The sequence below is a fragment of the Prionailurus viverrinus genome, chromosome B3 (genome assembly GCF_022837055.1).
Source record: "Prionailurus viverrinus isolate Anna chromosome B3, UM_Priviv_1.0, whole genome shotgun sequence".
NCBI classification, from domain to species: Eukaryota; Metazoa; Chordata; class Mammalia; order Carnivora; family Felidae; genus Prionailurus; species Prionailurus viverrinus.
Window position 1 is genome coordinate 144,575,280 of NC_062566.1, and position 72,089 is coordinate 144,647,368.

A 72,089-nucleotide genomic window follows, 5' to 3' on the forward strand; every position below is an offset into this window, starting at 1 on the left:
ATCTGGATGTCTTCTTTAGAGAAGTGTCTATTCATGTTTTTTGCCAATTTCTTCACTGGGTTATTTGTTTTTCAGGTGTGGAGTTTGGTGAGCTCTTTATAGATTTTGGATACTAGCCCTTTGTCCAATATGTCATTTGCAAATATCTTTTCCCATTACCTTGGTTGCCTTTTAGTTTTGTTGGTTGTTTCCTTTGCTGTGCAGAAGGTTTTTATCTTCATAAGGTCCCAGTAATTCACTTTTGCTTTTAATTCCCTTGCCTTTGGGGATGTGTCGAGTAAGAGATTGATACTGCTGAGGTCAGAGAGGTCTTTTCCTGCTTTCTCCTCTAGTGTCTTGAGGGTTTCCTGTCTCACATTCAGGTCCTTTATCCATTTTGAGTTTATTTTTGTGAATGGTGTGAGAAAGTGGTCTAGTTTCAACCTTCTGCATGTTGCTGTCCAGTTCTCCCAGCACCATTTGTTAAAGAGGCTGTCTTTTTTCCATTGGATGTTCTTTCCTGCTTTGTCAAAGATGAGTTGGCCATACGTTTGTGGGTCTAGTTCTGGGGTTTCTATTCTATTCCATTGGTCTATGTGTCTGTGTTTGTGCCAATACCATGCTGTCTTGATGATGACAGCTTTGTAGTAGAGGCTAAAGTCTGTGATTGTGATGCCTCCTGCTTTGTTCCTCTTCTTCAAAATTATTTAGCTATTCGGGGCTTGGGACTCCTATGAAAGGAATTTTACTACACTGTACAGAGTGGCTGAGTTCTCTAAGTCTACATCCATAACCCAAGCAGTTAGTTTACCCTCTCTTTTCTGATTCCTTATTTTCCATAATTTTATCTTCTATATCACTTAGTCATTCCTCTGCTGCTTCCACCCATTATTATGTGCAGTAAGCATCATGTCTCTTTCATAGCATTTTTAAATTTCACCGTTGACCAGTTTTTATGTCTTTAACCTCTGTGGTATGCATATCCTTGATGTCTTCTATGCTGTTCTCAAGCCCATCCATTATCCTTACTATTGTTGTTTTAAGTTCTGTGTTAGGCATATTCCTTATGTCTGTTTTGGTTAGATCCCTGGATATGATCCTTTCTTGTTCTCTCTTTGGGGGTGAATTCCTCCATATTCTCATATTGTCTAGATCTCTGTCTTCTGTGTTTTAGAAAACCTGTTATGTTTTATGCTTCTGAGAGTAAAGGCTACATTAAGAAGAGTTCGTATGCTGTATGGAGACTGGCACTTCAGGAAGGGTTTGTGTTGAGTGCTGTGTGCACTGTGTTCTTGCGTTTTGGTGTCTTGGGAAGTGGGCATCACCCAATCCATTAAGGTTATGAATAGAATAAAAATAAAAGTGAAGCAAATTCTATCATTTTTACTTCTTGTGTGCCTGCTTGAGCTGTAACATTGGCTTCCTTTTGCCCTTGGAGTGAAAGTTAAACCATCAGGTCCCCGCATTCTCAGACGTGACACTAGTTTGGAATCAGATGAGAATTACACCATTGACTTTACTGTGTATCCAGCATGTGATAGTATATCATGGGACTTCTCAGCCTATTTATTCATGTAAGCCAATGTGCTATGTGTTCTGTTCCTCAGGATTATTCTGACTAATACATGTAGATGCTTTTCTCTTGTAGTTTCAAGTATTTGAAGAAAACTGTAACACATATAAAGTTCTGAGAAGCAAAGTGACATGAATGAAGTGTCGTGGTGTTTGGGACAAGAGCAGGGTGAGGATAATGAGGAGCTATGGGATCCTGTGGTCCTAGATGCAAAGTGAACGCACCTGGGACTCCTGTAAATGTTCAGTTGATGTGCATCAGGTTACGTGATTGATATTTAGTACAAGGGTAAGCAATTGTAAGAGTCTCTATCTCTTGTTCATGTAAGTATAGTTTTCCTGGTAAAACAAACGTTGTAAACCAGACCCAAGTAGGTAAGCACAGAATCATGTGTTCAGAGAGGCTTCCTGGGGGAAACTGCTGTATGGAGAGGAAGCCCTAGGCCATGGCACTAAACCTTCCAGCAACCCCTACCTGCACCTGCTCCTGGGAACACAAACAGAATGGTGCATAGTGTGTACCCCCTGGTGGTCCTGATCTTCTTCTATAGGGCGGTTTGTGTCTGGGCTCACACTGACAACCCCTCACTGTGTCCTTGCACAGTAATACATGCTGCAGACCTCAGACTGCTTAGATCCACGTAGGCTGTGTTTGTGGATGTGTCTGCCATCAGAGTGAGTCTTCCCTGGAACTTCTGTGCATAGCTTGTAGCACCATCTTCAGGGTCAATGCTTCCCATCCACTCAAGCCCTTGTGCAGAAGCCTGTCGCACCCAGTGCATATAGTAATCAGTGAAGCTGTATCCAGATGCTTTGCAGAAGATCTTCACCGATGCCCCAGGCTTCCTCACTTCAGCCCCAGACTGCACCAGCAAAACCTGGGAATGAACACCTGTAGAGAAGGGACAAGAGTGGATGAAATCAATGTTGACTGGTCCTGGTCCTCTCCTGTGTCCAGGGACTTGGGTGACCCTTACCTGTAGCTACTGCCCCCAGGTAGAGGATTCTCCAGCTCCAGTCCATTGTGAGGGGGTGTGTCTCAGGGTCTCCGGTAGAGGATGGCGTTTTCCGGTGATGGTCTCAGGGCACAGACACACCCGTACTTAACCTAATGCTCTTAGGACTATTTGCATAGTCATGAGACAGAGGATTTCATACACAGGACCAGAACCATCTGGAGATGGTCCCAGAGACCGTGTACATTGCGACTCAGAGAGCACCAGTCTAATCCTTGTTTGAGGACATGGGTCCTTGGCCAGGTTCCTGAACTGTGTGCAGACTGAGCTCCTGCCACTGAGTGATAAGACCTTACAGAAAATTCTCCCCATTGTGGACCAGTGTTGAATGAGCCAGAGACCACCTGAACCTGTTGTTGGCTCTGATATCTGAACGTCTTATTCCTGCATAAGCGTGTCTCCAAACTGCTGCACAAAATGGGGTAATAAATGCATCCTGGCTTCCGTCTCTTAGATGAAGATATCTAAAAGCCCTGGGCTAGCAGCGTCTTCAAGTGTCTTCTCACTGCCTGAGTTCATTAAATGCTCTGATGGAACAGGATATTTAAACACCCTTTAGCATCCCTCATCCTACTCATATTTTATATTTCTTTCTGGAAAAGGAAACACTGGCTTCTGACAGGAAAGCCTTCCTCACCCATTGTGAACCTACTCACCTGGTGTAGCAGCCTTGTGCTGGGTAGTACTGAAAGCTCCCTGCAGTCTAGGCCCGGCCCTGCAGGGAGGTTCCTGTCAAGACTCACAGGACATTTATTCCAGTGTCTCTACTCCAGCATTACATGGTGGAGGGGAGCAGAATATGCCACCCCAAATATGCCACTGGAATGAAACATGCTTGAGAAACATCCAGTGCAGAGACGCACTGACCATCCTTTGTTCCCTAAACAGAATATAAATCTCCTATGTGAAATACACCCTTTTTGTACCAGGAGGGGAGAACTGTCCTTAGCACCAGAAAAAGGAATTTAGGCCCCAGAATGCTGTGCAGAGAAACCTTAGTTCTTCACTATAGTAGTAACACTAAGCACATTGAAGCTCTCAGTTTTTCCCCTTTGAGGATGATATTAGCATTGGGTCTTTCATATATGGCTTTTATGATCTCGAGGTGTGCTCCTTCTATCCCTACTTTCTTGAGGGTTTTAATCAAGAAAGGATGACTTATTTTGTCGAATGCTTTCTCTGCATCTATGGAGCGGATCATATGGTTCTTGTCCTTTCTTTTATTGATGTGATGAATCATGTTGTTTTGCAGATATATAACCAGCCCTGCATCCCAGGTATAAATCCCACTTGGTCGTGGCGAATAATTTTTTTAATGTATTGCAGGATCTGGTAGGCTAATATCTTGTTGAGGATTTTTGCATCCATTTTCATCAGGGAAATTGGTTTATAGTTCTCCTTTTTAGTGTGGTCTCTGTCTGGTTTTGGAATCAAGGTAATGCTGGCTTCACAGAAAGAGTCTGGAAGTTTTCCTTCCATTTCTATATTTTGGAACAGCTTCAAGAGCAGAGGTGTTAACTCTTCCTTAAATGTTTGGAGAATCCCCTGGAAAGCCATCTGGCCCTGGACTCTTGTTTTTGACAGATTTTTGATTACTAATACTATTTCCTTACTGGTTATCGGTCTGTTCAAATTTTTATATTTCTTCCTGTTTCAGTTTGGTAGTGTATATGTTTCTAGGAATTTTCCTATTTCTTCCAGATTGCCCATTTTATTGGCATATAATTGCTCATAATACTCTCTTATTATTGTTTTTATTTCTGTTGTGTTGGTTGTGATCTTTCCTCTGTCATTCTTGATTTTACTTATTTGCATCCTTTTTCTTTTTGATCAAACTGGCTAGTGGTTTATCAATTTTGTTCATTTTCAAAGAACCTGCTTCCGGTTTCATTGATTTGGTCTACAGTTTTTTTGGTTTCGATAGCATTAATTTCTTTTGTAATCTTTATTATTTCCTGTCTTCTGCTGGTTTTGGGTTCTATTTGCTGTTCTTTTTCCAGCTCCTTAAGGTGTAAGCTTAGGTTGTGTATCTGAGATCTTTCTTCCTTCTTTAGGAAGGCCTGGAATGCTATATACTTTCATCTTATGACCACCTTTGCTGCGTCCCAGAGGTTTTGGGTTGTGGTGTTATCATTTTAATTGACTTCCATATACTTTTTAACTTCCTGTTAACTGCTTGGTTAGCCCATTCATTCTTTAGTAGGATGTTCTTTATCTCCAAGTATTTTTTACCTTTTGAAATTTTTTCTTTTGGTTGATTTTGAGTTTCACAGCATTGTGGTCTGAAAATATGCACAGTATAATCTCAATCTTTTTGTACTTACTTAGGGCTGATTTGTGTCCTAGTATATGGTCTATTCTGGAGAACGTTCCATGTGCGCTGAAGAATAATGCATATTCTGATGCTTTAGGATGAAATATTCTGAATATACCTGTTAAGTCCATCTGGTCCAGTGTGTCATTCAAAGCCATTCTTTCCATGTCAATTTTTTGTTGAGATGATCTGTCCATTGCTGTGAGTGGGGTGTTGAAGTCTCCTAATATTATGGTATTACTATCGGTGAGTTTCTTTGTGTTTGTGATTAATTGATTTATATATTTGTGTGCTCTCCCATTTGGCGCATAAATGTTTACAATTATTAGGTCTTCTTCGTCTATAGACCCCTTGATCATGATATAATGCCCTTCTGCATCTCTTGATACAGTATTTTTAAGTCTAGATTGCCTGATATAAGTATGGGTACTCGGTCTTTCTTTTGTTGACCATTAGCATGATAGATGGTTCTCCATCCCCTTATGTTGAATCTGAAGGTGTCTTTAGGTCTAAAGTGGGTCTCTTGTGAACAACATATAGATGGATCTTGTTTTCTTATCCATTCTGTTACCCTATGTCTTTTGATTGGGGCATTGAGTCCACTGAGGTTTAGAGTGAGTACTGAAAAAGATGAGTTTATTGCCATGGTGAAGCTTGTAGAGCTGGAGTTTCTGATGGTGTTCTCTGGTCCTTTCTAATCTTTCTTGCTTTTGATACACACACACACACACACACACACACACACACACACACACATATATATTTTTTTTTTTCCACCTTTTGTCCCCTCAGAGAGTCCCCCTTAAAATTTTTTTCAGGGTTGGTTTAGTGGTCAAAATCTCTTTTAATTTTTGTTTGTCTGGGAAACTTTTATCTCTCCTTCTATTTTGAATGACAGCCTTCTTGGATAAAGAATTCTTGTCTGCATACTTTTCTGATTCAGCACACTGAATAGACTCTGCCACTCCTTTCTGGCCTGCCAAGATTCTGTGGATAGGTCTGCTGCAAACCTGATCTGTCTTCCCTTGTATGTTAGGGACTTTTTTTCCTTGCTGCTTTCATGATTCTCTCCTTGCCTGAGTATTTTGTGAATTTGACTATGGTATGCCTTGTTGCTGGCCAGTTTTTGTTGAATCTAATGGGGGTCATGTCTGTGTCTTTCCCCAGGTTAGGAAGTTTTCCGCTATGATTGGCTCACATAACCCTTCTACCCCTATTTCTCTTTTTCCTCCTCTGGGACACCTATGATTCTGATGTTCCTTTTTAATGAGTCACTGATTCTTCTAATTCTTAAATCATGCTCTTTTGCCTTAATCTCCCTCTTTTTTTCTGCTTCATTATTTTCTATAAGTTTGTCCTCTATATCGCTGATTCTCTGTTCTGCCTCATCCATCCTTACCACAGCTGCATCCATCTGTGATTGCAGTTCAGGTATAACATTCTTAATTTCATTCTGGCTATTTTTTTTTTACTTCTCTTATCTATTCAGAAAGGGATTCTAATCTATTTTTGACTCCAGCTAGTATTCTTATTATTGTGATTCTAAATTCTGGTTCAGAAATCTTGCTTGTACTTGTGTTGGTTAAATCCCTGGCTGTCGTTTCTTCGTGGTCTTTCTTTTGGGGTGAATTCCTTCGTTTTGTCATTTTGAAGAGAGAAAAGGAATTAATGAAGTAGAAATATTGAAATAAAACAAATAAAATTTCAAAAATATTAAAATTAAAAATTAAACACACACACACACACACACACACACACACACACATATCTAATAGTTAATGCTAGATCCTAGGTGTGTTTTGTTTAGGTGTTGAGAGTGGTTTGACAGATTAGGGGAAAAAAAGGGGGCAAATTAAATCATTTGAGAATTTGAAAAAAATGCATACACTGATGTAGAGTAAAATGGGTATATTGGAGTAAAATAAGATTTGAAAATAATATAGACAAAAGTAAAGTATATAGTAGAAAAACTTAAATAAAAATATTTTTAATAAAAATTATGAATTTTTTGTTCTGTATTTAAGAAAAAAGTAAAGAAATGAAAAAGAGAATAAAGATAAAGAATAGAAAAAAAGAAGAAATCATTTGATAATTTGAAAAAGTGAATATACTGTAGTAGACTAAAGTAAAATGATGGGAATAAAATGGAATTTGAAAAAATTTACATAAAACTAAAAAAACGTAGTAATGACTATTAATAAGATTATTTTGTAAATATGAAATTTATTGTCAGATAGGTTTCTATACAACACCCAGTGCTCATCCCAAAAGGTGCCCTCCTCAATACCCATCACCCACCCTCCCCTCCCTCCCACCCCCCATCAACCCTCAGTTTATTCAGTTTTTAAGAGTCTGTGATGGTTTGACTCCCTCCCTCTCTAACTTTTTTTTTCTTCCCTTTCTCCATGGTTTTCTGTCAAGTTTCTCAGGATCCAAATAAGAGTGAAAACATAAGGTATCTGTCTTTTCCATATGACTAATTTCACTCAGCACAACACTCTCCAGATCCATCCATGTTGCTACAAAAGGCCACATTTCATTCTTTCTCAATGTCAGGTAGTATTCCATTTTGAATAGATACCACAATTTCTTTATCCATTCATTAGTTGAAATACATTTAGACTCTTTCCATAATTTGGCTATTGTTGAGAGTGCTGCTATAAACATTGGGGTACAAGTGCCCCTATGCATCAGCACTCCTGTATCCTTTGGGTAAATTCCTAGCAGTGCTATTGCTGGCTAATAGGGTAGGTCTATTTTCAATTTTTTAGGAACATCCACACTATTTTCCAGAATGGCTGCACCAATTTGCATTCCCACCAACAGTGCAAGAGGGCTCCTGTTTCTCCACATCCTCTCCAGAATCTATAGTCTCCTGATTTGTTCATTTTAGCCACTCTGACTGGCATGAGGTGGTATCTCAGTGTGGTTTTCATTTGTATTTCCCTGATGAGGCATGGCGTTGAGCATCTTCTCATGTGCCTGTTGGCCATCTGTTTTCATTTGTATTTCCCTGATGAGGCATGGCGTTGAGCATCTTCTCATGTGCCTGTTGGCCATCTGGATGTCTTCTTTAGAGAAGTGTGTATTCATGTCTTCTGCCCCTTTCTTCACTGGATTATTTGTTATCAGGTGTGGAGTTTGATGAGTTCTTTATAGATTTTGGATACTAGCCCTTTGTCTGATATGTCATTTGCAAATATATTTTCCCATTACATTGGCTGCCTTTTAATTTGGCTGATTGTTTCCTTTGCAGTGCAGCTTTTTATCTTCATGAAGTCCCAATAGTTCATTTTTGTGCTTAATTCCCTTGCCTCTGGAGATGTGTCAAGTAAGAATTTGTTGTGGCTGAGGTCAGAGAGGTTTTTTCCTGCTCTCTCCTCTAGGGTTTTGATGGTTTCCTGTCTCACATTCAGGTCCTTTATCTGTTTTGAGTTTATTTTTGTGAATGGTATAAGAAAGTGGTCTAGATTAATTCCTCTGCATGTTGCTGTCCAGTTCTTCCAGCACCATTTGTTAAAGAGACTGTCTTTTTTCCATTGGATATTCTTTCCTGCTTTGTCAAAGGTGAGTTGGCCATACACTTGTGGGTCCAATTCTGGAGTCTCTATTCTATTCCATTGGTCTATGTGTCTGTTTTTGTGCCAATACCATGCTGTCTTGATGATTACAGTTTTGTAGTAGAGGCTAAAGTCTGGGATTGTGATGTCTCCCGCTTTGGTCTTCTTCTTCAATATTTGGCTATTCTGGGTCTATTATGGTTCCATACAAGTTTTAGGATTGCTTGCTCTAGCTTCCAGAAGAATGCTGGTGCGATTTCGATTTTTGCAATTTCGATTGTGTAGATTGATTTGGGTAGTATTGACATTTTAACAATATTTATTCTTCCAATCGATGAGCATGGAATGTTTCTCCATTTCTTTGCATCTTCTTCAGTTTCCTTCATAAGCTTTCTATAGTTTTCAGCATACAGATCTTTTACATCTTTGGTTAGGTTAATTCTTAGGTATTTTATGAATCTTGGTGCAATTGTGAATGGGATCAGTTTCTTTATTGGTCTTTCTGTTGCTTCACTGTTAGTGTATAAGAATGCAACTGATTTCTGTACATTGCTTTTGTATCTTGCGACTTTTCTGATTTCATGTATCAGTTCTAGCAGACTTTTGGTGGAATCTATTGGGTTTTCCATGTGTAGTATCATGTCATCTGCAAAAAGTGAAAGCCTGACTTCATCTTTGCCAATTTTGATACCTTTGATTTCCTTTTGTTGTCTGATTGCTGATGCCAGCACTTTCAACACTATGTTAAACAACAGCAATGAAATATCTCAATTTTTCCCCATTGAGGATGATATTAGCTGTGGGCTTTTCATAAATGGCTTTTATGATGTTCAAGTGTGTTCCTTCTATCCTGAGTATCTTGATGGTTTTTACTGAGAAAGGATGCTGAATTTTGTCAAATGCTTTCTCTGCATCGATTGACAAGATCATATGGCTCTTATTTTTTCTTTTATTAATGTCATGTATCACACTGATTGATTAGCGAATGTTGAACCAGGTCTGCAGCCCAGGAATGAATCCCTTTGATCATGGTGAATAATTCTTTTTACATGCTGTTGAATTCGATTTGTTAGTATCTTGTTGAGAACATTTGCATCCATATTCATCAGGGTTATTGGGCTGTAGTTGTGTTTGTTGTTGGGTCTCTGTCTGGTTTAGGAATCGAAGTAATGCTGGCTTCATAGAATGAGTCTGGAAGTTTTCCTTCCCTTTCTATTTTTTTGGAACAGCTTGAGAACTAGAGGTATTATCACTGCTTTAAATGTCTGGTAGAATTTCCCAGGGAAGCCATCTGGTCCTGGACTCTTGTATGTTGGGAGATTTTTAATGACTGATTCAATTTCTTCACTGGTTATGGGTCTGTTCAAATTTTCTATTTCTTCCTGTTTGAGTTTTGGAAGTGCATGGGTGCTTAGGAATTTGTCCGTTTCTTCCAAGTTGTCCAGTTTGTTGGCATATAATTTTTCATAGTATTCCCTGATAATTGCTTGTATTTCTAAGGGTTTGGTTGTAATAATTCCATTTTCATTCATGATTTTAACTGTTTGGGTCATCTCCCTTTTCTTTTTGAGAAGGCTGGCTAGAGGTTTATCAATTTTGTTTATTTTTTCAAAAAACCAACTCTTGGTTTCATTGATCTGCTCCTCAGTTTTTTAGATTCTATATTGTTTATTTCTGCTCTGATTTTTATTATTTCTCTTCTTCTCTGTGTTTAGGGTGTCCTTGCTGTTCTGCTTCTATTTCCTTTATGTGTGCTGTTAGATTTTGTATTTGGGATTTTTCTTGTTTTTTGAGATAGGATTGGATTACAATGTATTTTCCTCTCAGGACTGCCTTTGCTGCATCCCAAAGCATTTGGATTGTTGTATTTTCTTTTTTTTTTTAATGTTTATTTATTTTTGAGAGAGACAGAGGCAGAATGCGAGTGGGTTAGGGACAGAGAGAGAGGGAGGCACAGAATCTAAAGCAGGCTCCAGACTCTGAGCTGTCAGCACAGACCCGGACGTGGGGCTCAGACTCACAAGCTGGAAATTGTGACATGAGCCGAAGTTGTAAACTCAACCTACTGAGCCACCTAGCCCCCCGTGGAGTGTTGTATTTTCATTTTCATTTGTTTCCATATATTTTTTAATTTCTTCTCTAATTTCCTGGGTGACCCATTCATTCTTGAGTAGGGTGTTCTTTAACCTCCATTCTTTTGGAAGTGTTCCAGAATTTTTCCTGTGGTTGATTTCAACTTTCATAGCATTTTGGTCTGAAACTGTGCATGGTATGATCTGAGTTCTTTTGTACTTATGAAGGGCTGTTTTATGACCCAGTATGTGATCTATCTTGGAGAATGTTCCATGTGCACTTGAGAAGAAAGTATATTCTGTTGCTTTGGGATGCAGAGTTCTAAATATATCTGTTAAGTCCATCTGATCCAATGTATCACTCTGGGCCCTCGTTTCTTTATTGATCCTGTGTCTAGATGATCTATCCATTGTTGTATGTGGGGTGTTAAAGTCCCCTGCAGTGATCACATTCTTATCAATAAGTTTTCTTATGTTTGTAATTATTTTATATATTTGGGTGCTACCATATTCGGTGCATAGACATTTATAATTGTTAGCTTTTCCTGATGGATAGACCCTGTAATTATTATATAATGCCCTTGTTCACCTCTTGTTACAGCCTTTAATTTAAAGTCTAGTTTGTCTGATATATGTATGGCTACTCCAGCTTTCTTTTGACTTCCAGTAGCATGATAGTTATCCATCCCCTCAATTTCAATATGAAGGTGTCCTCAGGTCTAAAATGAGTCTCTTGTAGACAGCAAATAGATGGGTCTTGTTTTTTTATCCATTCTGATACCCTATGTCTTTTGGTTGGAGCACTTAGTCCATTTACTCAGTCTTATCAAAAGTTATGGGTTTAGAGTCTTTGTGATATCTGTAGGTTCCATGCTTGTAGTGATGTATCTGGTACTTTGTGGTCCTTGCAACATTTCACTTACAGAATCCCCCTTAGGATCTCTTGTAGGGCTGGTTTAGTGGTGATGAATTCCTTCCATTTTTGTTTCTTTGGGAAGACCTTTATCTTTCCTATTCTGAATGACAGACTTGCTGGATAAAGGATTCTTGGCTGCATTTCTGGTACTCACATTGAAGATTTCCTGCCATTCCTCTCTGGACTGCCAAGTTTCAGTAAATAGGTCTGCCACTACCCTTATGGATCTCACTTTGTAAGTTAGAGCATGTTTATCTCTAGCTGCTTTCAGAATTTTCTCTTTATCCTTGTATTTTGCCAGTGTCATTATGATATATCGTGCAGAAGATTGATTCAAGTTACATCTGAAGGGAGTTCTCTGTGCCTCTTGGATTTCAATGCCTTTTTCCTTCCCCAGATCAGGGAAGTTCTCAGCTATGATTTGTTCAAGTACACCTTCAGCCCCTTTCTCTCTCTCTTCCTCTTCTGGAATTCCTATGGGACAGATATTGTTCCATTTGATTGCATCACTTAGTTCTCTAATTCTCCCCTCATACTCCTGGATTTTTTTAGCTTACTTTTTCACAGCTTCCTCTTTTTCCATAATTTTATCCTCTAATTCACCTATTCTCTCCCCTGCCTCTTCAGTCCATGCTACGGCCACCTCCATTTTATTTTGCACCTCATTTATAGTAATTTTTAGCTCCTCATGACTATTTCTTAGTCCCTTCATCTCTGTAGTAATAGATTCTCTGCTTTCTTCTGTGCTTTTTTCAAGCCCAGTGATTACTTTTATGACTATTATTCTAAATTCTTGTTGTCTTATATGCTTAAATCGTTTTTGATCAATTCGTTATTTGTTGCTACTTCCTGGAGTTTCTTTTGAGGCGAGTTCTTCTGTTTCATGATTTTTGGTAGTCCCTGTGGTGGCTCAAACTGCAGGGCACTTCCCCTGTGCTGTCCGGTGTAACTTGTGTTGGTGGGCGGGGCTGCAGTCAGACCCAATGTCTGCCCCCAGCCCACCGCTGGGGCCACAGTCACACTGGTGTGTACCTTATCTTACCCTCTCCCAGGGGCAAGATTCACTGTGGAGTGGTGTGGCCCCTGTCTGTGCTGCTTGCATACTTCAAGACTTGGGGTGCTGCTTCGATAGGATCTGGCATATTAACCAGGGTGGATCCGCAAGGTTCACAGTGGTGGGATGGGTAGGCTTAGCTCACTTTGCCATCAGTGGTCCCCTGTGGTAGGGGCCCTGAAGCACCAGGAGGGAGGCAGACCCGTCAGAAGGATGGATCCACAGAAGCACAGTGTTGGGTGTTTGCGTGATGCAAGCAAGTTTGGTGACAGAAACTGGTTCCCTTTGGGATTTCGGCTGGGGGATGGGAGAGGGAGATGGCGCTGGCCACTGCCTTTGTTCCTGCCAAGCTGAGCTCTGTCTTCCGGGACTCATCAACTCTGCCTCCAGGTGTCCTCTTACTCTTCCCACTCTCTGAGAGCAGACCTGTTGACTTTTAGCATCCCAGATGTTAAACCCCGCTGGCTGTCAGAATTCACAGAGTTTGGCCCCTCCGCTTTTGCAAACCAGACTTTGGGGGCTGTGCCTTCCTGGGCGGTCTCCCCCTCCACCACCCTGGCTCCCTCCCGACTGTCCGTATAGCATGCACCGCCTCTCTGCCCTTCCTACCCTCTTCCATAGGCCTCTTGTGTGTGCTGGCTCTGGAGACTCTGTTCTGCTAGTCTTCTGGAAGTTTTCTGGGTTATTTAGGCAGATGTGGGTGGAATCTAAGTGATCAGCATGATAAGGTGTTCTCCTAAGCCGCCATCTTCCCCTCTCTCCCCAAATAGGAATATTTTTAATAGAAATTGAAAGTAAAAATGAAGTTTTGTCTCTTGCCCCCCAAACTCAGGCTATCGGACAGCCAGCGAGGCATCTGAACGCCCTTGCTGTGATTCAGCTCCTTCTTGGAAAATACCACCTCAGAGGAGATGTAGCACCATGATGGATGATCTTGAGAACCTTGGACAGGAGCCAGCACTGCCCAGAATGCAAACAGCAAGAGGGATGCACTTAGGGTGACCTGGCCCTCTGCCAGCCTCATGCCTCTGCTCAGGGACATCTGCCAATGAGAATGGATAAATGGAGGATCCTCAGCAAAGCCAGATCTAGACCATCTGACAGAACAGAGGGCTGTGCTGCGCAGTCAGCACCTTACACCTGGGGACCACCCGTGGGGTTAGGTAACAGTCACAGGGTGTGGCATTGGGTGACCCTGCACATCAGTTTAGCTGGGGCACATGTGGAAGAGGCAGGCGGGCCCTGTCCAAGCATGGTCACATAGACATAGTAGGGACTTGGACCCAGAGACATGGCTGTATTCAACACATTCCATCTTTCCTGTAGCTACTTGAATACAGAATATACGATTTTAACACCCTGAACTTCTCTACCACTTCCATGTCCTGTGGTACTGCCAGTTCACTTTCTATGGATGACTACTTTTCCTCATTATGGAGACCACTTCTTCCTACTTACTTGGAAGTAGGATGTGGAGGTAGGCGTCAATTTTACCTTTGTACGTGTTGAAAAACATTGCTTTGTAATTTTACATGTCTTATTCTGGTTGACTATTAGTTTTCAAGCCATTGATCCTTTTGGTTGTTACTTTGAAGCTTCCTCTGAGTTTACTGTGGAAACATTTCCCAGTATTCTGTGTCATGATTGGTGAAGTACAAGGTTGTATTTTATTATTTTCTTATGCCAGCTGGTGAGAACAGAAAGTACTGGTGACCATGTGTGAGCTCCAGGATTTTTTCCCTCTAATCCTTTATTGTGATTCTTTCCTGGCTTCTGGCAGTCTCCTCCTATGCATGTGGGTTTCCCTCCTCAGCTGGAGACACAAAGGGGCTGTCTGCTGGTGCCCAACTTGAGAGGAAGAGTGAATGTCCCCACTAGTTTTAAAATGCCTGCCTTCCTTTTACACAAAAACCAGATAGGGATACCATAACACACCTAAAAACTACATGGGCAAAAATCTCCTTGACCTTGGCCTTGGAAATGATGTTTCGGATATGATTCCAAGTGCACAGTCAATGAAGACAAAAATCAGCGAGTGAGAACACATCAAACTAAAAATCTTCTGCTTAGGAAAAGAAACATTCACCAAAGAAAAAGGCATTTTACGGGGATGGAAAAAAATTGTAAAACGTGTGATATGAGGTTCATATCCAAAATTTAAAAAAAAAAGCTCATTTTGCTGAATATTCTAACAAGCAACCCAATTTAAAAAAAATGGGGCGAGTAGAGGACTTGAAAGGGCCTGTTTCCAAAGTCCATGTACAAACGTCCAGCAAGTGCATTAAAAGGTGCTCAACATCACTCATCACCAGAGACATGCAAATCAAAGCCACAATCCCATAACACTTCACACCTGTTATTATGGCTGTTACCATCAGACAAGAGATAACAAATGCTTGTGAGCATGTGGAAATAAGCAAACCTGGTACACTGTCCCTAGGAATGTAAACTGGTGAGGTTACTACTGAAAGCAGTATGGAGAATTCTCAAAAAATTAGAAACAGAATTATGGTTGTGCCCAGCGATCCCACTTCTGAGTGATATATACAGGGGATGAAGTCACTACATCAGAGATATGTGCACCCCATATTCATTACAGTATTATTCTCCATAGCTGAGACACTGAAAAGACCTAACTTCTCATCAAGGGATTAATAGATAAAGAAGATGTGAGATTAGATAGATGGATGGATACAGAGATAGATAGATAGATAGATAGATAGATGATAGATTTCATCCATATAAAAGTTAATCGTGCCATTTGTGACTACATGGATGAAGCTTGAAGACATTATGCTAAGTTAAATTAGTCAGACAGAGAAAGACACATTCTGTATGATCACACTTACATGTGGAGTCTAGAAACATCAAATTCACAGAAACAGAGTGTGCAATGGTGGGTTCCAGGGACTGAGGGGCAGGGAAAATGTGGGGGGGCATTGCTCAGTGTGTCCAAACTTCCAGTTAGAAGATAGACAAAAAGCTTCCGTGGGTCTAATGTATAGTAAGATGACAATAATTAATATACATATTGTATATTGAAAGTTGCTTTATGTTCTTACCATAATTAGCTGAAGAATGTATTGACTAACTTCAACTTGGTAAATATTTCGCATTATATACATGTATCAAGGCATCACATTGTACACCTTAACCTTACATAATGTTATATGTCGATTATCTCTCAATAAATCTGGGGCCAAAAAAAAAGGTATTCCTAGAAGACATTCCTATATACATTTGGCTAGTAATAATTTAACTATGCATGGACATGACTGCAAATCATACAATATGTGATATTAACCCTAAAGATGTTTATGCACAGAGAAGATTTCATACAAGTGCGCATGTGTCTGTGTTGGTGGGAATAATTTCATGTGATTCTGTACACTCATAGAAACAACAGCCATAACAACAGGTGTTAGGACACTGGTGCTAAGTAGAGATCGTGGCATTTTTGAAGAAAATTAAAGGCATTATGGCCAGGGGATAGATCATGAGCAATTTGGGATGTAAAACAAAACAAAACAAAACAAAACAAGAGCGGTGAACACTTTTCCTTATTGTGATTGGAACATAACATCAGATCTGTGTTTTCCTTCTACATCTCACAGCTTTTGTACTCCATTTCCCATATGAATGGCTTTCTTTGTGCTTAGTTGATATTTTGCAGTGACACATTTTCATTTTCTTCTTTGTTCCTTTTGTGCACATTCTTTAGATAGATCCTTTGGGCTTACCATGGCCTTACACAAAACACTCTAAAGCCGTAACAGTCTATTGTCAACTGATAACTACTTAAATTCAATCCCATGGACAAGTAAACTTTAACGGCTCCACACCACTCCCCACTCTACTGATGTCACAGGTCACATCTGTATGTATTGTGTACCCATGAGCATTGATTTATAGTCACACTTGATGCTTTTGTCTTTTGAATCTCACAAAAGAATTGGAAGTGTAGTCGAGGGGTAATGTCAGCCTCCTAGCAGCCTAAGATGTCCCTGTGTTGTCTCTCACACCCATCCAAAACTTGGCATCCATCCACAAACAAATGTGCATTTTTGGGCCCTGTGGGATCCAGCTCCATATGCCAATGGACCCCTGAAGAGTCTTCCCTACACATGCATAGGTGAACATACCTGAGTGTGGCTATGGACTCTACAGTGACCCCTGAACCTGCTCCGCCTTTCTTGTCTGTGGTCTCCGAGGTTCTGGGAAACAGTCTTAGTTGATCACACATGGACTGGAGTCTTTGTGGAAGTCCAACTTTCCAAAGAAAGTGAAAACTCTAACTTTAAATGATATCTTCATTCCCCCCATCCTTGTGCATTGTAGCATTATTTACAAGAACCAAAACACCCTATGTGTCTGCAGACAGAAGAATGGGTAAAAAGAAGTGTGGCCTGTATGTACAGTGGAATTCTATGATTCGTCCATAAGAAAGAATGAAAATTTGCCCTTTGTGACAACATGGGTGGATGCTGAGGGCATCAGGATAAGTGAAGTAAGTCATACATGTGGGAAATCAAATAGGTATGTCCTGGTGTAGGACATTACAGGGAACACATTGCAAAGAAGAACACTGCTTTCTGGCTTTGCTGAAAACAGCAGGCAATGCTTTGCTTGTGTGGTTAATGTGTATCTAGGAGTTACTAACTTCCCTTATCTCATTAACGTATATCTAGGGAGCACTCATCACCCTTATCGAGTTAATATAGACCTAGGGGGCACTGGCTTTGCTTATCGATTTAATGTAAATCTAGGGGACACTCAGTTCCCTTATGTAGTTAACGTAAGTCTAGTGGGAACAGTAAAGTTCACTTATTTAGTTAATATTGATCTCGTGCAACTAGTTAATATAAATCTAGGGGGCACTGCGCTGATTTAGTTGAAATAAATTTAGGGGAACTCCTGTGATTATCTAGTTAATGTAAATCTAGGGGGCACCCAGTTCCCTTATGTAGTTAACGTAAGTATAGTGGGAACACTAAAGTTCACTTATTTAGTTAATATTGATCTCGTGCAACTAGTTAATATAAATCTAGGGGGCACTGCGCTGATTTAGTTGAAATACATTTAGGGGAACTCACTGTGATTATCTAGTTAATGTAAATCTAGGGGGCACTCAGTTCCCTTATGTAGTTAATGTAAATCTAGGCATCATTCACGTATCCAGTAAATTTTTATGTAGTGGGCACTCATTTAACTCACCTAGTTAATGTGAATTTATGGGGCACTAGTTTCACTTATCTCGTTAATGTGAATTTATGGGGCACTCATTTCCTTGTCTTGTTAATGAAAATCTATGGGACACATTAGGGAAGCACACTTTGCTTATCTAATTAATGTATATCTAGGGCGCATTCAATTTGCTTATCGAGTTAATGTCAGCATAGGGGGAACTCACTTTAATTATCCGGTTAATGTATGTTTAGGGGGCACTCACTTTGCTTATCTAGTAAATGCAAATCTCGGGGCAAGCTACACTTCCCATATCTAGTTAATGTCAATCTAGGGGACACACTCACTTTGCTTATGTAGTGAATGTAAATCAAGGGGCAAGCTACACTTCGCCTAGATAGTTAATGTAAATCTAGGGAAACCTCACTTTGCTTATCCAGTATATGTATATCTATGGGCCCTCTCTTCCTTATCTAGTTAATATAATTCTAGGGGCACTCACCTCACTTACCTCCTTCATGTATATATAGGGGGCACTCACTTCCCTTATGGAGTTAATGTATATGTAGGTGGCACTCACTTCACTCTTGTAGTTAATATAAATCTAGGGGACAGGTTAAACTTTGCGTATCTAGTTATGTAAATCTAGGGGTCACTAACTTCACTTATCTAGTTATTCATCTAGGGGGCACTCACTTTGCTTCTCTTGTCAACATAAATCTAGAGGGCAGTCACTTTGGCAGTCTAGTTAATGGGTATCTAGGGGGTACTCCACTTTGCTTATTTGGTTAATTTATATCTAGGGGGCACTCAGTTTATGGAGTTAACGTATATGTAGGGGGCAAGCTACACTTCACTTACCTAAGTAATATAAATCTAAGGGGCACGCACCTTGCTTATCCAGTTAATGTAAATTTAGGGGACACTCAAGTAGCTTATCTAGTTAATGTAAATCTAGGGGGCACGCTACACTTTACTTATTTAGTCAATATAAATCTAATGGGCACCTGCTTAGCTTATCTGATTTGTGTATATCTGATGGGGCACTCACTTTATCTAGTTAGTAAATCTAGGGGACACACTACAGTTCACTTATCTGGTTAATATTACTCTAGGGAGCACTCACTTTGCTTAGCTCATTAATGTCAGTTTAGGGGGCCCTCACTTCTCTGATCTAGTTAATGTGTATCTAGGGGGACCTCTGTGCACACACAATGAACTTTGGTTTCTTTCCCCTGTTAATCCAGGTCACGTGAAGTTAGTTCTTGGTCCACAAGAACATTTGGTGGAGAATTTCTTCCTCCCCTTCACCTTTCTAGGCTCTAGGTTCAGCCACATTCTGCTTGTCAGCTCAGACCCAGCACTATACTTGAAGCCCACATCGCTGTGTGCTGGTGTGTAGACTCCCATCAATTAGTGGGTGTGGCCTGTGGGTGCTAGATCCTCCACAGGACCCATTCTTACTTCATCCTGAAGGTAAACTCACGTTTCCAGCACATGTATGGTGTTAACTGAATAGGTCTGCATCTGTAACACGTGTGTCCAAACACACAGAAGGGCTGATGTTACTGCACAGTTCACTTAGCATCCTTCTGTAGTTTACTGAGCAGGTGGCCGGGGCACCTGTTTGGCCCTCCTTCCCAAACATTCCTGGACGCATTCTTGCTGGGAACATGCAGTGTGGCTGCATGGGAATTTCAGGAGGTGCTGGGAAAGTATGATTACCTGTTTGCCCTGGAACGTGGAGAATATGTGTACACATGGCAGTCTAATACTTTGTGTAACCATGTGTCTTTGAGACAAAGTGCATGCATGGGCACACATTGGTACAACTTACAAGACTATCTGCACCAACAAAAGGATTCTAGGTATGAACTGAAGTGAAAATCCTGTTATGTGCTTCATGTGTTTTACATCTATTGGTGAATTATGGGATAAATTCTTATTCCAAAGTAATTTCTGAAACAGTTACTATTTAGTTCTGAAAATTTCCTAATCAATTACTATTAAAAAGTTGTGTATTTTTAATTCAGAAGAAAATAAACAGACTTTAATATCACTATTATGATTTAAAATATATTCTAGACAACTGTAAAAATAGTAAAAAGTATTTAGAAAAAGGGTCCCTAACTTCCCACAGGCTCAACTCTGCAGGATTTCTAGAAGGTTCTTGGGAGAACCAAAGTGGAAATCCTAGGCAGACCCTCATCTAAGGATGAATTCACTGAAAAATAGAGAAAAGAAGGAGAAAAGGGGTTCATATTCATCGGGCTCCCTCGGAATGCCAGAGACATCCATAGGCACTTGTGCCTACTTTTCTGATTGATTTCACTGGGGGCTACTTTCAGCCTCATAGTCTCAGTCTCCCACATTCGGAAATTTGCTCTCCAGGAAGGCACAGCTTGCACTGGCTGGGATCGAATCCATGTCCCTTTCCCTTCCAGCCCACAGACACCCCAGTGTGGGACAGGCAGTATGGGTGGGTGGTAGCCTTCCATCACCCTGAACCCATATTGGGACCAGGAAATGAGAGGTCACCTGAAGAATGAGACAAAGCTCAGTGTGCAAGAGCACAGTTTTGGGGAAAATTCATGAATTTGTCCCTAAAGGAGCTTGTGGCAACTTCTCTTATTTCTGGAACCAGAAACCTCAGCCCAAGACACAGCTGCTGACTCAGGTCTTCTGCACAGAGTCTTAGGCACCGTTTGGGCTCTTACAGGCTTACCAAAATACATAGAGGCCACAACCATGCAGTTGTCAATTTTATTTCAGAGTTCTGCTCAGTGACGCATCAGAGACCTGGTGTCAGTTCCATGATGTGCCTGTGGACCCCTGTGTCTCCCGCAGACCCCTGGAAACGTGGATGTTAGCTGTGCCGCCTGATTATTTTCACAGATGAGCCACGTGGATTGTCTATAGTTGTTTAAGGGTCTGGAGGCTGAATTATGCATTGTCTTGATCAACAGTCTCTTCCGTAACTTTCTGTTTGTTGATAGTTCTGACATTCCCGGCAACACCAAAGAGGATTGCAGCAATTAAGACATAGATTCTAGCAAAGATCACTCTGAGATATACCACGGATTCACGACTTTGCCTGACTGACCGCATTCTTCTTGGAGGGGGTCCACTGTCTGTGCTCCCACCAGTGCCTCATTCAGTGCACCGTGGAGGATCCCAGCCTACTTGGCAATGGCAGTTCCTGTTATTGTTGCATATCCCTCTGTGACTGCATTTCTCTGGGATACAGTCATAGTTCAGCTGAGCCACACTGCCATTGCAGTAGGTATCCTGACAGAACTTTCCAGGAGCACAGGGGGTACCGGTTCTCACATGACCAATATCGGTTGTTCCTGTGCTACGATGCGAATCCAGCCCAAAACACCAGAACCCTGAGATCTCAGACTGATGAAATCCAACATGCTGTTGCAGCTGAGGGAGATGGGTGATGTTACTACACTGCAGCCTTCCACACTGCATGTCTGTGGGGCAACAGGGTTTAGATTTGAATACCCCTGGGTCTCTTCTGCAGTGTCCATATCGGCTGCCTTTTTGATTTATGGTATAGCAGACATTTTCAGCCTTCACAGCATTTCTGCCAAAGATTTCTTGGCAGTGCATAGTGCGGTCAGTGCAGTTTCCATGATAGCAGTAGCCCTCTTCAGTGCACGGGGTTCCATCTTGCATATAGAAGTCATCAGGGCACTCCACGGACACCCCACGGCAGTATTCTGGAAGATCACATATATTTTGGATTGGCCTGAAGAGTGTTCCAGCATCGGAATAGGTGCAGTTTGTACAGCATCTGCCCGTATTTCATTTGCTACCAGGGGTTAGAATACAATCACTCGTACAACAGGGATTGTTGTAGGACTGCTTGAAGGAGCCACAGTACACTGCTCACCTGGCTCCACTACATAGTTTCCACAATGATCGTGAGTCAGGCTTTTATTGAAATAGGAAAGTCCTGAGTCAAATATGCACTCACAAAAATTATTCACCACTACATGCTGCATATGAACGAAGGAACAGTTACTGAAAGAATCTGTTATAATAGGGTATTGATTCATAATGCAGGTAGACCTCCTCTGGCATGCACAAAACTTATTGTCATAAAAAATACCAATAGATTTTGCAATTTTTTGGGCTACTAACACAGACAACAATAAAAAATGTCTGCCTAGAGAAGCAAGCGAGATGATGGATTTTGATCTGCATACCGCATACGTGGCTGGCTGAAACTGAAGTTCATGTGGTGCATCTTTGTTCATAAGTAAAGCTGTATGTGGTTTAAAAGCAACAAACAAGTGTCTTTGAAAGTAGATATGAATCGGACTCCCTGGCACCTGAAAATTGTTCAAGACAACTGGATCTTCCAGATTATAAATGACCATGGAGGAAATATAGTGCCTTACATCAATACCTTGAAGCATTGAGTCAGTCAAACTAACAAGCCTTATGAGGAATCGGGCACATTTTGACACGTTGTTGAACACACTATACATTGTTTTGGAACCGAGAAGTCCTTTCAAAATTCCGTGATGGGATGAATACAACTTACTAGAGATCCTGGGGGCTGCACTGATATTTGCTTGAGAGAACAGGGGGTTCCTATCCTCCTTATATCCCACGTTATAAGTAGGTCCCATTGCATTGGCGTCTGCCACTATCTGAGAAACAAGGTGTTCAAACAGTTGGGAATCGCTGAGGGGTCTGATTTCATAGGCAAGGTCATCCAACTTCATGATACCTTCAAGGCCCCCATAGCACGTGTCCATGGTGACCATGGAAAGAGGAATCTCCTCCAGGTAGCCGAGGTAGTAACAGTCTGGAGGTATGGAGGGGTAGTCCATCTGCAAGGCTCCCTGATCATCCTGAGTTATCATCAGCAATTGTCTGGACCAAAAGAGTTTCTTGTGCCTCATGTGGATAACATGGCTCTTGCCCCCAAAATGCAGGCTATAGGACAGCCAGCCAGGCATCTGAACACCCTTGCCGTGGTGCAACTCCTTCTTGGGAATTACCACCTCAGAAGAGATGTAGCGCCATGAGGGACGACCTTGAGAACCTTGGACAGGAGCCAGCAATGCCCAGAGCACAAACAGCAAGAGAGGTGCCCTCAGGGTGACCTGGTCCTCTGCCAGCCTCATGCCCCTGCTCAGGGACATCTGCCAGTGAGAATGGATAAATGGAGGATCCTCAGCAAAGCCAGGTCTAGACCATCAGACAGAACAGAGGGCTGGACCGGGTGGCCAGCACCCTACACCTCGGGGCCACCTGTGGGGTTAGGTAACAGTCACAGGGTGTGGCATTGGGTGACCCTGCTCATCAGTTCACCTGGGGTGGATGTGGAGAGTCAGGTGGGCCATGGTCAACAGTGCTCACATGGACATGGGTAGGGAATCGGACCGAGAAACACGGCTCTATTCAACACATTCCATCTTTTCTCCTTCTACTTGGATACGGGATATGCAATTATAACACAATGAACTTCTCTACCAATTCCACGTCCTGTGGTGTTGCTGGGTCACTTTCTCTGGATGACTGCTTTTCCTCATTATGGAGACCAATGCTTCCTACTTCCATGGGATATGGAGGTAGACTGTCAATTTTACCTTTGTACGTATTGAAAAACATCGCTTTGTAATTTTATATGTCTTATTCTGGTTGGCTATTAGTTTGCAAGCCATTTGATCCTTTTGGTTGTTTCTTTGAAGCTTCCTCTGAGTTTACTGAGGAAACATTTCACAGTATTCTGTGTCATGATTGGTGAAGTACAAGGTTGTATTTTAGTTTTTTTTCTTATGCCATCTGGTGAGAACAGAAAGTAAAGCTGAACATGTGTGAACCCCAGGGGATTTCCTCTCTAATCCCTTATTGTGGTTCTTTCCTGGCCTCTGGCAGTCTTCTCCCATGCCTGTGAGTTTCTCTCCTCAGGTGGAGATAGATGCAGGGGAGTTGAGGTTACGTTGACAGCTTGCACCATGGAGGCTGCACATGATCGAAAATGGTATCCACCATGGAACTCCCTTGTTTAAGTACCGTCTAGTCCTTTAAAATCCCCTGGGTTGGGCAGAAACCCTCAGAGTTGGCTTTTGGAGAAGAGTCTGACTTTTCTCCGGGTGCTGGCCTCCTAAATAAAGCTCAACTTCTTTTCCCACCAAAACTAAATCTTTGAACATTGACCTTTCCAGAAATACTCAGCTGAATTTGGGATTTGATAACAATAAAATGGAGAGTGGAATGGCAGTTGTCAGGGGCTGACAGGGTGGGGCAATGAGGAGTAGATCTCAAGGGCTATGATTTTCTGTTATGCAAGATGATTAAGTTCTAGAGGGGTCTCCACAACATTACCCCTGTAATTAACAGTACTGTACTGTATGGTTCAAGTTTTGTGAGGAGTGTTGGTCTCATGTTCAGTGAGATTCTAACACACAAAAAAAGTGGAAGACACGAATTTTGCTTCTCACATGACAGTATGCTGAACGGCATGGACACTTTCTACTGATAATGTGAACATAATTTAAAAACATTTGCATAGTTTGAATAGTAACCCTGAGGATATGTCATTTACAAAATCTTCTTCCATTCCATAGGTTGCCTTTTAGTTTTGTTGATTGTTTCCCTCACTGTGCAGACACGTGCTATTTTGAGGTAGTCCCAATAGTTCATATATGTATGTATTTAATTTTCTTCTTTTATTTTTAATTTAAATTCAAGTCTTCAGTCTTTGAACTCCACATTTTCAGGAAGTTGACTTGTCATTATTAACTTTATGGGTTATCTTGACTGAGTCATGGGTGCCCAGATTCACCACTGTTTCTGTGGATGTCTGTGATGTGTTTCCAGAAGAGACTGGCATTTCCTTCCATGGTTCCTGTCTGGGCATCACCCATTCCATTAAGGTTCTGAATAGAATCTGATGCAGAGGGAGGAAGAATTCCCTCATTTTTACTTCCCATGTGCTTGTTTGAACTGGAACAGTGGTCCCCTCTGGCCCTTGTTATGAGAGTTATATCATCAGATCTCTACGTTCTGAGACTAGACCCTCGTTCAGAATCAGACATATTACACCACTGGTTTTCCTGGATCTCCAGCTTGTGACAGTAGATCAGGGGACTTCCCAACCTCTTTAGACATGGAAACCAATGTGCTTTGGGTTCTGTTCCTCAGGAGAATCCAGACTAATACATGGAGATGATTTATCTCTTCTTTAGAGGAATTGAATAAAGCTTTAGCTCATTTAACGTCTTGAGTAGCAAGTGGCAGGAGGGGAGTCTCACGTTGTTTGATTGGGACAAGTGATGGGTAAGATAATGGGGAGCTGTGGGATCCTGTGGTCCTGGCTGCACAGGGAGTGCATCTGGGACTCCTCTAATGGTTCAGCTGTTGTGCCTCAGAAAATCTGTAATTCACTCATGTTGAGGGACAGGAGTAAGCAATGCAAACAACTGTGTCTTTTGTGCATGTTAGTGCAGTTTTCCTATGACAACAGGTATCTAATTCAGAGAGTTAATAGGTAAGCACAGAATCCTGTGTCGAGAGAGGCTCCCTGGAGAAACTGCTGTGTGGAGAGGAAGCCCCAGACCCTGACTGGAAACCTGCCTGTAACCTCCATCTGTACCTGCTCCTGGTAACACAAAGCCGAATTGTGCATAGTGTGCGCCTCCCGGTGGTGCTGATCCCCTCCTGCAGGGAGGTTTGCGTGTGGACTCCCAGCCAGGTCCTCTCACCCTGTCTCTTGCACAGTAATATGTGGCCATGTCTTCGGCCCTCAGGTTCATCTGCAGATACAGCGTGTTCTTGGCGTTGTCTCTGGAGATGGTGAATCGACCCTTCACGGAATCTGCGTAGTATGTGCCACTTCCATCAGTATTAATCCGTGAGACCCACTGCAGCCCCTTCCCTGGAGCCTGGCGGACCCAGTTCATGTCATAGCTACTGAAGGTGAATCCAGAGGCTACACCGATGAGTCTCAGGGACCCCCAGGCTTCACCAGGTCTCTCCCAGACTCCACCAGCTGCACGTCACACTGGACACCTGCAGACGCAAGACATCTTGGTCAGGAAACTGTCACACATCCACTGGTTCTCACTCATATCCACTCTCATACTCAGTGTCTCTCGTTCACCATGAATTACCTTTTAAAAGAGCAACAAGCACAACCAAGCCAAGCATATACTCCATGATGAGGTGTCTGTGTTCTGTCCTTATCACAGAATGGGAACACCTGGGACCCCTGGAGCTGGGGCTCCCCTCCCAGTTGCAAGGTTGGTGCTAGGCTGGTTTTATCAGCACAGAGAGGGCCCTATTTGCATGTCCTCTTACATATATATCACACTGCAGACTTAGATTTGATTCTTTAAAAGTGAATGGCAGGTTTAGGGATGAACTTCTACATTAGTTTGTGTGGATGGTGCTGTGACAATATGAATAATTCTAATCCGTGAGCACAGGTATATTTGCGGAACTTGTGCATTTTTACATGTCTTTCATCAACAAAGGTCATTTTCGCTCTACAATTATTTTACATACTTTATGAACTTTAATCCCAAGTACTTTATTCCGTGCCATTTTCAGTTGTATAATTTGTTATTTGTTTTGCATATATTTCCATGCTTGTGTGTAGAATCATAGGTGGTTTATTTTTATTTATTTTCTTTGTCCATTGTGCTCATTGTGCATCCTGTACTTTTCCTCATTTTCAAAAACTGGTTCTAATATTTTTTGTGGTATCTCTAGGGTTTTGTTATGTTTAAGATCATGTCATCTGCAAACAAGTAATTGTCCTTCCTCCTTACTGATTTAAATGTCTTTTATTTCTTTTTATTGCCAAAGTTTGTGGGTAATTCTTCCAGTTGTAGGAGAAGAATGCCTTTCCCTTCTTTTCTTCTGGGCTTTCACCCAGTGGAAGGATTCAATTGAAATAAGACTGATCTAAAGGGGAGAATAAATTTCATTTTGCAAGTGCCTGGGCTTCCTAATAATATGACACCCAGAGAATGAACAAAGCAGGTGGCACTTGTGCCTTTCAGACAAAACATTGGATTTGGCAAGAGTCAAGGCAAAGGTGTGGTTTTTGGATATTTAATTAGTCAGGTAACTAGGTTTGTTTGCACAACCTTCTTGTCCCTGAGTTCCTTATTCTGGTGCTAAGGATGGTTCTCCCCTCCTGGTACAGGGAAGGTGAGTTTCCCAAGGGAGATTTATATCCTGCTGTCAAGGGAAAAAGGAGGGTCTGAGTGTCCTTGGACTGGCTGTTTCTCCCGTGACTTTCATCCAAATAAGGACTGTGACACGATGATATGGTTTGAGGCAGCATAGTTATTCTTCACGTTATCATGTGGAATACTTCTATTGGGAGGACCATCATTGCCTGGCTCCTGATGTGGCAGGAATGGTTTTAGTATGTTATGTTCAATATGCTGTCAGGTGTGGGCTTTCATAGTGGCCATGATCATGTGGAGGTAATTTCCTTCTCCTTTTTAATTGAGTTATTTTTAAATGATGAACATGTGTTTTTTGTTCATGAAAAAACTTTCTCTAATGATTTTATGAATAAATTAAGGGTGGCTTTGATTCAATCATTCCCTCTGCTAATGGAGGACATCACATTTTTGTATTTGTGTATATTGAAGGAAACTTGCATCTCAGGGATGCATCACACTGGATTATCATGTATGATCCTTTCAGTGTGCTGTTGAATTCAGTAGGCTCGGACTTAATCAAGGAATTTTGCATGTATGTGTATCTGAGACACTGGCCTGTAGTTTCCCTTCTTGTGGTGTGTTTCTCTGGCTTTGTTGTGAGAGTAAAGGTGTCCTCATAAAGTGCATCTGGGAGTGGTCTTTTTCATCAGCAATTTGTAATAGTTTGAGAAGTATTGGCATTAATTATTCTTTAAATATTGTAGAATTTTAATAACACCTTGTTTGATTTGGAGGGTGAAGGGTTTATATTAAGGATATCTTCTTACGAAGTTTTGTTTTGTTCCTTTTGTATTTTGCATGAAAGAGTCTTGGTGGATTAAATAATGCTAGAAAATGTGTAATTTGTTCTTGGTGATCTAATTGTTGACTTATAAATATCTAAGTTTTTCATTTATGATCCTTTTCATGTGTTTATTTCAGGCATGTCTCCTTTTCAGTTTTGATTCCATTTGTTTGAATCTTACCTATTTGCCTAGGCTACCTATGTTTTTTTAAATTTCACTTATCTTTCCAAATTCAAATTTTAATGAAGTTGATTTGTTTTCTGTATTTGTGATAGTCTTTTTTTCTCTGCTGTATCTTTTTATGTTAATTTCGTATTTATGTTTTTATCTCAATGAAAAAACCAATGCCTTTTTTTAAAGGAATCTGAAAAATATATAATTCATATGTAACCACAAAACACATGGAAGTAAAAAAAAAATCATGAAGAGGAGAGAACCTGGAAGGAGAACACTTCCTTCTAAATATATTGCAGAGATACATTAACTCCAACAGTGTATTGCTGGCATGAAATGAGACATATAGACCAGTGGAGCTCATTACGGAGCCAAGATGTAGAATTGTGCAGATGCAGTCAGCAAATCATCCATGAGATTTCCAACAATGCGCAGTGGGGAAAGGATCATGGCTCTTAAACATGGTGTTGACTAGGGGTGCCTGGGTGGCTAGTCAGCTAAGCATCCAACTTCCAGTCACGTATTGTCATGATTTGTGGGTTTGAGCCTCACATCAGGCTCTGTGCTGACAGCTCAGAGCCTGGATTCTGTGTCTGCCTCTATCCCTGTGCCTCCCCTGATCATGATCTGTCTCTCTCCCTCATAAATAAAAGAAACATTAAAAAATGGTGTTGATATACACATGCAAAATAATGACATTTGGCTGTAATCTTGCATCATACATATATGTTAACACAAAAAAATCTCAAAATGGATTAAAGATTAAGCAGAACCACTGACCAAAAATGCCTTCAAAGAAAACACACAGGATAAACATCATGATATTCACTTGACAATGATTTATTTTATACAAAAGCAAAATCACAGAGAACCAAGGCAGACAAGGGGGACTGCATCAAACTAGAAAGGGGGCAAATCAAACAGTAGCAGGGTGAGAAGGCAGTCTATGAAATGGGAGACATTACATTAAAAATATTGAAAAGGAGTTAATATCCAAAATACAGGAGGGACTCGTTAACATCAATAGCAAAAATCACAATTATAATCATAACAATAAACACATCACCTGATTAAAATTTGAGTCAAACATGTAAATATCTATTTTGCTATTAAGGTTGAAAAAATATCCATCCAGCATATGAATTGATGTTCATCATCACTAATCATCAGAGTATTCCACCCTCGATCCACTGAGATATCAGCTCACAACTGATAGCAAGGCTATTATAAAATATGGCAAACACAATGAGAACATCTCAAGTGTTGCTGAGGATGTGGAGAACAGGCAATCGTAGAATTCACTTGATGGGAGTGCAACATGGTGTAGCTACTATGGAAAACTGCGGTGAAATATCCCACTAAACTGAGTTCCTAATCTGCTCCCATACAGTTCACTTCATGTCCAGCTGAGTGTGAGGAAGGTCTGGGACTCATGTTCTGTGGAGAGGCAGGTGCAGAGACAGGTGGATCTAGTGGATGATTCCTTAACTACTTCAGTAGAATGGACCCCTGGCTGACCGTTTTGTAAGTTTTGTAAGACTCGACTCAGTGTGCCTCCCCACTGGTTGTCTCTGGCTTCCTGAACTGGATGGAGAACAAAAAGAGTTAAGGGTAGAAACTACTCTTTTCTCTCACAGGAACGTGTATATACTGAGAATCCTTGAGAGAAAGTCGTGGAGTTGATGAAGAAGCTGTGGGGTGCGACAACCACAAGGGTCTTTACTCATGGTCTCTCTTCATGGGCATCAAAGGAAAACCTTAAGGAAAATAAAAGGAGAGAGGAGCTGCTCAAATATATTAAATTTAGATCACTTGAATGAGTCAGTCTCCTCTGTTTGGAAATCACTTACATCTATTTTAAATGGTGGCCCGTGTACTTGTGAGGCACACGTCTGTATATGAGTTGATTTATCCCCAAGCTTGGTCTCTGTCAAGGTCGGCACTACTATATGACTGTTCACTCTAAATGTTAGAATATATCTGTGTTTATAAATGGTTTAGGAAACAGTGTATACTGTTTACTGGTCAGGATGAAGCTTGCAGGGCATGATGAGAAAGATGCTTCACAGGAAACCTGACCCTGAAACACTGGTTCTGGATATGAATTCTGAGATCTTGGGTGCTCCCTGGAGACCTGTGAACCTTCAGGTTACCTACGTGGCTCCTGGTGTCCTGTGTGTTCCTGATGATCTGAGTGCCCCCAGGTGAACTGAGTGGCAACTAGTGACCTCAATGTCCCATGGAGACCTGAGCATCCCCCTGGAGGTCTGAGTGCTCCATGCAGAACTGAGTGACCCTGGTGTCCTCAGCTCCCCCTGGTAACCTGAGCACCCCAGGAAATGTCAGTTACCTCTGCTGTCCTGAATGCCCCCTTGTGACTTTTAGGTAACCTAAGGGCAAATTGCAATTTTTGGGCCGATGCTCAGCTCTCAGAAGTCCTTTGTGGTGTTTGAGCCAGCTCTGTGGCTAGACCTATCCTGTCCTGTTCACCCTTAGAGGCGGTTCTGATTGTGTGGCTGTTAATCCTGGGGGAACCTCCAAGGGTGTGGCCAGCACCTGCTTTATCCCTCTTCCTCTTGCCTAACAAACTGCCTAACTGATGGACATGTGGATCTTGTGGTCTGGACCCTAGTATGTGATATAGAATATATGACAGTATGTGAACTATATGATAGTATGTGAACCATCCACTGCATCTACTCTGCTGGTGTCAGTGGATCCAATTCCACCAGAAATTACTGGTTGAGATGGAGAACCCCAAGATGCTGCTAGTGAGGTGCAGAGTGTGCAAGGCACTCACCAGTTGGGCACTAAAACAACCACATTAATGAAAATGGATTGGCTCACCTGGACATCATTGGAATCTAAAAGTCCGGAGCCTAAAGAAATTGTAGAAAATGTGTTCATAGTCCTGAAGGCATGTGCCAAGAGGATAAATGCTGAGTTAGCTGAATAGACTTCAAATAGAGATAAGAATGCTAGATACTAGATAGATGATAAGTGGATAGGTGATGGATGATAGAGGGTAGATAGATGATAGATAGATAATAGATACTTTTATGTTATATTAAAGTCATTATAGAGGAGTCACATCATTATGAATGTATTTGAATGAAATTACCCACTATTGGCAATATTTTTTAAAAGACCATAATTTCATACGGAAAAGAATATTTGACACCAACTTTAGATATACAAAAGAAATAATTATGACTTCAATATTTTCTGAATACAGCTTCCACATAGGGTAGCACATGCCTGCTTGTAGATTCCTCCTCCCTCTCGGGCTTTGGCTTCCATTCCCATTTGTTCCCAGGGTCTCCCTTCCCAGGATATCCTGAGCTCTGGGATGTGCAGGGACAAGAGCGCTTTCCTGGATCTGGACCATCATCCCTCTAGCCTAACATTTACAGCTCCTTCCAGGCCCTTGCTCAACCACCAGGCTTCTGCCCACCAGACTCCATACCTGCATCCACCACCTGCCAGCTTCCTTCTGGACTCTTCAATTAATTTCCTGTGGATTTAACAACAGTTTGTTAGGTTGGCAAGTCTCCTAATAATACTTCACATTGAGGAAAGAACTGTATAGATAAAACATGACAGACTCTCTCCACAATAGCCTTCAGTTCATTCCCATGATGTTATTATTTTGCACCCCATCTCAGCCCCTTGACCCCACAGTGTTGAATTAGAAATGGTCACTTTCATGAACTGAACTAAATCTGTCCCCCTACACAACTGGTCCATCCTATCTATCTACTCTATATGGTCATCAGAAAACCACCAAGCTAAGAAGGAACACAATACACAGTGTGAAGACATAAGTATTTATAGAAATAATTTTATAAAATTTTATCTAATATTCAAAGTAATGAGATATTTATGGAAGTAACTTAAGTATGGTAAATGACCATGTTTATTATAAGATTCTATGAGTTTAGATGAACATAATCAAGTTACAGGACAACCGAGTAACCACAGGTCAAAGAAATGTATCATTCTCAGGTCTATCCAAACCCTTTCCTTTGCACACCAATCAGTTTCCTAACTCTCCCTTTCTGGGCCTCGCGTGTTCTCTGTCTCAAAAATAAACATTACAAAAATAAAGATACATACAGGCCAGTGAGATTTAATGGAGAACCCAGAAATAAGCCCCTTCATCTTTGGTCAACTGAATTTTGACAAGAGCAGACAACATGACATTGGGGAACAAATGGTCTTTTTAATAAAGGGTGCTAGACAGCTGGCTATCCATGTGCAGAGGAATGAAACTGCATCCATACCTCACACCATATACAAACTCAAATCAAAATGGATCAACAGTTTAAATGTAAAATTATGACCTCTGGAAGCAATATATCGAGATAAATCTTCATGACCATTGGGTTTAGCAATGTTAGAGATGACACCAAAGCACAAGCAAAGAAAGAAAAAGTAGATAAATTTAGTTTTCTCAACATTAGAAACCTTTGTACACCATAAGATGCTATCCCGAAACTGAAAAGACAAAGCCTAATGGAAGACAATATTTGCACAGTATTTGTCTGGAAAGAGCCTGTTATACAGAATGTATAAAGAGTTTTTACAACTCATCAAGAAAAAGACAACCCAATTTTTAATATGGACAAAGGATTTGGATATATCTTTCCCCAGTGCAATCATACAAATGGTGAATACCACTTGAAAAGATATTAAACATCAATAGTCCTTATGGAAATGAAGATTTAAACCACAGTGAGATACCCTTTTACACGCACTAAAAATGCTCTAATCAATACAACTACAAAATAACAAATGTTGGTAAAGATGTTGAGAAATTAGAACCCTTCAACCTTGCTTGTGGAAATGTAAAATGGTGGAGACTATGTGTAAAATAGTTTGGCAATTCCCCCCCCTCCCCCCAAAAAAAGATAAAAACATAGAATTACCATATGGCCCAACAATACTACTCCTAGATGTATATCTCAAAGAACTGAAAACAGTTGTTTAAACAAAGTGCATGTGCACATACATAGCAGCACTGTTCACAATAGCCAAATTGTAGAAACTATGCAAATGCCTATCGGTGTGTGAATGGATAAACAACCTGGGGCAGACCCTTAAACAGGGAGTATTATTCTGTCATACAAAGAAATAAAGTAAAATGTTGTGGCTGTAGAGAATACTGGTTTCTCAGAAAGCTATCACAGAACTCCACATCTGCACTTACATCTGGAAATTTAAAGCAAAGCCTTGAGCAGGTATTCATTTTCCCATATCCATAGCCGCTTCTTCACAACAGCCAAAAGATGGAAGAAACCCAAGTAACTATTCACAGGTGAGTAAATAAACAAAATGTAGTATATACACAATGGAATATGATTCAGCCTTAAAAAGGAAGAGAGTTCTGACACACACTAGCACACCGACTGAACTTGGCAGTCATTATGCTGAGTGAAATGAGCCAGTGACAGAAGGAAAGTACACTATGGTTCCGCTTAAGTGAGGTGTCCAGAAAAGTCATACTCAGAGACACCAAGTAGAATGTGGCTGTAGGGGCTGAGGGGAAAGGGGAATTGGGATTTAGGGTTTAAGAGATACAGAGTTTCCCTCGGGGAACATGACAACGTTCTGGAGATGGATGTACAACAGTGTGAATGCAGTTAATGCCAGACAGCTGTATGCTTAAAGTGACTTATGTGGTAAATGTTATGTTATGTACGTTTAATCAGAATTTAAAAATGAAGGACTGATACACGTCACACATGGGTCAATGCAGAAAACATCCTCAGTGACAGAAGCCATCCAGAAAAGGCCACTCAGGAACCATCTTGCTCTTTTTAAAAATTTTTTTTAACTGTTATTTATTTTTGAGACAGAGAGAGACAGAGCATGAACAGGGGAGGGTCAGAGAGAGGGAGACACAGAATCCGAAACAGGCTCCAGGCTCTGAGCTGTAAGCACAGAGCCCCACGCGGGGCTTGAACTCACGGACCACGAGATCATGACCTGAGCCAAAGTCGGCCGCCCAACCGACTGAGCCACCCAGGCGCCCCTTGCTCTTTTTTTTCCTTAACATTTGTTATTTATTGTTGAAAAAGAGAGACAGAGACAGGTCATGCTAGGGGGAGGGGTTAGCAAGAGGGAGACACAGAATCTCAAGCAATCTGTAGGCTCTGAGCTGTTAGCACACAGCCAGAAGCAGGTGCTCGAACCCATCAACTTCGAGATCACGACCTGATGTGAACTCAGCCTTTAGCAGACTGAGACCCCAGGAGCCCCAGGAACCACCTTGCTCTTTAAATCCCCCCAGGTTACACAGATAGGGGAAAGTCTCAGGAGCACTTCCCCAAAAGAAACCAGATCAGAATGGGAAAAGACATTTCACAGTGGGGCAGGTGGGGACACTTGAAGTGGGCCTGTGGTCTGGGTTCTAAGGTGGAAACACAGGGATTTCCTCATTTGGGGTTCTGTGGTGGTTTCTCGGGAGGGCGTCCCGGTTTGGGTTAAAACGCACCAAAGTATCTCATGTGAAGTGGCAAACGCGGCAAAGAAACGAGCGTCCAGGTAAAGTGTATTTGCGCTGCTGTGACACCTTCACTGCATGTCTGAAATCACAGAGTAAGGTACTCCTCCAAACAAGCGCATCAGCCCCGCATGACAGAAGCAAGAGAGGGGTCAAACACTGTGACGTAGGCCCATGCGCAGACCCAGCTCACCCAGGTGGAGAGGCCACGGGCCCTGCAGGAGGCAGCACGTGAGCCAGAGGCACGTGGGAGGGTTCAATTGGTGGCCACGTGTCTTGAGTGCAGCGGAGGCAGTGGGATTTGGAATTCCGGTTGTCCACAAGACGCCACGAATAAGCTGTTAGAACTGCGAAAACCAATGAAGGGACATCTCACCGAAGTGGACCCGGGAGGCGGGGAGGGGAGGCTGGAAGGCGGAGCCCAGCACCCAGGGTCAGGCTCCGGAACAACCCACCGCTACAGACCCAAGATTAGAACCCTCGGCGGAGAGAAGCCCCAGGCTCAGGCCCCGCCAGGGGGAGCCTTGCCCTGCGGCCCCTACAGGAAACCCACCGCGCCTGCAGCCGGGCCCGGGAGGGGCCTGCTCGCCCTGCAGCCCTGCTTTCCTCCTGCGGACCTCGCTTCAAAACCACCCTCCCAACTTCCTCTTCTCCGGAAACAGCGTTTCTCTCCGTGTGCTCCCCACCCGGCCGCGGTTCTGCCACAGCTTGCTGGGCCCGGATGGCAATTCTCCGCTACTCCTGAATAAACCCACTTTTGCTGGTAACGTAACTGGCGGCGTTGTTTCCAAGGGCAACGGAAGGATAAAGGAGGACACTCGCAGGATAGGAGATCAGCACACACACACCACGTGCACGTCTGCACGCTCCTGACGACCCGTCGGAAAGAGAAAGGAGGAGACGGTGCCATTTACAACCGCCGCAGAAGGAACGACGTGCCCCAGAGGAAATCTGAGCAAGGAGGTGGCAGGCCTGCTGTCCCAGGACAGGGCGCTGGGGACAGAAACGGAGGAAGACGCACGGGGGCGGAGAGCGGCTCTGTGCTCCTGGCCGCGGAGGAACCGACCCCGTGAGCACGTCTGTCCTGCCCGGAGCGACCTGCAGCTCCGGGGTGTCGCACCGAACTCCCCACGGCGCCGTCGCAGACTCGGGAGGGACACGCCGCCCCGCGCGGAGGCTGAAGGGACCCGCGAGGCCAGAGCGGCGGGAGTGCAAGCTCCGCCAGGGGACCCCGCTCCTGGACCGCGAACCGCATGAGGAAGCGGCGGGAACCGAGTGGGCGCGGAGCAGGAACACGGCCGCGCGGCCCCGCCGCCCGGCGCCGGTGAGGTAAGCCCCGCGGGGGACACGGTGTCACCGCGCACGACGCCGCGCAGGGTCCTTTCCCCCCAGGGTCTGGGGAACACCGCCGCCCTCAGCCTCCAGGTTCCGGAAGCTCCTCCTCCCGGGGCCTGGCTTTCTCCTCACTTGCTCCTCCCTTGGCGGGACGTGAGGAGACCGGGTTCTTGTCCGTGTGGACGCGGTGCCACGTCCCCCGAATCCTCCACAGCGGGTCGTGAGGAGACCGGGTTCTTGTCCGTGTGGACGCGGGGCCACGTGCCCCTGAATCCTCCACAGCGGGTCCTGAGAGGACCGGGTTCTTGACCGTGTGGACGCAGGGCCACGTGCCCCTGAATCCTCCACAGTGGGTCCTGAGAGGACCGGGTTCTTGTCCGTGTGGACGCGGGGCCACGTTCCCCTGAATCCTCCACAGCGGGTCCTGAGAGGACCGGGTTCTTGTCCGTGTGGACGCGGGGCCACGTGCCCCTGAATCCTCCACAGCGGGTCCTGAGAGGACCGGGTTCTTGTCCGTGTGGACGCGGGGCCACGTGCCCCTGAATCCTCCACAGCGGGTCCTGAGGAGACCGGGTTCTTGTCCGTGTGGACGCGGGGCCACGTGCCCCTGAATCCTCCACAGCGGGTCCTGAGGGGACCGGGTTCTTGTCCGTGTGGACGCGGGGCCACGTGCCCCTGAATCCTCCACAGCGGGTCCTGAGGAGACCGGGTTCTTGTCCGTGTGGACGCGGGGCCACGTGCCCCTGAATCCTCCACAGCGGGTCCTGAGAGGACCGGGTTCTTGTCCGTGTGGACGCGGGGCCACGTCCCCCAAAATCCTCCACAGCGGGTCCTGAGGAGACCGGGTTCTTGTCCGTGTGGACGCGGGGCCACGTGCCCCTGAATCCTCCACAGCGGGTCCTGAGAGGACCGGGTTCTTGTCCGTGTGAACGCGGGGCCACGTGCCCCTGAATCCTCCACAGCCGTCCTTTGAGGACCGGGTTCTTGTCTGTGTGGACACGGGGCCACGTCCCCCAGTGTGGACGCAGGTCCACGTTCCCCTGAATCCTCCACAGTGGGTCCTGAGGAGACTGGGTTCTTGTCCGTGTGGACGCGGGGCCACGTGCCCCTGAATCCTCCACAGCAGGTCCTGAGGAGACCGGGTTCTTGTCCGTGTTGACGCGGGGCCACGTGCCCCTGAATCTTCCACAGCGGGTCCTGAGGAGATCGGGTTCTTGTCAGTGTGGACGCAGGGCCACGTCCCCCTGAATCCTCCACAGCGGGTCCTGAGGGGACCGGGTTCTTGTCAGTGTGGACGCAGGCCCAGGTCCTCCCGAATCCTCCACAGCCGGTCCTGATGAAACCGGGTTCTTGTCTGTGTGGACGCGGGGCCACGTGCCTCTGTATCCTCTACAGTGGGTCCTGAGGAGACCGGGTCCTTGTCTGTGTGGACATGGGCTCTCTTCCTCTGTAGTCCTCCACAGGGTGTCCTGACGAAACTGGTTCTTGTCCGTGTGGACACAGGCCCTCGTCTCCCCGAAGTATCCACAGCGGGTCCTGAGGGGACCGGGTTCTTGTCGGTTTGGACGTGGGCCCTCGTCTTCCCAAATCCTCCTCAGCGGGTCCTGAGGAGACCGGGTTCTTGTCCGTGTGGACGCAGGCCCAAGTCCTCCCGAATCCTCCACAGCCGGTCCTGACAAAACCGGGTTCTTGTCTGTGTGGACGCGGGGCCACGTGCCTCTGAATCCTCTACAGTGGGTCCTGAGGAGACCGGGTCCTTGTCTGTGTGGACATGGGCTCTCTTCCTCTGGAGTCCTCCACAGGGTGTCCTGACGAAACTGGTTCTTGTCCGTGTGGACACAGGCCCTCGTCTCCCTGAAGTCTCCACAGCGGGTCCTGAGGGGACCGGGTTCTTGTCGGTTTGGACGCAGGCCCTCGTCTTCCTGAATCCTCCTCAGCGGGTCCTGAGGAGACCGGGTTCTTGTCCATGTGGACGCAGGTCCAGGTCCTCCCGAATCCTCCATAGCGGGTCTGGAAAGCCGGATTCTTGTTGGTGTGGACACGTGACCTTGTCCGCCCGAAGTCTCCACAACGGATCCTGAGGAGACCGGGCTCTTGTCAGTTCGGACGTGGGCCCTAGTCCACCCCAAGACTCCACAGCGGGTCCTGTAGAGACTGGGTTCTTGTCTGTGTGGACGCAGGCCCAGGTCCTCCTGAATCCTCCACAGCGGGTTCTTGTCGGTGTGGACACGTGCCCTCGTCTCCCCGAAGTCTCCACAGCGGGTCCTGAGGAAACTGGGTTCTTGTCGGTGTGGACACGGGCCCTCATCACCCCGAAGTCTCCACAGAAGGTCCTGTGGAGACCGCGTTCTTCTCGGTTTGGACGCGGGGCCAGGTCCCCCTGAATCCTCCACAGTGGGTCCTGAGGAGACCGGGTTCTTGTCGGTTCGGACGTGGGCCCTAGTCCAACCCAAGCCTCCACAGCGGGTCCTGTAGAGACAGGGTTCTTCTGGGTTTGGACACAGGCCCTAGTCCTCCCGAATCCTCCACAGCGGGTCCTGACGAAACCAGTTCTGGTCGGCGTGGACGCAGGCCCTCCTCCGCTGGAAGTATCCACAGTGGGTCCTGAGATCAGGTTCTTGTCACGTGGCCAGGAACCTATGTCGTCCTGTTCCCCCACTGTGAATGTAATGGCACAGCCTTAAGGTCAGACTGGTCCTTCATGAAGAGCTCCTTAGATTGTGTTGTCAAGGGCCTGTCCTCCAGGTTGGAAATGGTCAAGGATCTGGGCGCATGACACAAGGCAAAAACAAAAAACAAAAACCCCACACTCTTTGAATTGTCCCCATTCTATCTTAGAGTTGGATGGCGTCACCTGGGCTTGACCACTCCCAGTGGGCCTGTGCTGCCATGCCATAGAAATCCAAGTCCCAGGAATCAGAGCTTCTTTCTTCCTACCTCTGTGGGCTCTGCGGGCTTGGGGAGCATCTTCCTCAGAGCCTTCTGCCTTTTTTTTGCCTGTGTCTCCTGCCCTGTGCCTTGGCGTGTTTGTCATGGTCTTTTGATAGAGTGAAAAGTCTGGAGGCTCCTCTAGGGTGTCTTTGTAAACAGGCTGTGGATACTTTGAATTTTTCAGTGAATGATGACTTGGGCGGTCTTGGACCAATCCAGTCAGCTGCAGCATGACAAGTGCTGTAAGCAACAGGTCAGAGCCAATGACGAAGACCACAAAAGCCAATCAATGTCCTTGTCTCCCTCCCTTTGGACAAATGATTATAGGAAGCCTTGAATTTTCATGATGGTATGGTGCCTGTCACCATTTCGGTCTCTCACGCTGGTCCTTGGACATGTAGGTGTAGTGGATCGTGACAGGGAAAATCTGGGATAGAAGTTATTTCTTCCCAGAGTTGTGTTCTGTGGCCTCCACACTGAGGTGTCCCACTCAACACCTGACAGGTGGGGAGCCATTGGCGGCAGCAGCAAGGATTGCAGCCACTAGGGGGAGCTTGCCTTGGCCAAGTCGTCCACCATGGGTGCCATGATGCTTCTTGTAGATTTGCCTTCATCACTAGCTAGGGCTGGCTAATCAAGCACAACACCATGGTGCTGGCTGCAACACAGTGGACCAAGCAGCTGGCGTCTTCTTCGACACTTATCTAGGAACACTGTCCTCAGTGTCCACCTCCTTTTGAGGTGAATAGGAAATACACACCCCTGTACCCCCAGACTGATGCCTGCTTGTTGGTCTCTGCAGGGTGTCTGAACTTTTATGGCACTGATAATTTAGGGTGAGGGTTTCTGGCAACACCTGGCATAAGCCCAAATCAAAGCTACAGACCACCAGCAAGTACCAGCTCCTTCCCACAGCAGCTGAGATGTGAGCATGAGGAATTACTGAGCCATTTTTAGGTCTAAGGCATTGTAGGGGGGCATCAGCTAGGCTCCCAATCCCATCCCTGGGGATAAACGTATTGTGGGACCTCAGCTTCTGTACTGAATTAAGAACATGTAGACTGTGACCTGCTGAAGGAAGTGGCAACAGCAAGTCACAGTGGGTGACAGGCAGCTCCCTAGGCATCTGAGCTCTCGCTTGGGGTACATGAGATGTGTGGCCCCTTGTGACTGAAGGTGGGGTTTCAGTACACCCGCAACAAAGGAAATGGAAGCACAGGATTTATGACTTACAGAGCCCACAACAAGAGGGCACAAGGACCCAGGGAAGGGCAGGCCTCCATCCCACATTCGCAATGATCAGGACATAGAAAACAGGGTAGCGAGTACAGGATTTTGTGGGAGCGGATGGGGGTGAATTCGCTAACTTTCACAGGCTCACCTCTGTGTTATTCTAGAAGGTGCTTGGAAAACAAAAGTGGGAACCCTAGGCAGATTCTTATCTAAGGTAAACTCACTGAAAAGTAGGCAAGAGAAAGAGAGCAGGGATTCACATTTACCGGTCTCCCTCTGGATGCCAGAGTCATCCATAGGCACTTGTGCCTACCTTTCTGATTGATTTATGGGGTGCTCCTTTCAGCCTCATGGTCTCAGTCTCCCACATTTGGAAATTTGCTCTCCAGAGAGGCACAGCTTGCGCTAGGTGGAACCTAATGCCAGTCCCCTTCCCTCACAGCCCACAGACACCCCCGTGTGGGACACTCAGTATGGGTGGATGGTAGCCCTCCATTATCCTGAACCCACCTGGGACTGGGGGAAGACAGATTACCTGGAGAATGAGAGACTGTTCAGTCCACAACAGCGCAGTTTTGGAGAAAACTCATGAAGTTGCCAATAAAGGAGCTTGTGTCAACTTCTCTTAATTCTGGAAGCAGACACTTCCGCTCATGACACAGCTGTGACTCAGGTCCTCTTCCCAGAAACTAAGGCTCAGTTTGGGCTCTTACAGGCTTAAAAACTACATAAAGGCCACAAGCATGCAGTTTTCAAGTTTTATTTCAGAGTGCTGGTCGGTGAGCCATGAGAGACCTGGTGTCAGAGCCGTGATGTGCCTGAGGACCCCTGTGTATCCCGCAGACCCTTGGAAACGTGGGTGTCAGCAGTGCCGCCTAAATACTGTATTTTTACAGATGCACCAAGTGCATTGTCTGTAGTTGTTCAGGGCATGGAGGCTAAATTATGGATTGTCTTCTCCAAAAATCTCTTCCTTAACTTTCTCTGTGTTTATAGTTCTGACATTTCCAGAAACAACAAAGAGGAATGCAGCTATTATGGCATAAATGTGACCAAAAACCACTCTGAGATATACCATGGATTCATGACTTTGCCTGACTGACTGAATTCTTGGAGGGGTCCACTGTCTGTGCTCCTACCAGTGCCTTGTTCATGCACCATGGAGGATCCCAGCCTATGTGGCAGTGGCAGTTCCTGTTATGGTTGCACATCCCTCAGTGACTGCATTTCTCTGGGATACAGTCATAATTCAGCTGAGCCCCAAAGCCATTGGAGTAGGTATCCTGACAGAACTTTCCAGGAGCACAGGAAGTACCAGTTCTCAACCAATCTCGGTTGTTCCTGTGCTATGATGTGAATCCAGCCCCAAACATCAGAACCCTGGGTCTCAGACAGATGGAATCCAACATGCTCTTGCAGCTGAGGGAGATGTGTGACATTCCTACACTGCAGCCTTCCACAAGGCACATCTGTGTGGGAACAGGGTTCAGCGTTGAATTCCCCGCAGTCTTCTGCAGTGTCCATGTCGACTGCCTTTGTGATTTATGGTATAGCAGACATCTTCACCTTTCTCAGAATTTCTGCCAAAGTTTCTTTGCAGTGCATACTGCAGTCAGTGCAGTGTCCATGATAGCAGCAGCGCTCTTCAGTGCACGCAGTTCCATCTTGCATATGGAAGTCATCAGGGCCCCAGAAGGACACCCTGTGGCAGTACTCTGGAAGATCACGTATATCTTCGATTGTTCTGCAGAGTGTCCAAGCAGCGGAGTTGGTGCAGTCTGTATAGCATCTGCCTGTATTCCATTTGCTGCCATGGGTTAAAATACAATCACTCATACAGCACAGATTGTTTTAGCACTGCTCTAAGTATCTGTAGTCACAATTCTTGCCTGGGTCAGCTAAGTAGTTTCCAAAATGATTGTGGGTCAGGCTTTTATTTCAATCACCATTTAGATTTGAAGAGGCACTTGCCTAATCTGTCACTGATTTTCTGCTGCATATGAATGAAGGAACACTTACTGAAAGCTTCAGGTACACAAGGGAATTGGGTCCTAATGCAGTTGGACCTTTTCTGGCAAGCATATTCATCAGTGTCAACCCACAAAGCAATATTTTTTTGCAATCTGATGTTTTGCTATGACAGACATGAGTAAATAATGTCTGCCTAAATAACCCATCATGATGGGGCTTTGTGGATGGCATATACTGCATACAACTGGACTGAAATAAACTTCATGGGATCCATCTCAAATCGCAATTAAGGATGAATGTGGTTTAAGAATTCGAAAACACTTGGACTCATAGAATCGAAAAAAAGGACTCTGGTGCAACACATATTTGCCCATGTTAGCTGGATCTCTCTCATTATAAATTATCATGAAACCAATATAGTAACTTACATGAATGCCATGAAACAATGAGTTAATTAAGCTAACTAGCCTTATTAGGAATTGGGCACATTTTGACACGTAGTTGAACACACTATATATTGTTTAGGGTCTGAGAGCAAAATTCCGTGATGGGATGACTACAACTTAGTAGAGATCCTGAGCACTACACTGGCATTTGCTTGAGGAGCACGGTGTTCCCTATGCTCCTTATATCCCAGGTTGTAAGTAGGTCCCGTTGCATTGGTGTCTGCTACTCTCTGAGAAACAATGTGTTCAAATGTTGCGAATCACTGAGGTATCTGGTTTCATAGGCAATGCCATCCAACTTCATGATACCTTCGAGGCCCTGATAGCACATGTCCATGGTAACCATGGAAAGAGGAATCTCCTCCAGATAGCTGAGGTAGTAACAGTCTGGAGGCATGGAGGGGTAGTCCATCTGCATGGCTCCCTGATCATCCTGAGTCATCATCAGCAGATGATGTATGGACCAAAATGATGTATTTATGAACCAAAATGATGATGTATGGACCATCAGATGTATGGACCAAAAGGGTTTCTTGCACTGCATGTGGATAACGTGTCTCTTGTCCCCAAAACACAGGCTACAGGACAGCCAGCCAGGCATCTGAATGCCCTTGCTGTTTGCAACTCCTTCTTGGTAATTAACACCTCAAGGAGATGTAGCGCCATGAGGGACGTCCTTGAGAACCCTGGACAGGAGATAGCACTGCCCAGAGTGCAAACTTCAAGAGGGACGCCCTCAGCGTGATCTGGCCCTCTGCCAGCCTCATGCCCCTGTTCAGGGATGTCTGCCAGTGAGAGTGGATAAATGGAGGATCCTCAGCAAAGTGAGGTCTAGGCCATCTGACAGAACAGAGGGCTGAGCCAGGTGGCCAGCACCCTGCACCTGGAAGCCACTTGTGGGGTTAGGGAACAGTCCCAGAGTGTGGCATTGGGTGACCCTGCACAACAGTTCAGCTGGGGTGGATGTGGAAGAGGCAGATGGGCCAGTTCAAGAGTGCTCACATGGACATAGTGGGGACTTGGACCCAGAGACATGGCTCTATTCAACACATTCCATCTTTCCTCAAGCTAGTGAATATGGGATATGCAAATATAACACCCTGAGCTTCTCTACCAATTCAATGTCCAGTGGTACTGCTGGGTCACTTTCTATCGATGACTATCTTTCCTCATTATGGAGACTGATGCTTCCTACTTTCTTGGTATGTGGAGGTTGGCATTGTCAATTTTACCTTTATTGGTGATGAAAAAAATAGCTTTGTCGTTTTTCATGTCTCATTATGGTTAGACAGTAGTTTTCAAGCCATTTTATCCTTTTGGTTTTTGGTTTGAAGCTTCCTCTGAGTTTACTGAGGAAACATTTCCCAGAATTCTATGTCATGATTGGTGAAGTACAAGGTTGTATTTTAGTATTTTTTTTATGCTAGCTGGGGAGAACACAAAGTACTGCTGACCATGTATGAGCCCCAGGGGTTTTCCGCTCTAATCCCTTATTGGGGTTCTTTCCTGGCCTCTGGCAGTCTTCTAACATGCATGTGTGGTTCCCTCCTCAGCTGGAGATGCCAGGGAGTGGAGGTAACTTTGGTAGCATGCACCATGGAGTCTGCACATGATCAAAAGATGTTATCAACCATGCCACTCCCTTGTTTGATTAAGTATGCTCTGCTCCTTTAAAATCCCCTGCATCAGGGAGAAACCCTCAGAGATGGCTTTTGGACAGGAGTATGCATTCTCACCACTGGCTGGCCTTCTGAATAAAGCTCAAATTAGTTTCCCACCAAAAGTAAAACTTTGAACGTTGACCTTTCCAGCAACAGGAAGCTGAATTTGGGTTTTGATAACAATAAAACAGAGTGGAGTGGCATTTGCCAGGGGCTGGCAGCGAGGGACAATGAGGGCTAGATATCAAGGGGTGTGATTTTCTGTTATGCAAGACGACCAAGTTCTAGAGGTTTTCTCCACAATGTTACACCTGTAGTTAACAATACTCTACTGTATGGTTAACATTTAGGGAAGAGGGTGGATCTCAGTTTCAGTGAGATCTTACCACAATACACGAGTTTTGCTCCTCACTCAAAGTATGCATGGACACACACTCTGTACAGATAAGTGAAAATAATTTTTAAAAATTTACATATTTGGATCCTAACCCTGAGGATATGCCATTTACAAATATCTTCTTCCATTCCATAGGTTGCCTTTTAGTTTTGTTTATTGTTTCCTTCACTGTGCAGAAGATTGCTATTTTGAGGTATTCCCAATTGTTCATATATGTATGTATGTGATTTTCTTGTAATATTTTTAATTTAAATTCAAGTGTGTTAAACATACAGTGTTGGGGCGCCTGGGTGGCGCAGTCGGTTAAGCGTCCGACTTCAGCCAGGTCACGATCTCTCAGTCCGGGAGTTCGAGCCCCGCGTCAGGCTCTGGGCTGATGGCTCAGAGCCTGGAGCCTGTTTCCGATTCTGTGTCTCCCTCTCTCTCTGCCCCTCCCCCATTCATGCTCTGTCTCTCTCTGTCGCAAAAATAAATAAACGTTGAAAAAAAATAAAAAAAAACCATACAGTGTAGTATTGATTTCAGGTGTAGAATTTAGTGATTCATCACATACATATAACACCCAGTTCTCATCTCAACAAGTGCCCTCCTTAATGCCCATCTCCCTTTCAGCCCACCTTCCCCACTTCCCCTCGGTTTATTCTCTGTATTTAAGTATATCTTCTGGTTTCCTCCCTCTCTGTTTTTATCTTATTTTATTTTTCCTTCCCCTATGTTGTGTTTCTTATATTCCATATATGAGTGAAATCATATGATATTTGACTTTTTCTTACTGACTTATTTCACTTAGGTTAATACTTTGTTGTTCCACCCACATTGTTGTAAATGGCAAGATTTCATTCTTTTTGATGCTTGAGTGATATTCCATTGTATATATTTACCACATCTTCTTTATGCGTTCGTCCCTTGATGGATATTTGGGCTCTTCCACAGTTTGCTTATTGTTGATAGGGCTGCTATAAACATAGGGGTGCCTGTGCCCCTTCGAATCAGCATTTTGGTATCCTTTGGATAAATTCCTAGTAAAACAATTGCTCGATCACAGGATAGTTCTATTTTTAATTTTTTTGAGAAATCTCTACACTATTTTCCAGAATGGCTGCACCAGTTTGCATTCCCACCATGTTAATTTTAGCCCTCCTGACAGGTGTGAGGTGTTATCTCATTGTGCGTTTGATTTATGTTTCCCTGATGAGAAGTGACAATGAGCCTCATTACACGTGTCTTTTCGCCATCTGGAAGTCTTCTTTGAAAAATGTCTATTCATGTCTTCTGACCATTTCTTCACCAGATTATTTGTATTTTTGAGTGTCGAGTTTGATAAGTTCTTTATAGATTTAGCATACTAAGCCTTTATCTGATATGCCATTTTCAAATATCTTCTCCTATTTTGTCAGTTCCCTTTTAGTTTTGTTGATTGTTTCTTTGTTGTGCAGAAGCTTTTTATCTTGATGAGGTCCCAATAGTTCATTTTTGCTTTTGTTTGCCTTGCGTCTGAGACATGTCTAGTAAGACCGTGGTCAAAAAGGTTGGTGCCTGTATTTTCCTCTAGGATTTTGATAGTTTCCTGTCTCACATTTAGGTCATTCATCCATTTTGAATTTGTTTTTGTGTATATTGTAAGAAAGTGGTCCAGTTCCATTAGAGTTTCAGGTTGCTGTCCAGTTTTCCAAACACCATTTGTTGAAGGGACTGTCATTTTTCCATTTGATACTGTTTCCTGCTTTGTTGAAGATTAGTTGACCATATTGTTGTGTGTCCATTTCTGGGTTTTATACTCTGTTCCATTAATCTATATGTCTATTTTTGTTCCAGGACCATACTGTCTTTATGACTACAGCATTGTAATATAGCTTGAAATCCAGAATTGTGATGCCTCCAGTTTTTGGTTTTTTTTTTTTCTTTTTCAGGATTGCATTGGGTGTTCGGGGTCTTTTGTGGTTCCATGATAATTTTAGAATTATTTGTTTTAGCTCTGTGAAGAATTCTTGTATTATTTGACAGGGATATTTACAGTGAATTATTTGCATTGAATGTCTAGATTGCTTTGGGTAGTATCAACATTTTACCAATTTTTTTTTTGTTTTAATCCATGTGCATGGAATATTTTTCCATTTTTTGTGTCTTCTTCAAATTCTTCCATAAATGTCCCAGATTTTTCAGATTAAAGCTCTTTTAACTCTTTAGAGAGGGTTGTTTCTAGGTATCTTATGGTTTCTGGTGTAATTGTAAATGGGATCGTTCATTGATTTCTCTTTCTCCTGCTTCATTACTGATGTATCAAAATGTACAAATTTCTGTATGTTGATTTTGTATGCTGCAGGTTTAATGGTTTATAGTATCAGTTCTAGCCAGTTGTTTTTTTTTTGGTGGATTTTATCAGGATTTCTATATATAGTATCAAATTCAACTCCAAAACTGAATAATCCTATTAAAAAATGAGCAGAAGGCTGAATAGACTTTCCAAAATGTGACATACAGATGGTCAATAAACACATGAAAAGATGCTCAACATCAATTATAATCAGGGAAATATAAATCAAAACTACAAGGAAGTGTCAACTAACTCCTGTCAGAATGGCTAAACTCAACTACACAAGAAACAACAGGTGTTGGTGAGGATACAGACAAAGTGGAACACTTTTGCACTGCTTGTGGGAATGGAAATTGGTGCAGCTTGTCTGAAAAACAATATGGGGGGCGCCTGGGTGGCACAGTCGGTTAAGCGTCCAACTTCAGCCAGGTCACGATCTCACGGTCCATGAGTTCGAGCCCCACGTCAGGCTCTGGGCTGATGGCTCAGAGCCTGGAGCCTGTTTCCGATTCTGTGTCTCCCTCTCTCTCTGCCCCTCCCCCGTTCATGCTCTGTCTCTCTCTGTCCCAAAAATAAATAAACGTTGAAAAAAAATTAAAAAAAAAACAATATGGGTGTTCCTCAAAATGCTAAAAATATAACTACCTTATGATTGATCAATTGAACTACTAAGTATTTACCCAAAGGATACAAAAATACTAATTTAAAGGGAATTGTACCTCTATGTTTATAGCAGCCCTATCAAAAACTGCCCAGCTCTGGAGACAGTCCAAGTAAGCATTGACTGATAAATGGATAAAGTATATGTGGTATATCTACCCCCCAAACACACACACTCACACTCATACACTGGAATGTTTCTCAGCCCTGAAAGGAATGATATTTGCTCTTTGTAATGATATGGATGGGGCTACAGAGTATTATGCTAACTGAAATAAGTCAGAGAAAGACAAATATATGATTTCACTCATATGTAGAATTCAAGAAACTTCAAATGGGAAATGGGACAAATAAGAGAGAAGAGCCACAAAAGATATAAACTTTTTACAATATTTTAAAATTTATTTTGAGATAGAATGGGGGAGGGGAAGAGGAAGAGGGAAAGAGAATCTCAAGCAGTCTCTTTGCTGTCAGTGCAGAAACCAAAGTGGGGCTTGATCTCAGGAACCATGAAATCAAGACATGAACCCAAATCAAGAGTCTTAGGCTTAACCCATGGAACATATAAACACAACAAAACAGATTATTACCTATACAAAACAAACTTATGGTTACCAGAGGGAAGGTGGGTGGAGGGTTGGAGGAAGTAGGTGATTAAGTTGCAAGAGCGCACTCATATGAGCACTGGGTGTTGTATGGAAATGTTAAATCACTATATTTTACACCTGAAAGTAATATTACATTGCATGTTTACTAAGTAGAATTTGAATAAACCTCAAATGATGTATTTACAGTGTCTGCAAATGGCCTTGTTGGCATACAGCCCATGAAGAAACATTTATTCCAGAAAATATACTGACAGAAGGAACAGCTAGAATTTTGAGCTAAGGTATGTGCCTTTCCTTCCCCACCCCAGCTCAACAAATGGAAATTTCAGTGCAAGGAGCTGGGACTATAGGCATGTGCCACTGAGCCTTGCTGCAACCTCCCCTCCAGACTGTTGTAGCCAATACACAGGGTTCCCGGTGCCCAGCTCCTGTTAAGACGACTCTTTCCCAGAGGGGCAGAATGTCAGTGACACCAAGCTGTTTGTTGTTGACGCCAAGCCCCAGTAGGTGCCACTGAGATGTGGGACTCACTCATTGTATGCAGCCCCCTCCCAGGATGGAAGTTTGCCCTAGGCACAGTCCATTAGGGGTGCTGGGAGCCTGGTCTCCCCAGACCTGACTCGTATGGCAGGAGTCTCATGCCACCAGGACAAGCAAGCCTAAAAGAAATGCAGCTTCCAGCCACCCCTAAACTGAGCCCTAATTTTGTCCCCACCTGCAGCTGCAGAGTTTTGCCCAGGGCAGGGGGGAGCTGGAGCAATCCACTAAACCAAGGTTCAGATCTGTTCTGGAACAACTGACTTCATTTCCAGCTGAGTGTGGGAAGGTCTGGGCCTCATTTTTTGGGAGAGTCAGGTGAGGAGACAGATGGATTCAGTGGAGGATTCCTAATCTACTCATCCTCACCTGCAGGAGACAGCTAGAGCCAGGGACAGTGAAGGGAAGGGCTGCTGTCAGAACACATATCATATTTTGGTCGTAGCAACTCTCCATTCAGAGGATCCCGAGGTGGTGGGGTTCAGTCTGTGGAGACTCCATACATCAGAGCATTGTTGAATGTAGGACAACATTCAACATGTAGCAGAGGAACTTATCATGTGGGGGTGGGGCAGAAAGAGATAAAGTCCAACCAAACACTGTCACCTAGGCTGTCACACCTAGGCTGGCTGTGTGAATGTCTCAGGCCACACCACCTCTGTAGTCTTTGAGACTATTTCCCTTCCCTCACATCATGTCTTTGAGATTCTCCTAGTTTCAGTTCTGCATCAATAGTGTCACATTTCTGTGGCAAAGCATCCCACTGATGGAAGTTTCATACTTGGTTTATTCCTTTTTATTTAGAAAGACTTTTGACTTATTCTTAGCTTCTAACACTAAGAAAGATGCTATACATATTTACACACCATTTATTTTGTGAGCATGGGATTTCATTCTGGAGCAAATACTCTGGAGTGGTATTTCCAGGTTACATGTTAAGTCATCCATGTATAATGTCATAAGCAACAGCCAATGATTTTCCATAGCTGGTGTTTGTTTTTCATTCCCACCTGCAGTATTTGAGGCCCCACATGTGCTGGATGCTCACCTGGATGTTGCTCCCAGTGTTCCCTTCATACCTGAGCCATCGGGATGTGTGTATAGGGCACCTATTGCATTCTTGATTTGAATTTCCCTGACAGTCGATGGTGTGAAGAGTCTTCTCCAGTCTGTACCTAATGTGTCTATAACCACAAGGATAAGATGTATACTACACCAGTCTGTGCTTGTTTTATCGAGTTTTGTTTCCTTTCTTCCTATTGACTATAGAGGGTTCTTAGCATATTCAGGATGCAGGTCCCTTGGTGGATAGGCAATTTGTGAATATTGTCTTTTCCTCTGTACCTTGTCTTACTGCTATTAATTGTCACATGTGCAGAAAAAATATTTGATTTTCACAAAGCCCATTTATACTATTTCTTTTTATGGGCCTTTGGTTCTTAAGTATAATTTTGGTTTTCATAATGATTGAATGCTTGTGACTGATAACTTTTTTAAAATTTTTTATTCTTGAGAGAGAGAGAGAGAGAGAGAGAGAGCAAGTGGGTGAGAGGCAGAGAGAGGGAGAGACAATCTGAAGCAGGCTCAAGGCTCCAAGCTGTAAGCACAGAAACTGAAACGGGGCTCAAACCCACAAACCATGAGATCGTGATCTGAGCTGAAGTCAAACGCTTAACTGAGCCATGCAGGCACCCCACTAATTTCTTGATTTACAATGTAGTTAAAATCTTTTTTTTTTTTCTCGTTTCTCTAAATGCTGACTTGCTCCCTAGTTGGTCTCTGGTGACTGTTGTTTGTTTTAAGTTTATAGAGTGTAGTAACTCATTTTAATGACATGGTTTTTCAAAATATATGGAAATTCTGTTGTCATGTTAAAAATGAACTCTAGTTTCACAAGAGATGCTGTGTGTGTCTTTTTGGCCAGATTGTTCATCAGATTTGATATATGTGCTCCAGGGTCAAAAAACACATTAACCTTTCCAGGTTTGGGGGTTTCTATATGTGTCAGGAGCCATTGAACTCTGTGCACACAACCAAGTTCGTGACACAATATTTTTCCTTCACAATTCTATTTGAAATGCTGACAGTTCATTCTGTGCATTGTCACTGTGAGACACTTCATGAATAGAATACACTGAAACTGTTTCATCATTTCCTGAAATTATTTTTTGTTTTGCATGTTTGGGAGTATAAGATTTCTTCTTCCTTCCAAGGGAAGCTCATATCTGCATTTGTGGAATTATTCCAGGCTTCTCATCTCCTAATACTTTTCCAACATGCTGTACAGTGTTTTACTGAATGAATATTTAGGTTTATTAGTACTCTGCCACTTTGGGTGATAGGAGCCCGTGAGGCAGGCTGCACCATATGGGTTTTTATTTGTCCCCATGTAAGTGATCTGTCATATGAACATTTATAGAACACATAGCCCCTCACTTTCATGCACCAGAAACAGGGGACATGCTTCTTTTCAAAGAGAAGGGAAAGGAATATGAGGGAGCGGAGACAGCAAGGTTGCGGGAGGAAACCCAGAGCCTGGCAGGAATGGTCATCTCTCCACACTTTCCAGTTCTGCAGATGAGGGTCCCTGCTGAGGCCCAACCTGGGTTCTTGTGCAGGTGTCTGGACAAGCTGCCCATGGGGTGTCGGAACAGTGGAGTCGGGAAGGGCAGCTGTGGTTGAATTCCAGCCCCACCTGGAACAGCTGGAAAAGTCATGAGTATGTTAATTAATGTACACTACCAGTTTGGGTTAAAATGAATAAATGCAAGTGGTTACACTCACTACCTTAGATTCCATGTTCATGAAAATTTGTGACAATGTTTCTCCCTTCCTTTTTTTCCACTTTTCTAACTTTTTAAGTTTGTGTTTAAATTTTTATTAGATTAAATACTATGTAATATTAATTTCAGTAGTAGAATTTACTGATTCATCACCTACATTCACATCCAGTATGCATCAGAACACGTGTCCTATTTAATCCCCATCACCCATTATCCCATCCCCCATACACCTGTCCTCCAGCAACCCCAAGTTTGTTCTCTAACCTTAGAGTCTTTTATGTTTTTCTTGCTCTTTTTTCCCCTTCTCCTATGTTCATCTGTTGTGTTTCTTAAATGCCCCATATGAGGAAATAATATCATGCTTGTCTTTCTTTGACTGCCTTATGTCACTTAGCATGATATCCTCTAACTGCATCAACATCTTTGCAAATGGCAAGATTTCATTCTTTTTTCTAATATTCCATTCCATACATATAGCTCATTCATCACTCGGTGGACTTTTGGTCTCTCTCCTCACTTTGGCTCTCATTGTTAATGCTGCTATAAACATTGGGGTGCAGTTTTGTATCCTTTGGGTGAATTTTTGTATCCTTTGGGTGAATACCTAGTAGAACAATTGCTGGAGTGCAAGGTAGTTTCAGTTTTAAAAAGGTAGTTTCAGTATTTAAACTGTTTTCTGGAATGACCACACCCCTTTGCATTCCCACCAAGAGTATAAAAGAGTCCCCTTTTCTCCTCATCCTCATCAATATCTGTTGTTTCCTGAGTTGTTAATTTTAGCCACTCTGAGAGTTGTGAGGTCCAATCTCATTATAGTTTTGATTTGTATGTCCCTGATGTTGTGTGATGATGAGTATTTTTCATTAGCCATCTGGATGCTTTCTTTGGAAAAGTGTCTAGTCATGTCTTCTGCCCATTTCTTCACTGGGTTATTTGTATTTTGGGTGCTGAGTTTGATATGTTCTCTATAGATTTTGGATAGAAAGCCTTTATGAGATATGTCATTTGCCAATACCTTTTTCAATTCTGTAGGTTGCCTTTTAGTGTAGTTGATTGTTTCTTTAGTTGTGCATAAGCTTTTTATTTTGATGAGGCCCCAGTTGTTAACATTTGCTATTGTTTCCTTTGCCTTCTGAGACATGTCTAGTAAGAAATTGCAATGTCTGATGTCAAAGAAGTTGCTGCCTGAGTTCTCCTCTAGGATTTTGATGGTCTCCTGTCTCACATTTAGGTCTTTCACCCATTTTGAATTTATTGTTGTGTATCGTGTAAGAAAGTGGCTCGGTTTCATTCTTCTGCATGTTCTGGTCCAGTTTTCCCAACACCCTTCATTGAGAAGACTGTCTTTTTTTTCCATTACATAGTCTTTCCTACTTCATCCAAGATGAGGTGACCGTACACGTGTGAGTGCATATCTGGGCTTACTATTCTGTTCTATTGATTTGTGTGTCTCTATTGTGCTTGTAGCATACTGTCTTGCTCACTACTGCTTTGTAATATAGCATGAAGTCTGCAATCATAAAGTCTCCTGCTTCTTTGTGTAGCAAAGACATGTCAAAAATACTTGCTTCTTCGATCCTTAACATTGACTGTGTTTCCATTTCTTTGTGTCATCCTCAGTTTCTTTCATCATGTTTGTATTTTTCAGAGTATAGATCTTTTAACCCTTTAGTTATCCTATTTTTTTGGTGCAATTTTAAAGGGAATGGATTTTTTGGATTTGTCTTTCTGTTTCTTCATTACTGCTATATACAAATGCAATAGACTTTTGCATGTTGATTTTGTATCTTGTTACTTTGCTGAATTTGTGTATCAGTGCTTGCAATTTTTTGGTGGATTCTTGGGTTTTCTATATAGAGTGTCATGTCATTGTGAAGAGTGAACGTTTGACTTCTTTCTTGCCAATTTGAATGCCTTTATTTCTTTTTGTTGTCTGTTTGTGAGGATAAGACTTCTAGTGATATGTTAAGTAGAATGATGGGAGCGGGCATCCCTCTTGATTTCCTGACAGTAGAGGAAAAGGTTTTTTCCCCACTGGGGATATTAGCTGTGGGGTTTTCATATATGGTCTTTATGATGTTGAGGTATGCTTCCTCTATGCCTTGTTGAGGGTTTTTATTACAAAAGGTTTCTGTTCTTTGTCAAATGCTTTTAAAAAATTTTTTTTTTAATTTTTTTTTCAACGTTTATTTATTTTTGGGACAGAGAGAGACAGAGCATGAACGGGGGAGGGGCAGAGAGAGAGGGAGACACAGAATTGGAAACAGGCTCCAGGCTCTGAGCCATCAGCCCAGAGCCCGACGCGGGGCTCGAACTCACGGACCGCGAGATCGTGACCTGAGCTGAAGTCGGACGCTTAACCGACTGCGCCACCCAGGCGCCCCTAAAAAATTTTTTTTAATGTTTATTTATTTTTGAGACAGGGAGAGACAGCATGAATGGGGGAGGGTCAGAGAGAGAGGGAGACACAGAATCCAAAACTGGCTCCAGGCTCTGAGCTGTCAGCACAGAGCCCGACGCAGGGCTCGAACTCACGGACTGCGAGATCATGACCTGAGCCGAAGACGGACGCTTAACCGACTGAGCCACCCAGGCGCCCCTCAAATGCTTTTTTTTTTTTTTTTTTTACATCTAATGGGAGGATCATATAGTTTTTATCCTTTATCTTATTGATGTGTTGTATGACATTGAGTCATTTGTGAATATTGAACCACCCTTACAGCCAAGGAATGAATCCCACCTGATCGTGGTAAATGATAATTTTAACATATTTTTTGATTCAAGTTGCAATTATTTTCTTGATAATTGTTGCATCTATGCTCATTGGGGCTAGTGGCTTTTAAGTCTCCTTTTTAGTGGGGTTTGATTTGATTTGGAACTATGGTCATACTGTTCTTATAGAATGAGTTTGGAAGTTTTATTTCCATTTCTATTATTTGGAACAGTTTGAGAAGTCTAGAATCTTCTATGCTACTTAAATAGATTATTTACACTCTTCTTTAAATATCAGGTAGAATTCACCTGTGAAGCCATCAGGCCCTGGTCTTTTGTGTTTCAGTAGAGTTTTGATTACGGATCAATTGCTTTGTTCATTATCAGTCAGTTCAGGTTTTCTGTTTCTTCCTATTTCAGTTACTGTAGTTTACATTACTGTAGGAATTTATCCAGTTCTTCCAGATTGACCAGTTTGCTAACATATAAATTTCCAAAATATTTTCTTCTAATTGCATTTCTGTGCTATTAGTTGTGATCTCCCCTCTTAAATTTGTGGTTATATTGACTTAGTCCTTTCTCTTTTGTTTTTGGTAAATCTGGCCTTGGGATTATCATTTTTATTTATGATTTCAAAAACCAACTTATATTTTCATTGATCTGTCTAATGTTTTGTTTCTTTCTTTATAATTTGTGTACTTTACTGTTTTTTTATTGGCCTTCTCCTGCTGGCTTTAGGGCTCACTTGCTGCTCATTTTCTAGCTTCTTTAGTTGTGAAGTGGTTGTGTGTTTGGGATTTTTCTTCTTTCTTGAGTTTGGCCTGTATTGCTATATATTTCCCTCTTCCAACCACTTTTGCTGCATCCAGAGGGGGCACTGGCATGTTTTCATTTTAATTTGCATCTATGTATTTCTTATTGCTTCTTTAATTTCCTGAAAATCTCATTCATTCTTTACCACAGTGTTCTTTAACCTTAGGTATTAGTGGTGTTGCCAAAGTTTTTCTTGTGGTTGACTTCACGTTTCTTAGTGTTTGGTATGAAAATATGCATGTATGATCTCAGTCTTTTTGAACTTGTAGTGAGCTGATTTATGACATAGTATGTGATCTGTTGTGAAGAATGTTGCATGTGCAGCCAAAAAGAATGAGTATTCTGTTTCTTTAGGGTGGAATGTTCTGAATATATCTGTTAAGTCCATTTGGTCCAGTGTGCCTTTTTGAGCCATTGTTTCCTTATTAATTTTGGCTTAGGTGATGTGCCCATTTCGGTCAGTGGTGTGTTAAAGTTCTTTATTATTATTCTTGTATTATTATCAACAAGTTTTTTATGTTTCTTATTTATTTATGTATATCAGTGCTTACACTTTTGATGTAGAAATATTGAAAGCTTTATATCTTCTTGTTGGATAGACACCTTCATGATGATGTACTGAGTTCCTCATCTCTTGTAACAGACTTTGGTTTAAAATCTAGTTAGTGTGATATGAGTATGATACTACACCTTTCTTTTCACGTCCATTAGCCTGATAAATTGTTCTCCCTCCCCTCACTTTCCATCTACAGTTGCTTTGGGTTGAAAATGAGTCTATTGTATGTAGTTTATAGAAGGTCTTGCATTTTTTAAATCCATTCTGATATCCTATGTCTTTTGATTGGACCATTTTTCCCTTTTACATTCACAGTGATTATTGATAGATACAAACTTAGTGCCATTGTGTTACCTCTGAAGTCACTGTTTCTGGAGATTTTCTCTGCTTATTTCTAGTCTTTGTTTCTTTAGTTTTCCTTTCCCACTCAAAGAATCCCCTTTAATATTTCTTGCAGGGCTGGTTTAGAGGCCATGAACTCCTTTGGTTTTTGCTTTTCTGGGAAATTCTGTCTCTTCTTGTATCTGAATGACAGCCTTTCTGGAGAAAGTATTCTTGGCTGCATAATTTTCAACTGAGCATGTTGTGGATATCATGTCACTCCCTTCTTGCCTGAAGGTTTCTGTGGATACATCTGCCATAATCTTTCTCTTATCTTCCTTGTTTAGTTAGTGACCTCTTTTGTCTTGGTGCTTATAGGGTTTTCCTTTTTCTGTGTATTTTGCCAATTTTACTATGATATGTCTCAGTGTTGGCCTGCTTTTTTTTTAATTAATGGCGTTCTATGTGCCTCCTAGATGTGTATGTCTGTTTCCTTCCCCAGTTTTGGGAATTTCCCATGGTAATTCACTCAGATAACTCTTCTTCTCTTGTTTTATCACTCTCCTTCTTCTGAGACTCCTTTGAAAAGCATTTTATTAAACATTATGTAGTTGCTGAGATCCCTAAGTATGTTTGTGATGCAATATTTTAATTTTCCTCTTCCTTTCTGCTTCATTTCCCCGATAATTTTATCTTCTGTGTCACTTACTCATTCATCTGCTTCTTTCCACCTTGAGGTCATCATAAACAATCAGTTTCACATCTAGGTTACAACATTTAAAATTTCAGCATGACTAGGTTTTAGGTCTTTTCTCTCTGCGGTAAGGGTATATTCATGTCTCCTATGCTTTCCTCAAGCACAGCTAGTATCCTTATGATAGTTTTCAAAAATTCTACTACCTTGTGAGAGATTTTAGAAGTTCTGTTTGAGGCATATTAGTTATATGTGTTTTGATAATATCCCTGGCCATGACCTTTTATCATTTTTTTGAGGGGGGGATGAATTCCTCGATCATGGTGTATGTCTATGTCTCCACTTTCTTATGTCTTTTAGAAAATCCTGTTAAGTTTTCTCTTCTAGAGTAGTGTCTTTATTGAGAGGTGTACAATTACTGTTGAGGGCTTGACACTTTAGGAAGCATTTGTTGTATGTTATGTGTGCACTGTGCTGTCTTTTTTTTTTTTTTTTTTTTTTTCAACGTTTATTTATTTTTTGGGGGACAGAGAGAGACAGAGCATGAACAGGGGAGGGTCAGAGAGAGAGGGAGACACAGAATCGGAAACAGGCTCCAGGCTCTGAGCCATCAGCCCAGAGCCCGACGCGGGGCTCGAACTCACGGACCGCGAGATCGTGACCTGGCTGAAGTCGGACACTTAACCGACTGCGCCACCCAGGCGCCCCATGCACTGTGCTGTCTTATATTGGCTGCTCTGTCCCTCAGCTAAGTCCTCTGCAGAGTTTCTCCTTGTCTCCAGTGATGAGTGTTTAGACCTTGTCTACAGTGTTGTGAATTTTAACTAGGTGAGTTTTTTTCAGCCTGTGAAGAGAGGCTAATTCTTATTTCCCCTAAAAGTGAAGCTATGCCTCACTATATGGTCAGTAGATTTGGTGCCTGTGGGGGTATATGTCGTCTTTTGAGGGAGGGGCATGGTGCTGGTCTGGTTTCCAGGCACTCTTTCCCTAGTAAAGAAGCACCTGAGGAAGGCAATGGGGTATAGCTTGGTGTCAGTGGCTCAGCTTCTACTGGAGGGTGCTGTGCTGCTCACTGAACTCTGTCCATGCTGACTGGGGAGAGGAAATATTGGCATCAGCTCCCTCTCTAGTCCCTGGAGTTTGAGTTCCCAGCCTCCCCTGTTCAGGAAGCCCTCACACAGAGAGAACAACCTGTACTCGTGGGTCCCAGGCTTCCATCAGAACACTGCATTCGCCTGTCTGTGTCCAAACCATTTGCCCACCTGGCGGCACAGGGCTCTTATGTTTTATCTCAGGAGCTCTAGCTGGGTTTGAAAACTCCAAATTGTATGAACTCAAGGTGACAGGGACCCCACTGATCCTCTGGGAGATGGTCTTGCTGTGTTTGGGCTGGATCTGGTTATCCCAGAAGGGCAGTTGCATGAACACTAGGGTCTTGGAGTTCATGGTAAAGGACAACAAGAAAGCAGCATTCAGTTAGCTGCTCTCAGCAGAGGCTCCTATGCTAATGACCATGGCAGTGCAATGGTACCCATCAGCTCTCCTGCCCCACGAGAGGCAATGCACTCTTTACCAGATGCACCCCGAGAAGGGAACTGTCTCTCCCCAAGTCTCCCAGGGGATTCTCAGACCAAAAGGCCTCCTATGGGACTCTGCCCTCCTTCTCCACAGAAGCTCAGCTATGCCCACCAGGCTCCATGCCATTCATGGCATGGACTTCTAAATCTTCAGTCTTTGAGCTCCGCATTTACAGAAGTTTGACTTCTCACGATTACCTTATGTGTCATCTTGACTGCATCATGGGTGCCCAGATTCCCCACTGTTTCTGTGGATGTCCGTGATGTGTTCCAGAAGAGACTGGCATTTCTATACATAGTTTCTATCTGCCTGGACATCACCCATGTCATTAAGGTTCTGAATAAAATGAAGAGGGAGGAAGAATTCCCTCATTTTTACCTCCCATGTGTGTGTTTGAATTGGAACATTGGTCTCCTCTGGCCCTTGTTCTAAGAGTTAAATCATCAGCTCTCCACGTTCTGAGACTAGACACTAGTTCATAATCAGACTAGAATTACATCACACATTTTCCTGGGTCTCCAGCATGTGAGAGAGGAATGTGGGGCTTATCAATGTATTTAGTCATATAAACCAATGTGCTTTGGTTTCTGTTCCTCGGGAGAATCCTGAATAATACATGCAGATGAATTATTTCTTCTTTAGAGGAAATGAATAAAACTGTAGCTCATTTAAAGTCCTGAGTAGGAAGTGCCAGTAGGTAAGTGTCACGTTGTTTCATTGGGACAAGTGCTGGGTGAAGATAATGGGGAGCTGTGGGATCCTGTGGTCCTGGCTGTACAGGAAGTGCATCTGGGACTCCTGTAAAGGTTCAGCTGTTATGCCTCAGGAAATCTGTAATTCAGTCATATTGAGGGACTGGAGTAGAGCAAATGCAAACGACTGTCTTTGTGGATGTTAGTCTAGTTTCCCTATGACAACACAGTTGCTAATTCATATAATTAATAGTTAAACAGAGAATCATATATCCAGGGAGGCTCCCTGGGCAAACTGCTGTGTGGAGAAGAAGCCAAAGACCCTGACAGGAAACCTGCCTGTAACCTCCATCTGCACCTGCTCCTGGGAACACAAACCAGAATTGTGCATATTGTGCGCCCCCTGGTGGTGCTGATCCCCTCCTGCAGGGAGGTTTGTGTCTGGGCTCCCAGTGAAGTCCCCTCACGGTGTCTCTAGCACAGTAATACGTGCCGTGTCCTCGGTCTTCAGGTTGTTCATCTGCAGATAAAGCGTGTTCTTGGAGTTGTCTCTGGAGATGGTGAATCGGCCCTTCACGGAGTCTGCGTAGTTTGTGCTACTTCCATCAGTATAAAAATATGTGCGACCCACTGCAGCCCCTTCCCTGGAGCCTGGAGAACCCAGCTCATTCCATAGCTACTGAAGGTGAATCCAGAGGCTACACAGGTGAGTCTCAGGGACCCCCCAGGCTTCACCAGGTCTCCCCCAGACTCTACCAGCTGCACGTCACACTGGACATCTGCAGACACAAGACATGTTGGTCAGGAAACTGTCACACATCCACTGTTTCTCACTCATATCCATTCACATACTCAGTGTCTCTCATTCACCATGAATTACCTTTCAAAAGAGCAATGAGGAAAACCCAGCCAAGCACAAACGCCATGATAAGGTGTCTTTGTTCTGTGCTGTTCACAGAATGGGAACACCTGGGAGTCCTGGGGTTGGGGCTCCTCTCCCAGCTGTAAGGTCTGGGATGGGCTGGTTTTATCAGCACAGAGAGGGCCCTATTTGCATGTGCTCTGACATATATATCAAAGTCCAGACTTAGATTTGAATCTTTAAAAGTGAACGACAGCGTTAGGGACACACTTCTATATTAGTTTATGTGGATGGTGCTGTAACAATATGAAGCGTTCTAATATGTGAGCATAGTTATATTTGCAGGCACTTGTGCAATTTTACAGGTCTTTCATCAACAAAGGTCATTTTCACTCTACAAGTAGTTTAAATGCTTTTGAAATTTAATCCCAAATATTTTATTCTGTGCCATTTTCAGTTGTATATATATTTTTTTATTTGGTTTAAATGTATTTTCATGCTGGTTTGTGGAATCACGGTGGCTTACTTTTTACTTATTTATTTTTGTTCATTTTGCATCCTGCACTTTTCCTCATTTTTAAAAATTAGTTTTAATATTTTTGTGGTATATCTAGTGTTTTGTTTAAGATCATGTCATCTGCAAACAGGTCATTTTTGTTCCTTCTCACTGTTTTAAATGTCTTTTATTTCTTTTTATTACCAAAGTTTGTGTGTACTTCTTCCAGTTGTAGGAGAAGAATGCTTTTCCCTTCTTTTCTTCTGGGCTTTCACCAGGTCTAAGGATTCATTGACACAACACTGATCTAAAGGGGAGAATAAATTTCATTTTGCAAGTGTTTGGGCTTCCTAACAATATGACACACAGAGAATGAACAAAGCAGGTGGCACTTGTGACCTTCATACAACAAAACACTGAATTTGGCAAGAGTTAAGGCAAAGGTGTGGTTCGGGGGTATTTAATTTGTCAACAAGTAACTAAGTTTGTTTGTACAACCTTCTTGTCCCTGAGTTCCTTATTCTGGTGCTAAGGATGGTTCTCCCCTCCTGACACAGGGAAGGGAGTTTCCCAAAGGAGATTTATATCCTGCTGTCAAGGGACAAAGAATGGTCATCAGTGTACTTGGACTGGCTGTTTCTCATGTGACTTTCACCCAAATCAGCAATGTGACACGATTATATGGTTTGAGGCAGCATGTTTATTCTTCACATTATCATGTGGAATACTTATGTTGGGGGTGATCATCATTGCCTCGCTCTTGATGTGACAGGAATGGTTTTAGTATTTTACTGTTCAATATGCTTTCAGATGTGGGCTTTCATAGTGGCCATGATCATGTGGAGGTAATTTTCTCCTTTTTTCTTCATTAACATGTTTTTTTTTAATTTTTAAAATTTTATATGCAAATTAGTTAGCATATAGTGAAACAATGATTTCAAGAATAGATTCCTTAGTGCCCCTTACCCATTTAACCCATTCCTCCTCCCACAACCCCTCCAGTAACCCTCAATTTGTTCTCCATATTTACGAGTCTCTTCTGTTTTGTCCCCCTCCCTGGTTTTATATTATTTTTGTTTTCCTTCTCTTATGTTCATCTGTTTGTCTCTTAAAGGCCTTATATGAATAAAGTCATATGACTTTTGTCTTTCTCTGACTGACTAATTTCACTTAGCATAATACCCTCCCGTTCCATCCAGATAGTTGCAAATGGCAAGATTTCATTCTTTTTGATTGCCGAGTCATACTCCATTGTATATATATACCACATCTTCTTTCTCCATGATGGATTATTTGTTTTTTTGAGTGTTGAGTTTGATAAGTTCTTTATAGATTTTGAATATTAACCCTTTATCTGATATGTCATTTTCAAAAATATTGCCCCATTTGTCAGTTGCCTTTTAGTTTTTTTTGTTTGTTTGTTTGTTTTGTTTTGTTGCTGTGTAGAACCTGTTTATCTTGATGAGGTCCCAATAGTTCATTTTTGCTATTGTTTCCCGTGCCTATGGGGACATGTCTAGTAAGAAGTTGCTCTGGCCAAGGTCAAAGAAGTTGGTGCTTGTGTTCTCCTCTAGGATTTTGATGGTTTCCCTTCTCACATTCAGGTCTTTCATCCATTTTGAATTTATTTTTGTGTATATTGTACAAAGTGGTCCAGTTTCATTAGAGTTTCATGTTGCTGTCCAGTATTCTCAACACCATTTGTTGAAGGGACTGTCATTTTTCCATTTGATACTTTTTCCGGCTTTGTCAAAGATTAGTTGATCATATAGTTATGGGTCAATTTCTGGGTTTTCCAATCTGTTATGTTAATCTATGTGTCTATTTTTATGCAGGTAGCATACTGTCTTGCTGACTATAGCATTGTAATATAGCTTGAAATCCAGAATTATGATGCCTCCAGTTTTTTTCTTTTTCATGATTGCTTTGTGGATTCAGGGTCTTTTGTTATTCCGTGATAATTTTATTTTTTAAATGTTTTTATTTACTTTTGAGACAAAAAGAGAGAGCATGAGCAGGGGAGGGGCAAAGAGAGAGGGAGACACAGAATCTGAAGCTGGCCCCAAGCTCTGAGCTGTCAGCACAGAGCCCAATGTGGGACTCAAACTCACGGACTGTGAGATCATGACCTGAGCTGAAGCCAGATACTTAACCAAATGAACCACCCAGGTGCCCCTACCATGAAGATTTTAGAATTATTGGTTCTAGCTCTGTGAGGAATACTGGCATTATTAGGGATATTTGCATTTAATTACTTGAATTGAATGTCTAGATTGCTTTGGGTAGTATCAACATTTTAACAATGTTTTTCTTTTAATCCAATAATTCAATATTTCAATAATTCAAATAATTTCAATATTTTTCCGTTTCTTTGTGTCTTCTTCAATTTCTTCCATAAATGTCCCAGATTTTTCAGAGTGAAGATCTTTTAACTCTTTAGTTAGGTTTATTTCTAGGTATCTTGTGGGTTTTGGTGTAATTGTACATGGGATTGATTCCTTGATTTCTTTTTCTCCTGCTTCATTTTTGTTGTATAGAAATGTAACAAATTTCTGTATGTTGATTTTGTATGCTGCAAATTTACTGGTTTATTCTATCAGTTCTAGTGGGTTTTCTTGGTGGAGTTTTTCAGGTTTTCTATATATAGTATAAAATTCAACTCCAGAACTGAATAATCCTATTAAAAAAACTGGCAGAAAACATGAATAGGCATTTTTCCAAATGCAACATGCAGATGGTCAATAAACACATGAAAAGATGCTCAACATCACTCCTCATCAGGGAAATATAAATCAAAACTACAATGAAATATCAGCTCACACTGAACAGAATGGCTAAACTCAACAGCACAATAAACAACAGGTGGCGAGGATGCAGAGAAAGAAGATCCTTTTGCACTGCTGGTGGGATGCAAACTGGTGCAACCACTCTGGAAAACAGTATGGAGGTTCCTCAAAAAGCTAAAGGTATATCTACTTTATGAATGAGGAATTTCACTACTAGGTATTTACCCAAGGGATACATAAACACTAATTTAAGGGAATTGTACCTCTCTGTTTATAGCAGGTCTATCAAAAACAGCCCAGCTATGGAGAGAGCCCACGTGTGCTGTTTGATTGATGAATGGGTAAAAAATATGTGATATATCTACACACACACACACACACACACACACACACACAGTGGAATATTTCTCAGGCCCACAAGGCATGACATTTTGTCATTTGTAATGACATAGTTGGAGCTAGAGAGAATTATGCTACCTGAAATAAGTCAGAGAACTTCTCTAAAGAAGACATCCAGATGGCCAACAGGCACATGAAAAGATGCTCAATGTCGCTCCTCATCAAGGAAATACAAATCAAAACCACACTGAGATAGCACCTCATGCAGGTCAGAGTGGCTAAAATGAACAAATCAGGAGACTCTAGATGCTGGAGAGAATGTGGAGAAATGGGAACCCTCTTGCACTGTTGGTGGCAATGCAAACTGGGGCAGCCACTCTGGAAAACAGTGTCATGTTCCTCAAAAACTTAAAAATAGATCTACCCTATGACCCTGCAATAGCACTACTAGGAGTTTACCCAAGGGATACAGGAGTACTGATGCATAGGGACACTTGTACCCCAATGTTTATAGCAGCACTCTCAACAATAGCCAAATTATGGAAAGAGCCTAAGTGTCCATCAACTGATGAATGGATAAAAAAGTTGTGGTTTCTGTACACAATGGAATACTACTTGGCAATGAGAAAGAATGAAATATGGCTTTTTGTAGCAATGTGGATGGAACTGGAGAGTGTTATGCTAAGTGAAATAAGTCATACAGAGAAAGACAGATACCATATGTTTTCACTCTTATGTGGATCCTGAGAAGCTTAACAGAAGACTATGTGGGAGGGGAAGGGGAAAAAAAGAAATGGAGAGGGAAGGAGGCAAACCATGAGAGATGCTAAAAAACTGAGAATAAACTGAGGGTTGATGGGGGGAGGGAAGGGAGGGAAATTGGGAGATGGACATTGAGGAGGGTACCTGTTGGGATGAGCACTGGGTGTTGTATGGAAACCAATTTGACGATAAATTTCATCTTAAACAAAGAAAAAAAGATCACATAGGTGGTACCAGAGGTAGGGGAGGGGATCGGATGAAGGTGGTCAAAGGGACAAACTCCAAGTTAGAAGATAAATAAGTCCTAGGAATGTAATGGACAACATGGTGACTACTGAACACTGCTTTGTGGTATGTGTGAAAGTTAATGAATTGGGTTAATCCTAAGTTTTTCCCTCACAAGTGAAAGAAACATTATTTTCTCTTTTCTGCTTAATCTATGGATGGTGGATATTAGCTAAACTCACTATGGTAATCATTTCACAATATATGTAAGCCACATCACCATACTGAACACCTGAAACTTACACAGTGCTGTGTGTTGAGTAAATCTCAATAAAACAGGTGGAGGGAGGGGCGCCTGGGTGGCGCAGTCGGTTAAGCGTCCGACTTCAGCCAGGTCACGATCTCACAGTCCGTGAGTTCGAGCCCCGCGTCGGGCTCTGGGCTGATGGCTCAGAGCCTGGAGCCTGTTTCCGATTCTGTGTCTCCCTCTCTTTCTGCCCCTCCGCCGTTCATGCTCTGTCTCTCTCTGTCCCAAAAAAATAAATAAATAAATGTTGAAAAAAAAATTAAAAAAAAAAAAACAGGTGGAGGGAAAGCTTAGTTTAATTCACTTCTTCTAAGGAGTTTTTCAAAAGTGCTATTGCTCACTAGATTTAATTTCTTACTCATCCACATTCCTCTGGACCCCATTGTACGTTACTGAGTCCCTTGTTTGTTGAATTAAGTAAAATAAAGTCAGCACAATCTTTGGAAAAATGAAATATGTCAGAGAAAGAAAAATATATGATTTCATTCATATGTAGAATTTAAGAAACAACAAATGAACAAATTCAAAAATAGAGAGAAGAGTCAAACCAAGAAATAGATGATATTTTCAATGTTTATTATTTATTTTGAGAAAGAATGGGAGGAGGGGTAGAGGAAGAGAGAAGGAGAATCCCAAGCAGTTTCTGTGGTGTCAGTACAGGAACCAATGTGTGGCTTAATCTCAGTAACAATGAGATCAAGACATGAGCCCAAATCAAGAGTCGTGACCTTAACCCATGGAACAAGTAAGCACACCAATCAGACTCTTAAGTATAGAGAATAAACTGATGGTTACCAGAGGGAAGGTGAATGGAGGGTTGGGTGAAGTAGGTGATGGGGATGAAGGGGTGCACTCATAATGAGCACTGGGTGTTGTATGGGAATGTTGAATCACCATATGTTACACATGAATCTAATATTGCATTGCATGTTAACTAACTTGAATTTGAATTTAAAAAATCAATGTATTTAAAGTGTCTACGAATGGCCTTGTTGGCATACAGCCCATGAAGAAGCATTTATTCCAAAAAATATACTGACAGAGGGAACATCTAGGGTTTTGAGCCAAGGTATGTTCTTTTCCTTCCCCACCCCAGCTCAGCAAATGGAAACTCCAGTGAAAGGAGCTGGGACTATAGGCGTGTGCCACTGAGCCTGGCTGCAACCTCCACTCCAGACTGTTGTAGCCAATACACAGCATTCCCGGTGCCCAGCTCCTGTTAAGAGGACTCTTTCCCAGAGGGACAGAATGTCAGTGATCCCAAGCTGTTTGCTGTAGAGGCCAAGCCCCTGCAGGTGCCACCGAGATGTGGGACTCACTCATTGTATGCATCCCCACTCCCAGGATGGAAGCTTAGCCCTGGGCACAGTCCACTAGGGATGCTGGGAGCCTGGTCGCCCCAGACCTGACTTATCTGGCAGGAGTCTCATGCCACCAGGACAAGCAAGCCTAAAAGAAACTCAGCTGCCAACCACCCTTATACTGATCCCTCAGTTTGTCCCCACCTTCAGCTGCAGAGTTTACCCAGGGAAAGGGGGAGCTGAAGCAATCCACTAAACCAAGGGGCAAATCTGTTCCGGTAAAACTGAATTCATTTGTAGTTGAGTGTGAGGAAGGTCTGCCTCGTGTTGTGGGAGAGTCAGGTGCAGGAGACAGATGGATTCAGTGGAGGATTCCTAATCTACTCTTCCTCACCTGCAGGAGAGAGGCAGAGCCAGGGACAGTGGAGGGAACAGCTGCTGTCAGAACACATATCAGATTCTGGTCTCAGCAACTCTCCATTCAGAGGAGTCCAAGGTGGTGAGGTTCAGTCTGTGGAGACTCCATACATCAGAGCATTGTTGAATGTAGGACAACATTCAACATGTAGCAGAGGAACTTATCATGTGGGGGTGGGGCAGAAAGAGATAAAGTCCAACCAAACACTGTCACCTAGGCTGTCACACCTAGGCTGGCTGTGTGAATGTCTCAGGCCACACCACCTCTGTAGTCTTTGAGACTATTTCCCTTCCCTCACATCATGTCTTTGAGATTCTCCTAGTTTCAGTTCTGCATCAATAGTGTCACATTTCTGTGGCAAAGCATCCCACTGATGGAAGTTTCATACTTGGTTTATTCCTTTTTATTTAGAAAGACTTTTGACTTATTCTTAGCTTCTAACACTAAGAAAGATGCTATACATATTTACACACCATTTATTTTGTGAGCATGGGATTTCATTCTGGAGCAAATACTCTGGAGTGGTATTTCCAGGTTACATGTTAAGTCATCCATGTATAATGTCATAAGCAACAGCCAATGGTTTTCTAGTGCTGGTGTTCGTTTTTCATTCCTACCTGCAGTGTTTGAGGCTCCACGTGTGCTGGATGCTCACCTGTATGGTGTTGCCAGTGTTCCCTTCATACCTGAGCCATCGGGATGTGTGTATAGGGCACCTATTGCGTTCTTGATATGAATTTCCCTGACAGTCGATGGTGTGAAGTCTTCTCCAGTCGGTACCTAATGTGTCTATAACCTCTAGGATGGGATGTTTACTACGCAAGGCTGTGCTTGTTTTATAGAGTGTTGTTTCCTTTCTTCCTATTGACTGTTGAGGGTTCTTAGCATATTCAGGATGCAGATCCTTGGTGGCTATGCAATTTGTGAATATGGTCTCTTCTTCTGTAACTTATCTTAGTGCTATTGTCTCATTTGCAGAAAAAAATATCTGATTTTCACAAACTGTAATTATACCATTTCTTCTTATGGGTCTTGTGTTCTGAGCTTTAATTTTGGTTTTCTTGATGATTGATTGTGACTAATATCTATTTTGTAATGTTTGTACTGGAGAGAGAGAGAGAGAGACAGAAGGTGAGTGGTGGAAAGGCAGAGAGAGAGGTAGACACAGAATTTGAAGCAGGCTCCAGGCTCTGAGCTGTCAGCAGAGAGCCTGACAGGATGCTCAAACTCATGAACCGTGACATCACGACTTGAGCTGAATAGATACTTACAGTGACTGAATCACCCAGGCACCCGACTTATTTCTTGATTTACAATGTAAATAAAAGTCTTTTTTTTTTCTGGTTTCTCTCAATGTTGACTTGTTCCCTAATTGGTCTCTGGTGACTTAGTGTTTTGTTGTTGTTAAGTTTATGGACTCCAGTAATTCATTTTCATGGCATGTTTTTTTGATAAATATATGGACAATTATGTTGTCATGCTGTAATTGAACTTCAAATTTCATAAGAGATGCTGTGTCTGTGTGTCTTTGGACAGATTGCTCATCATATTGATAGATGTGCTCCTGGGGTCAAAAAACGCGTTTTCCTTTTCAGGTGTTGGGCTTTCTCTATGTCTCAGGAGCCATTGAGCTCTGTGCACACAACTGAGTTTTTGACACAGGATTTTCCCTTCACAATTCTATGTAAAACCCTGAAAATTCATATTGTGCATTGTCATTGTCAGACACTTCATGAATAGAACACACTGCAACTGTTTTATCATTTCCTGAAACTATTTCCTAAAATTATTTTACTCTTGCATGTTTGGGAGTATGATTTTCTTCCTCCTTCAAAGGGGAGCTCATATCTGCATTTGTGGAATTCTTCCAGCCTTCCCATCCCCTAATGCTTTTCCAACATGCTGTACAGTGTTTCACTAAATGCATATTTAGATATTTGTACTCTGCCACATTGGGTGATAGGAGCCTGTGAGACAGGCTGAACAATATTGGTGGGTTTTTTTCCTTGGTTCCCATGTAAGTGATCTGTCATATTGAATGTTTATAGAAAAGATAGCCCCTCACTTTCATGCACCACTAACAGGGGACATGGTCCTTTGTTAAAGAGAAGGGAAAGGAAGACAAGGGAGCTAAGACACAAGGTCGGGGAAAGAAACCCATAGGCTGGCAGTAAGGGTCATCTCTCTAGAGTTTCCAATGCTGCAGATGTGGGTCCCTGCTGAGGCCCAACTTGGGTTCTTGTGCAGGTGTCTGGACAAGCAGCCCATGAGATATGGGCACAGAGAAGTTGGGAAGGGCAGCTGTGGTTTGAATCCCAGCCCACCTGGCACTGCTGTGAAAATTCATGCATATGTTAATTAATGTCCACTACCAGTTTGGGATAAAATGGATAAATTCAGGAAGTTGGACTCACTACCTTAGATTCCATGTTCATGACAATTTGTGACAACATTTCTCCATTCTTTTTTTTTTTTTACTTCTTTAATTTTTAAATTTGTGTTTAAATTTTGGTTAGTTAGCATATTGTGTGATATTAATTTCATTAGCAGAATTTATTGGTCCATCACTTACATTAACACCCAGTACCCATCACAACGTGTGGCCTCCTTAATCCCCTGCACCCATTATCCCATCCCCCACACACCTGGCCTTTAGCAACCCTTAGTTTGTTCTCTAACCTTACAGTCTTTTATGTCTTTCTTGTTCTTTTTATCCTTCCCCTGTGTTCATTTGTTGTGTTTCTTAAATTCCCCATATGAGGAAATAATATGGTGTTTGTCTTTCTTTGACTGACTTACTTCACTTTGCATTATACCCTCTAGCTGCATCAACATCTTTGCAAATGGAACGATTTCATTCTTACTTATGACTGAGTAATATTCTAGTCTATACGTATAGCACATTCATCACTCGGTGGACTTTTGGTCTCTTTCCTCATTTTGGCTCTCATTGGTAATGCTGCTGTAAACATTGGGGTGCATGTGCCTCCTCAATCAGAATTTTTGTATACTTTGGGTGAATACCTCATAGAGTAATTGCTGGAGTGTAAGGTAGTTTCATTTTTAAGTTTTTGAACTGTTTTCTGGAATGGTCACACTATGCATTTCCACCAAAAGTATACAAGTGTTTTATTTTTTCCTCAGCCTCATCAATATGTCTTGTTTCCTAGTTGTTAGTTTTAGACTTTCTGACAGTTTGAGGTTGTTTCTCATCATAGTTTTGATTTGTATTTCCCTGATAATGAGTGATGTTGAGCATCTTTTTGTGTGTCGGTTAGCCATCTGGATGCTTTTTTTGGAAAAGTGTCTCCTCATGTCTTCTGCCCGTTTCTTCACTGGATTGGTTGTATTTTGCGTGTTGAGTTTGATACGTTCTTTATAGATTTTGGATAGTAAGCCTTTATGAGATTTGTCATTTCCAAATACCTTTTTCAATTCTGTAGGTTGCCTTTTAGTATAGTTGATTGTTTCTTTAGCGCAGAAGCCTTTTATTTTGATGAGGCCCCAGTTGGTAATGTTTGCTACTGTTTCCTTTGCCTTCTGAGATGCATCTAGTAAGAAGTGGCGATGTCCAGTGTCAAAGAAGTTGCTGCCTGGGTTCACCTCTAGGATTTTGATGGTCTGTTGTCTCACATTTAGGTCTTTCACCCATTTTGAATTTATTTTTGTGTATGGGGTAAGAAAGTCACTCAGTTTCACTCTTCTGCGTCTTCTAGTCCAGTGTGCCCAACACCATTTGTTGACAAAAGTGTCTTTATTCCATTACATACTCTTTCCTGTTTCAGCCAAGATGAGGTGACCATACATTTGTGAGTCCATATCTGGGTTAACCTTTCTGTTCTATTGACCTGTGTGTCTCTTTTGTGCTTGTAGCATACTGTCTTGATGACTACAGCTTTTTAATATAGCATGAAATCTGCAATCACGAAATCTCCTGTTTCTTTGTGTAGCATAGACATGTCAACAATACTTGCTCCTGAAGTCCTTAACATTGTCTGTGTTTCCATTCCTTTCTGTCATCCTCAGATTCTTTCATCATGTTTTATAATTTTCAGAGTATAGATCTTTTAACTCTTTAGGTATCCTATTATTTTTCATACAATATTAAACGGGATGGATTTTTTTTTATTTGCTTTCGGTTTCTTCATTATTGCTGTACAGAAATGCAATAGAATTCTGTATGTTGATTTTGTATCTAGTAACTTTGATGAATTGGTGTATCAGTTCTTGCAATGTTTTGGTGGAGTCTTGGGTTTTCTATGTAGAGTGTCATGTCATCTGTGAAGAGTGGAAGTTTGACTTCTTCCTTTCCAATTTGAATGCCCTTGTTCCTTTTTGTTGTCTGTTTGTGTCGATAAAGCATCCAGGAATATGTTAAGTAGAATTATGAGAGTGAGCATTCCTCTTGTGTTCCTGACAATAAAGGAAATTTGTTTTCCCAGTGAGGATATTAGCTGTGGGGTTTTCATATATGGACTTTATGGTGTGGAGGTATGTTTCCTCTATCCCCTGTTGAGGGTTTTTATCAAGAAAGGATGTTTTACTTTGTCAAATGTTATTATTAGTTTTTGCCTCAATTGAGAGGGTCATATAGTTGTTATCCTTTCTATTATTACTGTGATGTATTACAGTGATTTATTTGTGGATATTGAACCACCCTTACAGCCAAGGAGTAAATCCCACCCAGTCATGGTAAATGATACTTTTAATGTATTGTTGGATTCTATTGGAAAGTATTTTCCTGAGAAATGTTGCATCCATGCTCATTAGGGCTAGTGACCTGTCTCATTTTTAGTGGGGTTTAATTTGGTTTGGAACCATGGTCATACTGGCCTTATAGAATGAGTTGGGAAGTTTCTTACCATTTCTATTATTTGGAACAGTTGAGAAGACTATAATATTCTATTCTACTTAAATAGAATATTTACCCTCTTCTTTAAATATCTGGTAGAATTCACCTGTGAATCCATGTGGCCCTTGACTTTTGTGTGTCAGTAGTTTTTTGATTACTGATTCAGTGTATTTGCTCCTTTCAGTCTGTTCAGGTTTTCTGTATCTTCACATTTCAGTTTAGTTAGTTTATATCATTCTAGGAATTTATCCATGTCTTTCAGATTGACCAATTTGTTGGCATACAAATTCCAATTGTTTTTTTGTAATTGTATTTCTCTGGTGTTAGTTGTGATCTCTCCTCTCAAATTTGTGATTATATTTATTTAGTCCTGGAGGAAGATGGCAGTGTAGGAGGATGCTGTGCTCACCGCGTCCTGCTGATCACTTAGATTCCAAGACATTTGCCTAATTTACCCAGAAAGACTGTCAGAAGACTAGTAGAATGGATTCCCTTGAGCCAAGCATAGATGAGAGGCCCATGGAAGAGGGTAGGATGGGCGGAGAGGCAGTACATGCTACACGTACTGGCTGGAGGGAGCCAGGGCGTTGGAGGGGCAGCCAGCCCACCCAGTGAAGCAGAGCCCCTTAATCTGGTTTGCAAAAGCAGAGGGGCTGGATGGAGTGTGTTCTGACAGCCAGCAGGACTTAACATATGGAATGTTATAGGTCAACAGCTCTGCTCAGAGACTGGGAGAACTAAAGGACAATGGGAGGGAGAGTTGTTGAGCCCTGGAGGACAGAGCTCAGCTTGGCAGGGAACAAAGGTGTTGGGAATCACTGTGTCCCTTGCCCATCCCCCAGCCAAAATCCCAAAGAAAACCAGTTCCCGGCATGAACTTGCTTGCACCGTGCAAACACCCAATGCTATGTTCTGCAGATCCATCCCTCCAACGGGTCTGCCTCCCTCCCGGTGCCACAGGGCTCCTCCCAAAGTGGACAACCGAAAGCAAAGCGAGCTCAGCCTGCCCTCCCGCCCCTGTGCACCTTGCAGACACACCCTAGCTTATACGTCAGATCCCATCTAAGATGCACCACAAGCCTGGCAGTGTGCAAGTAGACCAGAGGGAGGCCTTACCACTCCACAGTGAGTCCTGCCCCTGGAAGAGGGGAAGATAAGGTAC

The 72,089-nt window shown here is 42.6% G+C and overlaps 1 protein-coding gene and 3 pseudogenes across 1 annotated transcript; all 4 read right to left on the reverse strand.

Moving 5' to 3' along the window:
- Positions 1 to 2,136: 2,136 nt before the first annotated feature.
- On the reverse strand, positions 2,137 to 2,624 carry LOC125168169 (immunoglobulin heavy variable 1-46-like; annotated as a pseudogene).
- Positions 2,625 to 20,455: 17,831 nt separating this feature from the next.
- LOC125168480 (disintegrin and metalloproteinase domain-containing protein 21-like) lies at positions 20,456 to 22,832 on the reverse strand. Its single transcript, XM_047863644.1, is given in 2 exon segments — positions 20,456 to 21,557; positions 21,560 to 22,832. Coding segments are annotated over 2 exon segments (2,220 nt in total). The 3' UTR covers positions 20,456 to 20,610.
- Positions 22,833 to 22,924: 92 nt separating this feature from the next.
- On the reverse strand, positions 22,925 to 25,851 carry LOC125168170 (immunoglobulin heavy variable 3-74-like; annotated as a pseudogene).
- A 32,740-nt stretch (positions 25,852 to 58,591) lies between these two features.
- Positions 58,592 to 59,570, reverse strand: LOC125168171 (immunoglobulin heavy variable 3-74-like; annotated as a pseudogene).
- Between the last annotated feature and the right edge of the window lie 12,519 nt (positions 59,571 to 72,089).